Source organism: Pelecanus crispus, chromosome 20 (genome assembly GCF_030463565.1).
Source record: "Pelecanus crispus isolate bPelCri1 chromosome 20, bPelCri1.pri, whole genome shotgun sequence".
NCBI classification, from domain to species: Eukaryota; Metazoa; Chordata; class Aves; order Pelecaniformes; family Pelecanidae; genus Pelecanus; species Pelecanus crispus.
In genome coordinates, this window is record NC_134662.1 from 2,186,930 (window position 1) to 2,255,720 (window position 68,791).

General features: G+C 55.3%; 2 protein-coding genes across 4 annotated transcripts; one reads left to right on the top strand and one right to left on the bottom strand.

Moving 5' to 3' along the window:
- The first annotated feature begins 208 nt into the window (after positions 1-208).
- CSNK1G2 (casein kinase 1 gamma 2) lies at positions 209-34,400 on the top strand. 3 transcript variants are annotated; one of them, XM_075723830.1, is made up of 13 exons: positions 209-270; positions 17,562-18,058; positions 26,292-26,332; positions 26,894-26,963; positions 27,388-27,536; positions 28,070-28,304; positions 28,514-28,599; positions 29,047-29,131; positions 29,227-29,375; positions 29,859-29,942; positions 31,699-31,803; positions 33,614-33,720; positions 34,289-34,400. In XM_075723830.1, the coding sequence occupies exons 2-13, from the start codon at positions 17,872-17,874 to the stop codon at positions 34,341-34,343; spliced, it is 1,353 nt and encodes a 450-aa protein (XP_075579945.1). In that variant the 5' UTR covers positions 209-270; positions 17,562-17,871; the 3' UTR covers positions 34,344-34,400. The 3 variants fall into 3 exon arrangements, with proteins under 3 accessions (XP_075579945.1, XP_075579946.1, XP_075579947.1); XM_075723831.1 differs by lacking the exon at positions 31,699-31,803; XM_075723832.1 differs by lacking the exons at positions 209-270; positions 17,562-18,058; positions 26,292-26,332; positions 31,699-31,803 and adding an exon at positions 26,523-26,643.
- Positions 34,401-40,515: 6,115 nt separating this feature from the next.
- On the bottom strand, positions 40,516-62,847 carry BTBD2 (BTB domain containing 2). The gene is made up of 9 exons (XM_075723589.1): positions 62,234-62,847; positions 55,847-55,966; positions 52,315-52,471; positions 48,445-48,550; positions 47,451-47,648; positions 44,378-44,570; positions 42,587-42,674; positions 41,386-41,532; positions 40,516-40,812 (listed from the first exon to the last, which is right to left on the bottom strand). Exons 1-9 carry the CDS (start codon positions 62,845-62,847, stop codon positions 40,651-40,653), a joined length of 1,785 nt encoding a protein of 594 aa, XP_075579704.1. The 3' UTR covers positions 40,516-40,650.
- Positions 62,848-68,791: the final 5,944 nt, after the last annotated feature.

The window sequence follows — 68,791 nt, forward strand, 5'->3', positions numbered from 1 at the left end:
CGTAGTTGGGGGCGGCAAGTACAAACTTTGAAACGGCAGCTTCCACAGCTGGTAGCATCTGGAGCTCCCTGGTAGCCTGGGCTCCGGTGGGACAGAGGGGGGAACAGGAGAGTGGGGCGTTTCTCATGCGTTGCCACTTGGAAAGCTGCGGTTCAGAGATAAGAAGAAAGCCTGCTGTGGGCTTGCGGTGCGACTCCAATTTGGGATGTCCTGCCCTGCAGAGATGGTGGCTTCCAGGAGAAGAGTCAGCATCATGGGCTGTCGGAGCAGGTTTGTGCCCTGGCACGTAAATTGTCGGGCTGGTGCACTGTGCTGCTGGTAGTCCTCGGGCTCCTTGTCCGTCCTGCTCTGGGGGAGCCTTTCCCGTGGGCTGTGCCGGGAGCCCCCTGCTCCCTGTGCCGTGCATGCGAGGAGGCCGTGCAGACGGTGAGAGGAGGGAGTGCTTTTGCTCGTTCTGTGGCTGCTTAGGGGCTGCAGGGTGGGAAAATGGAAGTGCTGAGAGCTAGCGCTCTGCTAAACTTTGATCTCCCGCTCCCTGGAAGTTGGGAGCGAGTGGGGATACTCTGGCTTGTTCAGGGATGCTGAGCCAGCTCTGGCGAGTTTCAAGCCATTTGTGTTGTGGGCAGGCCCGTGATGTGAGTGTCCGAGGGCAGCAGCCTGTGCCCACTCTCCTGCTCCTGAGGTTATTTGGGATCCCATCTGAAGGCTGTGGGGAGGAAAAAGTGCTGAGTGTGTTGCTCTGGTGTCCTGCTCCCTGGGGAGGAGAGCGCCTGGCTTGCCCATGCTGGTGTTCGGTCAAGTTCCTCTGCGGGGAGGAAATCTCCTCCAGGTGGATGAAATGTTTCGAGACTGTCACCCGGCTTGGGGAAGGAAAGGAAGGGAAGGGAGCCACGCGCATCCAGGAATTGGCTTTTGTTATAGGAAAGGGGTTGGGAAATGTCCCTTATCCTTTGGAGAACAGATGTTGAGCCCCTCGTCCTAGCTACAGCTGATCCCTCGCAATGCCGGAAGGAAGCACATGTGGGATTCAAAGCTGCGGGATCTCTGAACGCATCCTCGAAAGGGTTGTGTTCTTCCTCTGCTCTTGAATGTCTCCCACCACCTCCCTCCAAGACAGCGCTCGGATGCCTGCGTCTGCCCGTGTCCTCTGCTCCCCTTCTGCTGCTGCCTGGCCCGTGGGAGGCAGCTGTGGTTTGTGCTCTGTAAGCAGAGGCACGAGGAGCTCTCCCGCGGCGCGGGGGGGACATCTCGCCTCGCCGTGTGGTCGGACCCTCTGACTCGCGCGCACCGAAACAGCCTCTGCCTGGGCTTTCTCTGGAGCCTCGTCCTGCCGTGACGAGGCATGGATCAGCCCGTGGGCAGCGTCCCGCTCGAACGATGCCTGCGACGTCACCGCGGCGGCTCCTGCAGAAGAGGAGGGCGGGTGAGAGGCAGGGGCTGGCAGCGGGAGAGCGGTTCGCCCGCAGCCTGGCAGCGTGGGAAAGCTGCGCTGCGCTTCGCCGGGGAGCCCCTTTGCCTCCGCCGGGCGATCCGCGACTCGGGGCTGCGGGGTGCCCCTTTCCTCAGCGACTGGTTGAGAGCGGCTCTTGACCTCCCCATCCATGGGAATTGGGAAAGGAGCTGTCACCGGCGAGCAGGGAGCTCCTGTGTCGTCCGCCGGCTGCGCTGATGGGTGTGGGTCTGGGGCTGCCTGCTGCGGGCTGGAGCTTGCTCCGTGGCTCGTTGGCAAAGGGTGAAGGTGGCACAGCAGCCCCTTGGTCGCCTGTGGCTTTTGCATTGTGTGAGGATTGCTGCTGTCACGTCCTGGCTCGTTTTCCATCCTCGGGGGCCTGTGGTTGCATAAACAGGAGGAAGTTTTTGCTGTAGGTCTTTCTCAGTGGGCTGTGGCGGAGGCTGTGGACCCTGCTCTGCCGTCAGCGGAGTGGAGCGAAGCGCTGGCACTGTGCGCAGCGTCACGTGCGTGACGAGGCTTTATTGATGGACCGGCCTTGTGGTGATCGTTGGGCTGCCCCGGTGCTGGGAGAGCAGGGCGCCTTCCCATCTCCCTGCTTTGGTGGGAAGAACCGATTTCTCGGATTGGGATTCAGAAATCTCCGGGAGTTTGCTGTTTCAACCATCTGACTTCATGCTAATGTTTAAATATACGTGTGTGCTCACACGTACAACTGCGAATTCGGGGGGAGGGGGTGGAAAACCCCCAAAGTTTATTAACAGCAAGCAGTGCAAAGTGGCCCTGTTGCCAGGCTGGGAAATAAGCCCATCACAGTGGGGTGGGAAACGGACGGTTGCTTGCCAAAACATCTGCTCTCCTGCTCTGGCGAGGTGTGTTAACAGCGTCGGCCGCGCACCGTTCTCTGCGGGTCGCTGTGGATGCTGGCTCCAGAAGGCGACAAGCAGGTGGGCTCAGCACCGGCTCTCGGGTGGGCACGTCGTGGCCTCGCAGCTGCTGCAGCGTTTCCCCTCTCTGCTCTGCTGCGCCATTGGCACGCTTCTCTGATGTTTCCTTGCCTGCTGCTGTCTGCTTTTGTACCTGCCGTTCCTCCGGGTTTGCTGCCAAAGTCCTCTCGCGGCAGGTTGTCCCTAAACCTTTTCCTTTTGCTGGGCGGGTTCTGCAGCCTCTGCCCGGCGGCCTGGCAGGAGGCAGGGCAGCTCTCCGCTGCCGTGGCTGTTGCTGCAGAGCAAAGGTGCAGCGCGTCTCTGGCTGCAGTGGAGGCAGAGAGCGAGCCTTCCTCTGTTCTGTCTGTCTGCAAAACCAATGGCAGCTCTTCTTTCACATCCATTCCTGCGCGCTGCCGGATGTGCAGTAAGATCCCTTATCAAGAGAAAGGCGAGCAGCACTTTATCTTGTTTTTACAAAAAGTGTTAGCTTTTGAGGGCATGGGAGTATTCAGGGACAGGGCTGGGGAAGTAGCGTGCTGGTAGAGATGGTCTTAACCTTGTTTCAGGCTGCAGCGGCACAGGAGGAGGTGTTCTAGCCTCAGATGTGAGATGCGAAATGGAAACGGTTGTTCCAAGCTGCTGGGTGAAAATTATCTATTTGTCTAGAAGCCTTTTTGGTTTTTTTTTTTTCCCCCCACTGCTGCTTGGTGACTGTGAAGCAGGCTGCGAGCTCTGGAGATGGGAGGGAAGGAGGTAGAAGGGGAACTTGCCTTACTTGGAAGCCTGACATCTGAATGCAATGCTTTCCTACCTTGTTCCCGGAGCGTGGCTTAGCACGGGTACCGTCACAACCAGGCTGATGATCTGGGCTGTGGTGGCAGTGAATTTGTGTGTTCGTGACAAATGTAGGATCATCCCTTGCACAGAAAGGCTTTGCAGGTGCTTGGGTCCCACCACTGCCGTCTGCCTCTTGCTGCTGAACCGGCGTCGTTACCTGAAGTGAAAGCTGCTCTCGAAACTTCTGTGGTGCTGGGGGAAGGATGGAGAGGGCACGGCGATGCCTGTTACGGACGTGCTTGTGCAGCTCCCGTTCTGCATCTGCAGGCGCTGCTCGGCTTGCACGAGTCAGTCGCCCTTCAGCTGGATCCCCGCGGTGCTGCGGGCCCGGCAGTCGCTTTGGAGCACGTCTGGATCTGTCTGTGCTCGGCCTCCCATTCCGTATCGCGTGCCAGGGCAGTAAAAGGGTGGCTGAGTTGTCAAGGTGGTTTTTTCCCCCCCAGCTGAAGCAAAAATGGTTAAAAAGGATCTGTGGCCGGTGGCAGAGGTCGAAACACAGAATAGGGCTGTCCACCCTGAAGGGGCTTTGGGCGCTGGCTCTGTAGTCTGTGCTCAGGAGCTGTTTGAGCCGTAGATCTCCTTGAGCTTCTCCGTTTCCCAGGGCACAGACGTGACTCGGTGATTTGGGATACAGACAGTCCTTTGGATACCTGCTTGCAAAGAGAGCCTATTTTGCAAGGAGTCACCAGGCATGAAAGCAAACCTCAGGTTTTGTGGTAGGTGAGCGTTAGGGACTTGACCTTTCCCGGTGTGTTGGCCAGATCTGGCTGGATATTCTGCTCTGAAGCTTCTTGGGGTTGATGTTGGCTGTACAGCTGAGTATCGGGCTTTATGCTCTGGGCATGAGTGGAGTAAATAGCAATATTGAGTCTTGACTGTAGAAATGAAACCTTTGCAGGCTCTCTCCCAAGATGAGCGTGCTTGTGACAATGAAATCAGCGTGAAGAACTGGGCAGGATGGGACTGGTTGGAAAAGAAGCAGTTTCTGCTCTTACGTCAACCTCGGTAAATGTGTGGAGGGGAGAGCAGGAGAAGGCGTGGGACTGGTAAACAGGTTTTTGCTGGCCAACTGCTGTGGACTTTTGGAAGGCAGCTGGTTCCTTTGCAGCTCTGCCTTGTAGCAGCAGCATGGATTTAATTAGTATCCGGTGTCTAACTGGAGCTTGCTGCGTTGTGGATGTATTGTCTGGTTTAAATAGAAAACCCACTGGCAGAGCCGCAAAACCCGGTGCATGCGAGGGGCTTGATGGCTGAGACCACTTGTTCAAGTAAGTGACTCTGCGTGTGAAATGCCTTGTTGAATCCAGCTCTTGCGGTGCCGAGCGGGGGCTTGAAAGGCATCATCAGCATCTTGGCTGGGGTGCCTGCGTGTGTCCCGTGGAAGCCGCTGGAGCATATGGGCTGTGGGAAGGGTTGAAGGACCAGGAGTTGGGCTCTGACTACTGTCCTTTTAAGGTCTCCCAGCCAGAGACTCGGCTTTGTCTGTAAGGAACTTCCTTTCTTCCAGTACTACTAACTCTACATTAGTAAAACCGAAACCACTTCAACATCCTAATTGGCTTTTTTTTTGTGCTGAACTGTTAAGATGTGATAGATTCTGCAGAATTACAGCCTTGGGTAATTTACTTCACGCAGGGGCAGAAGGCGAGCCTGTGTCTTTTCTGTCGTTGTTCAGAACCAGGTTTACTGCTCTGGTTACCCATCTGTTACCTCCAGTGTCCCTCTTACGGTAATAGCAAAGCCAGTTGCAGTTTTGCAGGCAGCAGTTGCTCCATCTGTGAGCGGGAACGCCAGAGCAACGCCAGTACGAGCAGTGGGGCAGTAGCCTGGAGCTGTAGGTGGGTCATTTGCTGATCTTGCCATCTTCCAGCTGCGTACCAGAACCTCTCCTGGCCCAGCAGCCACGAGGACGGCTGTTGCTGGTCTTGGAGAAGGGATACTGGAGTAGGGAGCAGGTAGAAGATGCCGGTAACATCCCAGAGGCACGACGGCAGGGCTGGATGGGAAGGCGGGCAGGTATCTCTTGCTGCCTGACTCCCTCCTGCAGCCAGGGCTTTTGCATTCCGAACACCCCACGGCGGTTTGGTGTTGCCGCTGTTTCCGTGCGGTGTGGATCCGGCACGGGGACCATGGGAACGGCTCGTGAGGTGGATGTGGCTCGAGAACTGGGAGGTGGCTGCCCTGGGGCTTAGTTGGGCACAATCGCATGGCACAAGGGGTAAATCAAGGCCCTTTTGTGGGGTCTGTAAAGTCAACCAAAAAGCTGTTTCCTTTCAAGCCTCTCTAGCAAAGCTTCAGTGTGTTTTCTGGTAGATTTAATGAATTCTGTAGTTGGAAGTTTAAATTTGTGGCTGATGAGCCCAAAAAGGTGAATAGACTCTCTTAGGCACTTGGTTCTTGGGTGGATTTGTCTGACTTGTGCTGTGTTTGATCTTTTCCAGTCTAGTTTTTAGATCTTATTTTAGCATTCTGTATATTTACTATTATTATTTTTCCTACAGAAGTATTTTTAGCTTTTTGCTTGGTTCCTGTGCTGCTGCTGCTGAAATTTCCATCGTGGTATTTCCGGCTCCTTGGTAAAGCAGAGTTAATATTTTCCATCCAGGTGTAACTGCTTTGGATGGACATCCAGTGAAAAGAGTGAAATTCTGCAGTCGGCTGGGAGCAAATTGCATAGCGGCTCTCAGCAGCGGAGAGATGCTTCATGAAGTTTTCTTTGTGGCTGCTTTTACTGAGAGATTTAGGAGTTGCCCTAGAAGAGCTGTTGACTCTGCAAGCTTGTTTGTGTTTAAAAACATTGAGGATCTGGGTTGTTCTGAATTCGGACTGTCCAAAGCACATCGATTTCCATTTCTGCTTATGCAAGCAGGGAGCAAATGCGTCAAAACGGTCCCACTCCCGTTGCTTAGAGGGGCCTGTTCCCTCGTTAGATATTTTTGGGTGCAAAATAATTACTGCTGAGCTGCTGCCAGAAAGCTGACTCTTAGTAAAGCTGACGCTACACGCACGCATCCTTGCCTGCCTGCCCACCCGCTGCCGGGCAGGGGAGTTTTCCTCGTCCACGCTGAGCTGCGGCGCGAGGGGTCGAGGCTTTGGGGCGAAGTCGTCCGGCCCTGTGCACTTCTGCCAGTGCAGGGGCGTTCTCCGGCACGTGGCTGCTACGGCTCTTCCGTGCTCCTCTCAAAAAGGAGGCAGGTGTTTTAAAATCACAACAGCGGAGGGGATTCACACCTTCACGTGAGTTCCTGTCGGCTCTTCAGAGTGCTGCCTTCGAGGCTCCATTGGAAACTGAAAACGCTACTACTGGTGGTTTCCCCCCTTTTTTACTACTTAATTTCATTCTGGTTAGGGAACGGATTTCAGTTTTGCTCTCTCGGGGCTGTTGCGATGCTGGAGCTGGATCGGGGGGACGCTGCGCACGCCCCAGGCGCGCGAGCACGTAGAGCTCCTTGGGCAGCAAGAGTCTGGGGTGGGCTGTCCCAGCACGAGCCGCGCTGTTAGCGGTGCTGCAGTCTGAGCAACGGCTGGGATTTTGCTTTTAAAGCAGGCTGATGGTTTTGAATATGTCAGCTGGTATCCTCTCAAGATCTCAATAAAATCGTGCCCGAGTCGTTACTGGGTTTGCGTTGTGGGAACTTGGTGTAGCCGAGCGTTGGTGAGGCCTCCGAGCTGCGAAGCAGGACTCTGTTTGGAGAAGCAGTTCCTGCTGCAGTGTTGAAACTCTGCTCTTCTCGTTGTTGTGGAGGGAATGATGTGGCACAAACCTTTTTTAAAAAAAAAAAAAAAACAGAAAAGAAAATTCATAGTAATCCATTAAAAAGCTATATTTGTGTTTGGAAGCTGGGAGAAAATAACTGAAAATAACTCTGAAGAGATTTGGAGCTTGATCTGTTGTAGGTTAAGAGCTGACCAGAGCACAGTGTCTAAAAATCTCCTGGGGAAGGGAATAGCCAATAACAAGAGAACACTTCTAATTTAGAGAAAAGTTTAATAGACATGATAGCTGGAAGAGGAAGCCCGAAAGAAAAATCCATCTTCTTCACAGCACAGCTCAACTCTGGGGAAAAAACAAATGTGCTTTTTTTTTTTTTTTTAAATCCTGGTGTTTTTGTGGTTTGGATGTTTTTTTTGGACGTGACTGGGAGCCATGGAGGGATACCAGGGTAGAATGCTGAGGTACTCGGGCTGGCTGATGGTCTTGTGCTGGGAGCAGTACAGCTACGCGTGGTAAATGCTTTAATCTCTAACAGAGGCTCAGCGTGTTCCTCCTCCGTTGCTTCGTTTGCTAGAAGTCATTTTTTTTGTTTGTTCTGTGTTAACCGAGTAGCTGGAGGTGATGGTGCGTCTGATTATTTGGTCTGTGAGTAGGATTTGGTGGGTGATTTTTTTTTTAATTTTTTTTTTTTTAAATTATGGTGCTCTGGGCAGCATTAGCTATGCCTGACCCCTCTGCTGCACGCTGCCAGGCAAGAGCCCGGCCGTGGGGCGCAGCGAGCGGCGGAGGCGGGAGGGCACTGGCGAGGCTGAAGGTGCCGGGACCCCCTGCGCCCGCTGCGGGGGGCCGAGCTGAGCAGAAGCGCGCGGGTGGAGCCCTCCCTCCACACGGACACACCGTGTTCTCAGTGAAGAGCTGGGAAGCCAGGAAGGGAGGGGAGGTTTGGAACAAGGATGCTCGGATCATGTTGGATTAAAAGCTTTGCTGCCACAGTTTAGGATTTTTGTGGTTTTTTGGTTGGTTGGTGCCCCCCCCAAACACTAGAAGAAATTCTGGTAGAAAGATTAGCCTCAGTTTTTTTGGGTGGGTTTTTTTTTTTCTTTTTATTTTCTTTTTTTTTTTTCTTTTCAAGAAACAACCTGGATGGAAAAAACCCATATTTTGGACAAACCGCCCTTGCAGGTTTCCTAATTGAGCCAGCAGTGTGCCCAGGCGGCCAAGAAGGCCAACAGCATCCTGGCTTGTGTCAGGAATAGCGTGGCCAGCAGGAGCAGGGAGGTGATTGTGCCCCTGTACTCAGCGCTGGTGAGGCCGCACCTGGAATACTGTGTCCAGTTTTGGGCCCCTCAGCACAAGGAGGACATTGGGGTGCTGGAGCGTGTCCAGAGAAGGGCAGCGGAGCTGGGGAAGGGTCTGGAGCACAGGGCTGGTGGGGAGCGGCTGAGGGAGCTGGGGGTGTTCAGCCTGGAGAAGAGGAGGCTGAGGGGAGACCTGATCGCTCTGCAGCTCCTGGCAGGAGGGGGCAGGGACGGGGGTGTTGGGCTCTGCTCCCACGTAGTTAGCGATAGGACAAGAGAAAATGGGCTTAAGCTGCGCCAGGGGAGGTTTAGGTTGGAAATTAGGAAAAATTTCTTTACGGAAAGGGTGGTCAAGAATTGGAACAGGCTGCCCAGAGGTGGTGGAGTCCCCATCCCTGGAAGTATTTAAAAAACGGGCAGAGGTGGCACTCTGGGACATGGTTTAGTCTGGTCTGCCCTTGATTGGCTTAGAGTAGACTTGGTAGTGTAGGTTAATGGTTGGACTGGATGATCTTAAAGGTCTTTTCCAACCTAAACGATTCGATGATTCTATGATTGGGGGGCCAAAAGTGAAACCCCACTGCGGTGTCTCTGCCCGCTGGAGGGGGAGACCGACCGCAACCGTCCCCGCGTCGAAGGGGGAGCTGCGCTTCAAACGCTCCTGGTACAGTGACCACGGTGACAGGGCTGCGTCTGCCCTGTAGTCGATGACTCGGTCCGATAGCACTGTACAGATGCGAACCGGCGTCCGTGTTTGTGCGCTGAGGGACGCGGCGGCTTGTGAGGAAGCAGTCGGGGAGATGGGCTGGAGGGCGTTGGACGAGAGCTGCTCTTTGGGCCGAGCAGGCTGGCAGGCTTGACGTGTGGATCCAAAAAGTAGATTTGCGACTGCTGGATATTCCCCACCGGTGGGCTGATGGCCTGGCGCGTGGGCAGCGGGAGCGCAGGGGCAGTAGGTGGGTTTCACGGGATGGTGTCGCTGTTTGGTGCGGGAGTTTCTTCAATCGGTTACTGGGTTCTTGCCTTTTCCCTGAAGGGTGCCTTGGAGGAGGCAGGGGGAAGGCTGCTCAGCTCTCAGCACTGTTCAAAAGCTGAGAAAGAGCCAAGCATCTCCCTGGGGACCTCAAATGAACAAGGCAGATGCAGGGGAGCTGTTATCCCAGCGTAACAACCGGGATGTGAAGGGCCAGGAAGTCAGTACATGCCCAAATCACCGGGGAGGCGGTGGCAGAGCTGGGAGCTCTCAAATCCCAGCCCTGAACTTGAGCTACGAGGCTCCCCCACCTCTCGAAACGCGCCGCACGTTATGCCTGGGTTCCCCGGTGGCTCTGCATCAGCAGTTAAGTAACAAACTATTTAACAAGAGCTTCCTGTTGTGCTGACACCGACATGAACGCACAAAGGAGGAAATGGAGTAAACAGAGCTGTGCTGGCTCCCGCCTCGCTGTAAGCTGGGAAGAGCGTTGGGGATTGTGAGGCGGCCTGGATGCCATCGCTGCTTCACCCGACCCTGCTGGGGTCAGGGGACGATGCTCTTGTGGCTGCGATCAGCAGAAACTGCGCAGGTGACGTGCGTTGCTGGGAGAGCGGCTGCTTTCAGGACTTCCTGAGTTTGAAGGGATTCCCTGGGACAGATAAAGGCCCCTTCACCCCTGCCCTGCTGCTCCGGCTCCTCCGCAGGGGCTGTTCCCTGCGAGATGGAGCCCGTCCTCCGTCCTAATGGGGTTGGCACAGCTCTCCTGTGCCGTGGCAGGTGAGATGCTCACATCCAGAACTCCCTTCTCTGATGGGTGCCTTGAGTTCCTTGGTCGAAGCACTCGATCCCCTCTTTCCTTGAGGGATTGGGAGGAAATTGGGCCAGAACAAGGCAATCTGCCTTTGCCGTAAGGAATATTCTGCTGCCCCAGTAGGTTTGCTTGGGTCTCCCATGACTGGAGCTGTAGCTGGTGGAGCGAGCTCAGGGTGCTGCACAGCCCCAGTGCTCTCCAGCCCACAGAGGAGACTTCCCTGGGTGGGGGTCAAGATGAGTTTTCTCCAAACAGCAAGGTTTCCCTCTTCCTCCTGGGGAAGCAGCTGATGCAGCTGGGGACAGCCCACCCTGCGGACCCACGTCTGAGCTTCTTTGGCACATCTGCTGTGGGAGGGAGCTGATGGCGAGCTGCTGCGTCCAGCTAGGAGAAGTGCGTGTCCAGGGCTGGAGGAAGCTTGGGAGGTCCCTGCGGAGCACGTTGCGTCGCCTGAGACCAGCAGCTCGGAGCAGGGAGAGGAGCTTATGCTTCCAGCTTATGGCTTTCCTGTTGCCCAAGCAAGACTGAGTCCAAGTCTTGGAAGGACTCTTCATTTAGAAAAACAAACAAAAAACAAACCCCTCTCCTACTAATTGTCTTGTTTCCTCAAAAATCCATCCAGTGTGGATTTTTCTCATAAATGTTGAGACTTGAGTTGCAGGGAGCCCGGCGGCACGCTCTGGAGCACGATGCCACCTCTCCGGGGTAGCAGCAGGAGCAGGCTTATTGCGGTGTTCGGTGCAGCCGTCTCAAACGGGCTTTCCCCTGTGCCGCTGATGTGTGTGCACAGAGAGAAAAGGGAAGGAGAGCGGCGCGGGGAGCGGGTTCCTGGCACTGCTGCGGGGCTGGGAGTTAGCGCTGTGAAGCCGGGGGGTGACTGTGTGGGTTGTGGAAGAGAGGAGTTCTGAGCCCGTGAAGTTAAATTGGTGCTGAAGGTGTGTGAATGGTCCCACCTCAGTGTAAAGGTGGCTTAGTTCTGAGTTGCCTGTATTTTGTTCTTAAACATCAATTAAATAACAGCGGGTCAAGCTGGGTTTTCTCACTTGCTGTCACTCCAGTACAGATAGTCTGGTCGTACTGGTCACATTGGCTGTCCCGCAAGAGATGCTAGCATTGGGCTTGGACAAATGGGGTTTGAATGCGAAATTTCCAGAATATGAGAAGTAGTTACATTAATTTTACATTTTGGAAAATCTGCTGGATTTCCCTTTTGTGGTAGCCGTATGGACAGGCTTTTCCTCGAAGCCTTCAGCTGTTGCATGAGCAAGAGCGAGGAGCTTCAGCCCGGAGGGAAGGCCTCAGCCAGCCCTGCAGAGCACGGGACGCTGCAGGCCCAGCGGGAAGCGTCTCTGGGACACTCCAGAAGGTTTTTCCTTTCCTCTTAGCCCAGAGCAAAGTTGGTGGGAGAAGGTGACTTCGTGGCCAGTCCCTGTCCTTTGGAGCAGCTGGAACAGCCTTTGTCTGCAAGGTGCCATCTTGTGCCGCTGCTGCAGGCGCGTGTGGGAACGGTGGCCCTGTGGACGATGCAGGTGTGGGCCCAAACCTCCATCTCGGGAGGACCTTTCGGACAGCTACAGTTCACAGCATTAGGTTGGAATGAGTTCCCCCCTCCGCCTTCAGCATCTGTTTCTCATCCTGTAGCTGTTCACACCCCAGATGAGTTGTTCCCCTCCTGAGCCTGCTCGACCTGGAAGGCCCCTAGTCAGAGCCACGCATGAGTACAAGCGTCGTCCCGCTTGTCCTGGGTCTCTGGAGGCCGCAGGTAGGGTGCGGGGCAGGTGGAGAGGGCCCCAGCAGTGCTGTGATGGTGCCTGGATGCTGCTCTCCCTGCGCTCGGGTCGCATCTCCAGGCTGCCCAAAAGCTGGAGGCTTCCGGCAGCCCCGATGCCTTTCCGCTCGCTGAGCTCTGCGGGGTGCCTGCGCAGGGATGCCCGGGTTCTCCTGCGGGAGGAGGGAGCTGCCCGGCGTCCCTCCCATGTCTGGCTTGACCGTAGCCATTACAGGGGTCTCCTGTGGGAAGCCTGCTGAGGCTTTCCATGACCCCTCGTTTTGGGAAACCTCTGTGTCGTGGCACAGCTTTTCCTGTTTTGTCATGAGCGGGGTTGGCTGCCGGCACTGAAGACTGGAATGCATTTTTAACTACAAACCTTTGTAGACATCATCTGGGACTGTCTGCAGCTTGCTTTAAAGATGTTGGATCTTGCTTTGTTTTAAGACTTTTGATCTCCTTGTAAGCTAAGACTTTGCCTCTTAAACTTTTAAAATTTATTGGGTTTTGGTTTCAGCTGCGTAAGACCACCGGTCGCTTTTTGGTCTGGATTTTTGTATTGGGAGCCAGCTGATGGGTCATCCTTTGGGACATCAGGGTATTTGTGATTATTTTTAGCTTTTAATTGTCAGCGATCTGTACTTGGAGCTGCGTAGTGTCAAGGGCTTTTCTTTTTTGTGCTCTCAAGAAGCTTTCCTTTCTCTTTCATCTGGATGCAGCTGTGTTTCTCTTTTGCTCGCGAAGTGCAGAGTACGCGGGGAAACCGGCTTCAAGTAACCATCCCAAAGGCTTGTGGAGATCAGGGCTTGGTACAGCCGAGCCTTCATGGCTGGCAGCAGCATCGCACCCGCCGGGGGTGCCGCTTGCTCCAGGACACCTGGACTCTGTTCCGAGAAGTGCCACGGACCTGCTCCCTGACCTTCACCAATCACTTCCCTGCTCCCGGCCGCTATTTTTTCCTCTTCTTCCCCTCTTTTGTCTTGCCCTGTTTAATTGTAACCTCTTTTGGGCAGGAACACTGTGTGTGTGTGTATAAAGGGCCTAGAACAATGTGCCCCAGATGGTATTGTACAAGTCCTTTCTCGGCAGCCATGAGGTTTCACTATACAGGAAAGAAATTTTTAAAAATACACCTTTTCAGCATTTTATACCTACAAATGTGGCCAGGAACTTCGCGAGCCTTGATATTTCAGTCCAAGTCACAGGTCTCGGAGACAAGGGCTAGCACTAGAATCCTAGCTTTTTCTTCTTTTTTTAAAAACAAAACAAAAAACCACCCCAAAAACAACCCCCCACCCCCAATCCCTTTTTCTCACCCTCATGACTGCAGGGAAAAGCTTGTAAATGTGACTGGAGCAGACCTGGCATGCTCAAAACCAGATGGCAAATAAAAAGAACCTAGTATTTCAACAAAAACAGCATGAACCCCTTCTTTGGGTTTCAGGTGATTGCTTGAGTGTGTTTTTGCCCTCTTTATGGTACTTTCGGTGTTTCTGTGGTTCTGCTTTTGGGAGGTGCTGAAGTCACTTACACTTGTCTGCAGTTTATTTCACTTTCAGGTTCCCTGGCTTGGAGCACTTGCATTGCAAGCACTGCAGGGCAGTGCTTATTTGTTTTAAGACCACAGCTTGCGTTGGAATTTCTTCTACCAAACTTCAGGCCAATTCTTTTTTTTTTTTTTTCTTACTTGTCCCCCTCCCTTTCCCCCCAAAGAGAGAAAGACGTTTTCTTAGTCTCATCTTGCATCAGATTTGATACCAGGCCAACAAATGCAGCCTAGAAGGTGCTTTTCTGAGGCTGCTTGCCTCGATGTGACCTTCTGGGTGAGGATTTCTGTTCAAAATGCAACCGCGTGCCGTCAGTTTTATCGGGGGCATCTTCCCCATGGTGCTGCGACCCCGGGGTGGCAGGACGGGGCAGGCCTGGGTCCTAGTCCATCCAGAGGCTGCTGTGTTTTAAGAGACACAGGTTTTGCCGGGCTGTTCGTCCCAGAGCAGTGGGAGTCCTGGGATTTTACCAAAGGTTTCTGTTTCTAATTAGGTTGTTCTCAATTTTAAAGGCCAGAGATCCCTTTATGGCACAGAGTGGAAAACCTGACCAGTCACTGACACCGCACAGAGAGGTGGGTCCTGCTTTTGTACCGAGGTACAGAGAGCTGTTGCTTCTCCTTGGCGCTCTTCGGATGCAAAAATAGATTCCTCCCAGCCCTCAGCTCCCCGTGGCTCATCCACGGGGCAGGCTGGTGGGCAGAGTTTGGAGGAGCATCGCTTGCCCTGGCCTGACTCACACGGATGCGGTTCGGTGACTTCCTGCCGCTCCGACCGCCCGGCGTTGGGAAAGGGGGAATTGCGACGCGGCAGCTGGCTGGCACGCAGCGCTGGTGCGGGGCTCGCTGCCGTGGCCTCGCCGGTTGTTGCCCTGGCCCAGCTGCCTGAAATCGGGGTTTAGAGCCAGGCTCTTTCGGGAGGGCTGCTCCCGAGGCCGGGGCTCGCTGCGCAGGCAGGGCTGGAGAGTTGTGCTACGCTGCTGCCTGTGTTTGTCTAGGCCGGGGGAAGACAGCGCAGTCTCCCAGTGCTCACAGGAAGCAGAATTTATTTTTTTCCCTTCTGTTAGGGCTCTGTCTCGCTCCATTGTCTGAAATTCCCTTGCAGAGACTGGCCTATAACTCTTTAAAAAAAATAATCCCAAGCGCGGGGCTGGAGCTCCCTCGGCTCTGGCTGTCGGCCGCCTGACTGTGCAAACAGTCTGGGCCTGAAATCCCCTGGGACTGAACATAAAGGTCCGATTCAAAATGAAAACGGGGTATGAAGCAGCACGGCCTGCGCATCACCGGCTGCCTCCCCTTCCCTGGGGTGTGGCGGGAGCCACGTCCGGGGAAGGTGGCTTCCGAAACGCCTGGGGAGGGCCGTGCCGCGCCGCCTGCTCCAGGAGCTGGGAGGTCGTGGGGGAAATGGCTCCCCAGCGCCCTTGCGCGAGGCCGGCAGAGGTGGAGGAGCTTGAGACGGGCGGGAGGGCACCGCCATGCGCCAAACCCCGGGCGGAAATTATCAGGGGAGCAAAGAATGAGCAGGATATCACGTGTCGGCTGTGTGCACTCGGGGCTGGGGGAGAACAAAGCGCGGGGAAGCCCTGCTCCGCTGCCGCTCCCACCACGCTTCCTGCTGGCACGGGACGGAGACCGCTGGCTGCCGGGGGAAGGGAGCGTCGGGGCAGGAGCCGGCCCGTAGCTGCCCGCGTGGCCTTTAGGGAAGCTGGAAGGTTCCGTGTGCCTCAGTTTCCCTCGGCCGAGATGTGCTGGGTGCAGCAGGATGGTCCCCAGGTGTCGGCCTGCCAGTGGTGGCCTTGGAGGGCCAGGCTGCTCTGCGCTGGGCTGCTGTGCTCTGGGGATGCTCCGGAGGTGTTGGCCTGGAGGACGGAGCCTGCGGGGGAAGGAGGGGGCTGCCATCCTGCGTGAGAGCCTTGTTCCCCACTACTTGAACAGGCAGGTCCCACAGATGGGTGTCATGCGCCCGCCACAGCCCCGAGGGGCCGGGCTAGCAACGTGCCTCTTCGGTGCCTGCAGCTCCGGTCCCTCCTGGAGAGCAGCGGCATTTTGCCAGGATGCTGTGGACAGGGTGTGGTGGGCCCTGGCGAGGTTTCGGTGTCAGGCGAGGACTGGGAGCGGGGCAGCCCCAGGGAGCAGCTCCCCTGCCCGCAGACCCTTACGTGGCCAGTCCCCGGTCCTTCCCCTGTGCTGAGCTCCGGCTTTGGGTGTCTTTTTCCTTCTGTTGCTCTTAGACCCTCCCCCATTTCCCCCCATGCACCCTTTAGCACAAGAAGCCTTTTTCTGTTCCTAATAGCTATTGAGAGCCAATAAAAAGTTTTACGGGGTTTGGCCAAGTGTCAGGACTTGCAGCGTGCTCATTTCCTGGAGTCTGAGCACTGGAGGGGCGTGGGTTTGCTTGTTTAACCCGCAGGTAATGAGGCCGTGGCAGCAAGGGCGCTTGGTGGGTGTCATGGGAGCCCGAGAGGAGCGGAGGAAGGTGGTGAGGTGGGGAGCGGGGCTGGGGGGTGGGCAGGGAGGGCTGGGGGCTGCCTCCCGGCTCAGCTCGCTCGAAATGCTTGCTGCTGGGCTGAGCTGGGAGCAAAACCAGAGATGACAAACGCTGGGGGGAGAGCGGGGGCGTGCGTGCGTGAGTCTGTCAGTCTGTCTGTCTGTCTGTCTCACATGGCCTCCCAGTGTGCACCCGGCTCCAGCTTGACCCTCTGTGCTTTCCAGCCCGTGTTTAGCTTCCTGGCTGTCCTGCTCCTGGTGTGCCCTGGCTGCCTCCCGCGCAGGCATCCCTGCGAGGAGCGGCCCAGCCTGACCTCCCCCCAGGCGGCTCCGGTGGGAGAGTCCTGGATGGAGGGAGAGCGCGGCTCCCTCTTGGGACCCGGGTTCCATGAGCGTGGAGCTGGTCGATTGGTACTTGTCATCCTGCCCCTCCGGAAGGGAACCAGCGGCTGATTTGGTCGCGATGTTGGGCTGTGCCCATGTGAACAGAGTCAGCTGCATGAAGGGGGGCTCGCGTGGAGCCAGTGTCACAGAATCACAGAATAGTTTGGGTTGGAGGGGACCTTCAGAGGTCATGTAGTCCAACCCTCTGCCATGAGCAGGGTGTGTATGTGGGAGAGAGCTCCCTGGTTTGAGACGCTGAGTCCTGCCTGTTTGCGGGGGCCGAGGGGAACCCCGACTTAGCCCACGGCCAGCACGGGGCTGCCCGCCAGCCTTGCTGGGAAGTGCCGGGAGCTGCGCGCGTGAGGTGGGCAAGGTGCTGCACGGCCGCCGAGCAAACAAGCACCCATGGCCGTCAGTTACTGTCAGCGAGTGTCACGGCGGCTTTTGCCCAGGCTGCAGCCAGCGGCCCTGTTGGCTACCGTGCCTCGCTCTGAACTTTGCAATTAAAATCAGGGTTTGTTTGCCAGAGCGGAGGAAGAGGCGGCAATCAGGGGCTCGCCATGGAGGCGAGCGGGGTGTTAATAAATCCTGGTTTCCTGTTTGCCGCTATCTGTTTTACCCCAGCCTGGCAGGCCTGGGAGGGCTGTCGTGGGAGCCCTGAGTGCAGTCATTCCCCGCACACGCACGGCTGCTTAGAAACTGCGTCCTCTCCCACACGTCCTGGCGCAGAATCGCTGGCACAAAGGTCCCGGCCCAGCCGCAGCGGAGGCTGGTGCTGGGGGAAGTGCTCTGACTCAGCTGGCCGTGGCCGCTGGACCCGCAGGGACCCTCCCGGCAGGCAGCCGCCTGGGGAGAATATCCTCTTTTCACTTCATAGGAAATTGCACGCCTGGCGTGGTTTGCCCCATAACGCAGTCGTTTACGTGCGTCCTCCGCTCCCGGGGACTCTCGGGTCTGGCCAGCGGCAGCCTGGCCCCGAGCGCCCCGGCCAGCGCCTCTGAAGGTCTCCCTGCCGCCAGCAGCCCTTCCCCGCAGGGACGTTGTTCTCCCCACGTCACTCGCCGCTGGCTCCGACTCGGAGATGCTCATCAAGCATTTCACCTCCTGCCGTGGCCAGACTCTTATTTCTTTATTTATGCCAGCATCTTAGCTGTGGGGCACCCTGTGATGGTCCTGATACCCCAGCTTCTCCCACCCCTCGGCTGTGGCACCCTTCATCGTTGTGGGAGTTACCTGTAACGCAGGGAAGGTGGTGGAGGGGCTCCGCAAAGCTGGGGGCAGCAGCCTGGAGCCCACAACCCCCTGTTGTTCTCTGCCTCCTCGCTTCCTCGTGCTAATTTTCCCCTTCTCCTTTTTGCAGCTGGGAGACCGAGGAGCCACGCTGGGAGGACCCTCTCCGCAGGATGTTCTCTTCACCAAAGAACTCCCTGTAACAGGCGATGATGACAATCCCGGCGGGACCTTGGAAAGCACTAACATTTCAGTAGCCCAGCACCCGTGGGTGGCCGCTTATCCCTCCTTCTCCACGCCCCGCCCTCCCACCGCTCACCGTGATGGTGTATTAACCAAGAAGAGCCCTGCTTCTTTTCTCCTCACCCCTCAACTTTCGGCAGCTCTGGGATTTGTATGGCAGCAGCGTAACCGTGGAGAGGCCGGGGTATCACAAACTTATGGATTTTGATAAGAGAGGAGGGAAAGGGGAGCTGGAGGAAGGTAAAAGGATGTCCAAGACAGGTGGAGGAAGGAGCAGTCATGGAAGCCGGAGTGCTGGAACCAACTCGGGAGTCTTAATGGTGGGTCCCAACTTCCGGGTCGGCAAGAAGATTGGATGCGGCAATTTCGGGGAGCTCCGTCTAGGTGAGAAGGGTCATCTTCTGTCCTCGCTATAACGACTTGTGAGGGATTGCCCTGGCATCCACCTCCTGCAGCAGGAGGAGCCGGCACGTGCCTGTGACCATCAGCACCAAGGGTGCTGACCTGTGCGGTGTTGAAGCGTTGCACATTGCAGGTGGCCCTTGCTTCCTTTGCAGAGTTTCCTTTTCCTCAGCCCCTTCGCACTGGGCTTGATCTTTCAAAGCCCATCGCAGCCCGAAGGACTGATTGCAGAGGTGTTTCCTGTCTCCTCCCCACACCTATCGCTCTTTGGGTTCGTCAGGGAGAGCGTTACAGTTCAGTCCTGTCTGTTGGAAGTGGTGGTGGCCCGCGCAGGCCCGGGTGTGCCCCCCAGCCCAGGAACACTCAGTGGGTGACGTTTCACGAGATGCCGCTGTGTGCTCACCAGATCTCGCCCCACTTGTGCACGGGGTGCTGCCCTCCCGCGGGAGAGTGGGGGCCTGTGGGGTGTTCGCTCTGCTGGGGCGAGCGTCTGGGGAAGAGAGTCTGTATTTTATCCCGGGTAAGTTCTCCGGTTGTTTTGGAGACTCCTAAAATTTTATGCAGGGGAGAGAGAAAGGGCTGAATAAAACCCAAGCACCTTCCATGGTCACTTTCCGTTTTGAACCAAGTTTATCAGGAACTGATTCAAGCAAACTCATTTAGAGGATGGGTAGGCTGCTCCTCTCCCAAGGCCTTGGTGTGCCCCGGGAGGCTTTCAGCAAGCTGTTAACTCTTCGGTTGGCATCAGGCAGCTGGGAGAGGCCTGGCAGCGCCAGGCACCGCTGTGCCAGCAGCGCAGTCTGGATGTCTCCAGGAATGCGCGCTGGACGCGTTGATGGAGTCTCTGCCAGGCGGAGCGTCGGCCTTGGCTGCGAGTGCTTTGGGAAAGGGCTTGTGCCCTAGGAAGAGGGAAGGGAGCCGGTCCCCAGAGGAGGCTGGGATCCTGTGACAGCCGTAGGCCTTGTTGCTCCATGGTATTTTAAGTAGTGCCTTTTCAAACCAAGCTCTGAGCTAAACCTGCAGTAAACGTGGTCATCTCGGCAGGCTGCTTGCGTGCAAAGGGAGCAGGAGGTGGGAGGCTGGCGGGAGGTGCTGCTGGCAGCCCCGGCTCGGGCACCCGTGCGGAGGGTGGGGTGAGTTTACCCACCTCGCTGTGCCGCCTCTGTCTGTGGGGAGTTAATGTTAGCTCTTCCCAGCATGACAGACTGGCTGGTGCCAGGCTAAACCGTCCTGTTCCTGAACTCCCTGATGGGATTGCCGCTTAATTGCAGAGCTTGGGAAAGTGCTCTGTTTAAAATCCAGCCAAGTGGCTCCCGCGTTCAGCAGCGGAGGGTCTGTCTCTCCCGGTGTCGTGAAGAGCTCCGATCCTTCCTCCAGACCCAGGTATTGTGGAAGGACAGGTATTTAGGGATTGTGCCACAGCAGCTGCTCCTTTCACTGCCCGGGTGGATCTGGATGCCCCTGGGGACGCTGCAGCTCCTGCTGCCGGTGCCTCCCTGCAGGGCTGGTGGGGAGGGGGTGGACGGAGGGCTCCGAGCTGTGCAGGGTCACATCCTTCCACCTCCTTTCCCCTGCTTGCCAGTGAACGTCCCACAGCGCGTGCGTGCTTCTGGGTAAGCTATCTTCCAAGATCCTGCTCTGGGCAGGGGTCTGAAACAACTGGGGCTGTGGCTGTTGGCTTTGTGCTCAGCGCTGGGGGTCGGCGTGACCCCCTGCCTTGGCCTCCCCCTCGCTTTTTGGGGTCAGTGCTGAGGTGGATATGAGTCTCACGCAGGACCAAGGAGTGTCTGTGAAACTGGCAGTCCGGGTTGCTCAGAGCGGAGCTGCTGCAGGGACCTGGGAGCAGTTGGGCTCAGTTTGCTCGTGGCTGAAGGGACAAGCAGTGAGCTCTTGCTCTGGGGCTCTGCAGCGGTCGATTCTCGCTGGGAGAGTTTGTCCTTGCCACCAGCAAGAAAAGCTTCTAGTCCCTTCACGTGGTTGTCCTGCCCAGTAACACCCTTTACTGCTCGGTCATAACATGGTAGAGGCCTGAGCACAACATCTCGTCACAGCAGTGGAAGCCACAGCTATGTGGCTTTTCTCCTAAAATCGCATCTCTCTTCCTTAGGTGTGTGCCTCTGAGCTGTGTCAGGGCTCAGGAATGCTTTCAGGACTTCACAAAAGTAGGGATTCCTCCAACTGCAGATGAGTGGCAAGGGACCAGAGGGATCCTGCTGTGAAGTTGGTGGCACGAGCAGGGATGCTCCCCAGCTGTTGCTGGACACAGTTTTCCCCTGGGAATGGAGTTTTCGGTCCTTGAGGCAGGCTGGTTGCAGAGGCCAAAGTGTGGCTCAGTGTTTAAAAGCTTCCAACTCTTCTTTGGACTTTTTCCTTTTATTAAAAAAAAAAAGCCAGTGGAACTTGCAAAAACACGCAGTGGTGGGGGATGGAGGGAGGTGAAGTTGTCTTCCTGAAACAGGTAACGCTTTGCCCAGTTTCACCAGCGTGCCGAGGGGTGGGTGCTGATCTGTCCTTCTGGGTGCCTCAGCTCAGCTGCCCCAGATCAAGACAAGGGTCCTCCCAGGTATGGAGGTGTCCAAAATCAGAAGCCATTTGTTTAAAAGTAAAATTTAAAAAAAATTGGCATAAGGCATTTGCGGGAAGCCAGAAGGGGAACGACTCGGGCAGGAGTTCCTGGCTGCCAGAGCCGTGCTTGGATCCCGCCGCTCCGTGTTCACGCTGGCCTTGGCACCCTGGGCACTGGGCAGATGCGGAGCCGGTCCCTGTCCCGTCAGGCGGCGCTGCCGGCCCATCCCTCGCTGTCTGGGCACGGCTGGAGAGCAGGCGGGGGAGCCCAGCAGGGCGGCTGCCCCAGCCCCGTGGCGCATGGGGTTTGGGGGAGCTGCGTGGGGATTAGCGAGGGGCAGGTTTAGAATCATCGAATCGTTTAGGTTGGAAAAGACCTTTAAGATCATCCAGTCCAACCATTAACCTACACTACCAAGTCTACTCTAAGCCAATCAAGGGTAGACTAGACTAAACCATGTCCCAGAGTGCCACCTCTGCCCATTTTTTGAACACTTCCAGGGATGGGGACTCCACCACCTCTCTGGGCAGCCTGTTCCAATGCTTGACCACCCTTTCCGTAAAGAAATTTTTCCTAATTTCCAACCTAAACCTCCCCTGGCGCAGCTTGAGCCCATTTCCTCTCGTCCTATTGCTAACTACATGGGAGAAGAGCCCAACACCCACCTCACTGCCCCCTCCTTTCAGGCAGCTGTAGAGAGCGATCAGGTCTCCCCTCAGCCTCCTCTTCTCCAGGCTAAACAATCCCAGTTCCCTCAGCCGCTCCTCATCCGCTGTTTAGGTGGTGCAGGTCCTGGATCCTGTTGCCTCCTGGTCCCCCCATCCTCGTGCTTCACCCTGGGCAGGGCACCGTCCCCCTGCCAGCCTGCAGCTGCGGACGAGTGCCAGCCCAGCTCCTCCCGGGCCTTTCCAAATGCAGCCCTGGGCAGCACCCGCTGCCTGCAGCTCCCTGAGCTTCCCCCCGCCCTGGCTGGGCAGCACCCCTTCCCACCTGCAGCCGGCCCGCCTCGGGGCCAGGGCTGCACGCTGCCCACTGAAGCACGAGGCAGGAGGAAGCTGGTCGCAGCGGGGGTGACCGGAGTGTGGCCGGTGGCTCGCGTGCCCTGGCACTGGGCTACGGCCGAGCGGCGGGAGCCTGCAGCCCGCTGCCTGCGCCAGCTTCCTGCGCCCCTGGGAGCGAGGCCAGCGGGTGCTGCTCGCGGCGAGGGTTTGCCGGAGTGGGCCCCTCTTAGCAGCTCCTCGGTGGTGCTTTGGCGGGGGCTGGGATAGGGGGAGAGGAGGAAAACCCAGACATTAACCAGCAAGGTCAAAAATGAGCCTAAAGCACCTGGATGGTATGCAGGCCCCCTTCCCTGAGCTCTGCCTGGTGCTGGGCCGCCTCGGAGCCGTGCTTTGGAGCCAGGAGCTGCTCTTTGTCCTGCTGGGCTGCCTGGGCAGGGGGGTCCCAGCCAGCCCCCTCCTCAGCCTGGCCCGAGGCCGGTGCTCCGGCGAGGCTGCGCTGCGGGGCTGTGCTGGGGCAGCCTCAGCCCGGGAGCGGGGATGGATGGGGACCCGGCAGAGGCTGCTGCTTCTGTTCTTCCTGCAATAAACTTCTGCAGATGCGCTTTTTGCTGCTTTGCTGTGCTCACCCCTCTCCCCCAGCCCGGTGCGTTCATTTCTGATGGCACCTCGGAAACACAGCGGCTGTTTTCCTTCAAAATTAAAAGCTGGAAATTAACTTATTTTTAAAAAGTAAAACCGGCATTTTGAAGGGAAGAAAACGGGGGTTGGATCCTTGTGCGGTGTATGAGCCAGCAGCGGGTCACTACTACAGCTGGGCTGGGGCCATGTCCCAGCTGAACGGTCACGTGCGAGTGCTGGGGCCGTTCCCAAGCTCTCTTGAGCTGTGGCTCTCACCCCTGGCCTGCAGCCTCCCGGGTATTCGCAGCGGGGTTGCTTCTCGGGGGCCACAAAAGGTGCCTTCGGAAAAGGCGGGCTGGGGTCAGCGCGCTGCACGTGACGCCCTTCTGTCCTGGGCTCCGCGCAGACCTCTGTACACGCGCGCGCGTGGCGAAGCGCTCGGCCAGCTCTCAAAGGTGGCTTGGCTGTCGGAGCCGCAGACCCACCACGTGCCGGAGGCTCCCTGGGCATCTTCGGAGCAGGCTGTGGGAGAGGAGAGCCCGCGCACTGACTGCTCCTCTTGCCTCCCTTGCTAATGGCTCACGCTTGTTTTTCCTCTTGGTCTTTCAGAGCCTCTTCTAGAGGAAGGTCAAAGTCTAAAATAACTTTTTTTTTCCCCCCGATGGTATTAAAACCCAATGCTCCAAGAAACTGTCATTACTTGGACTGATGCAGCTTGCGTTGCCGGGGCTGCGGTGCTCGCGATGCTGGGCCGGTGCCCGGCTGCCTTCGCGCAGAGCTGCCTTCTCCCGCGCCGCTCGACTGCATCGCCTGGGGACTGGAGAAGCTGGTCCCGGTGCCTGGGTGCGACTCGGGGCCATCAGTGCGGTGCTGTGCCCCGTGTGCCGTGCCACGACCGCGGGGCAGCGCCGGGTGGAGGGGCTAGCGCGGGGGGAGCCGGTTGGATGCGGAGCCGGTTGGGAGCCCGGCGCGGAGCCCGGCTCCTCCGGGGCCGCGGTGATGTGCAGGAGCAGGTGCCGGGCCCCACCGCTGCCAGATTCGCCTTCGGGACGGGGACGAGGCCGGTGTTAGCGCAGGGTTAAGAGAAAGCCACGTTAAATGCGATACGGAGCCCGGCTCTGGCCGCCTCCCTGGCTGGCTTTGCCTGGGCTCTGATGGACGCGCCGTGTCTTGCAGGTGCTGGCAGCTGGATTCCGAGGGCTGCCAGCACTGCGCTGGGCAAAGGCCTCTTTGCAAAGGCAAATATTTGCTTTCTGCTGCCCATCTTCCTGCTTTTCTCTCTCTTTTTTTTTTTTTTCTCTTTCAAAAGCACATTTTCTTCTGTGAATCCTGCAGTGCTGCCTGCTGGAGTCGTCCCCTGGGGCGATCGTGGACTCCGACACATTTTAGGTGTTACAGTTATCATGGATAGCGAGTGCTTGGCAGAGCAGGGGGCACGGGGGCAGCCACGGGAGCTGCTCCAGGAGATGGAGTGGGAAGTTCCCCGGCATGGGCCAGGCCTTGCCAGGGGAAGGACCCCACAGCCCTGCCTCCTTGCTCTTTCGCTTTTGCTTTCCTGTCTTTTTTCTTTTCTCATGATAGGCCGGTTCTGCTCTTCGCACCTTTTTTTTTTTATCGGGGAAGAGGATGGTGGTGGTTAGACAGTAGCAATGGTCTGCGCTCTCTCTGCGCCTCCACCTTCTCTATCAGCTTTGTCCAAGCCCACCGAGCATTACAGGAAGGGATGAACCATGGGGGTATCAAACGATTTGAACTCATTTCTCGGGCTGGGAGAGGGCTGCCTGCTCCCAGAGCGTTTTTCCAGGTAGCTTTTTGTGCCAGCGAGCCGTGGGGGGCCGGCATGGTGGGAACAGGACAGATGCCCCGTGACAGGGTCGGGGGTGGCCCTCGCCAAGCACAGCCGTGCCGGGGATGCTCCTGCCTCCTTCCCTTCTCCCTCCCTGCGGTGCTGGGCTGGTTTTGCAGTGCCCCTCTGGCAGGGTGGCAGGTATCCTGCCATGGGTTTTGTTTTTTTCCCCCCTTCTTCAGACCCAGCCTAACGTCAGGGAAAAATCCAGCTGTGAGTTTTCTGGTTGCATGTTACTGCCCTGAAGGCACCAGTGATTTTTTTGGGCTGAGCTGTACAGCCCTGAGGCCGGAGCCCGCGGGGACCCGGTGCCATTGTCGCAGGCAGGGCCGTGCCTGCCCGGCTGGGCTCTGCCTGACCCTGCGTCCCGTCCCGGCCGGCGCGTGAGGCTGTTTTGCTCTCCCTTGTGATTGTTTGCAAAACAGAGAGGTGCGGGTGCCTGGAAGATAAGCTGCCCGCACGCGCTTCTCCTCCCTGCCGGCTCGCTGCCTCCTCTCTCCGTTAAGTCGTTGGGAGGGGACTGCACTGAGGTCCATCAGGGTTTCAGTTCTTCCCTGCCCCAGTCAAGTTCCCAAGGAACTGAGGGTTTCCTTGAGCTCTCTGGAGCCATGCCTGGGTCTGGGGGATGTCCCACCTCCTCCCTAGGAAATGTCGGTCCGCGGTGGGCCAGAGAGCCTGGGTCTGGCACACGCTCATGTAAACCAGACGTTTCTCCCTCCCTAATCACCGACTTCCTAACCGCTGTGAAAGGATTTGGTTTTGCAGAGGCAGGAGACAAAGTGGCTTGGTGGAGGTCCCCTGGGATGGGAGAGGGGCAGCGAGGCAGCAGGATTGAGCCCCTCCTTGGCTGCAGAGCCTGTCCCTGGGAGGAGCTGCTCCATTAATATCTCCCATTCATCCCTCTTCCTGTAATCCTGCCGCTGACTCTGGCGCTCAGCAGCTGGCTCTGATGTCACCCGGCAAGGATTTATTGCTGCTTCAGGTGGAGAGCAGCAGTCGGAGCAGATGAAATCTTATGCCAGGAGGAGCTTGTTCCCTGAGCAAATTGCTTGGAGAAAATCCGAGGAGACAGATGCAGCTCCATCAGATACGCACATGCCAGGCAGCGGGATCGCCTGTCTGCTGGCTCTGCGTGCCGTGGAAGGGGACCTGCTGCAGTTAACTCCCATCTCCCCGGTGTCCTGGAGGGCTCTGGCAGAGGCGCACTTGGATATTTTTTGGAAACCTCTTTAATCTTTGCCTTCATGGACCTGGGGCAGAGGTTGTACTGATGCTTCCCGGGTGAAGCACCTTCCTCATGCCCTCCCGGCTCTCTGGGGTGAGCGGGGTGATGTGCAGACACCGTTACTTCAACCTTTCTGTGGTTATGGGTGTGAAAACTCTTGTGAAGGTGCTGAGCTCTCTAGGAAGTCATTTACAGGGTTTTGGGGTGGCATGGCTGCCCTTTCAGCGATCCTGGGCACTTGGAGGCAGTCGTCTGGCTGTTCCCGCAGCACATCGGTGCCGGCAGCTCCTTCCTCTGGGCCGTGCTGTGGGTCTGCTCCTGCCTTCCGCTGCACCCTCGGGGGGGTGGGAGCATCCCGAAGGACGAGGTTGAGCCGCACGTGTGCGCGCGCGCGATCCCCAGGAGTGACCCCAGCCCTGGGGAAGGGATTTCCACCTACCTGCGGCATCTTTGAACCGCTGCCAGCTGCAATGCCTCGAGCTGCCCCAGTGCTCGTGGGGGTCCTTCCTCCCTGCCACCCTCTGCGTGGTCCCAACTCTGGACAGCCCTCCCAGAGCAGGCGGCCCCTTTCCAGGCAGGGATGTGGCTGGGAGAAACAACAAGCCCTAGCCTTGCTCCTGCCTTGCCAGTCACATCCCTGCAGGCCTGGACTGGGATGCTGCCCCTCCCAGCAGGCTTGGCTCCAGCCCCCCAGCAGCCTGCCCGTCCCAGAGGAATCCATGTACCCCATCTGGGGGTAATTAACAGGCAGGGTAATTAACAGGCGTGTTGCGACTCCCCACAGTAGGTTCCTGCTCCTGCTCGTGCCTCGAGGCCTGTTTATGTGTTGTGGGAGCCACCGAACCTGTTCGGGATGTTGTGCAGCCCAGGAGCCCTCAGGGGACCGCGGCGGGTGTGAAGCGGGGTTAGTGCAAAGGCTCACTTGCTTTCAATTCCCTTTTTCATGTCTCTCCCTGCAGGAAAGAACCTCTACACGAATGAATACGTAGCTATCAAATTGGTGAGTCCCTCGGTGGTCAGGGCGGTGATGTTCAGGCCGCCTGGGAAGGAGAACGTTCGCCCTCCCCAGGCTGCTAGAGTGGGTCGAGCGGGGTGGGCTGCGATAGGCGATGGATGGGTGGCTGCGCGGGGAGCTGTGCTCGCTGCTAGGAATTGAGGGCAGGCAAAGCAACACACGTCATTGCAGGTGGGGTGATCCGGGCCCAGGGAGAGAGGAGCTGGGTCTTCACTTCTCCAGGACCTCGCTGTGGCCTGTGCTGCGCTCAGCCAGTGCCGGCGGCAGAGACCTCCAGGACAGGGTGGTCCCCACTGGTAGCTGCTCCCATTAATGTCTACCCCAGCACCCAGATCTCTCTGGAGGGGGTGGATCTGGCTCCCTTGTGGGCTGGTTTTCTCTCATTGTCCCTTGAAGCTTCATCTCCATTTTATACTATTTTTTCTCAACCCCCACATGCTCTCAGTCCAGCTGCTGCGAGCACATGAAGGAGATGTCTGACACGCAGACCTCCCTAACATCCTGCTCCCTACAACAGCCTTAACCGTTCTCCTTCTCTCCTCCAAGGAACCCATAAAATCCCGGGCCCCCCAGCTGCACCTGGAGTATCGGTTCTACAAACAGCTCGGCAATGCAGGTATGGGGCTGGGCTGACCTGCCACGGGGAGCCGGCCGCCCAGGCGACACGGCTAGGAAAGGGAGGCTTCCTATAAATGTGACTCTGCAGATTCGCTCCCTGGCATGAGCGACTCCTGCCCATCTGCTCAGCTGCGAGAGGCCGATTTTACACAGAGCCGCGTCTAATCTTTGATCCCTTTTTATTTAGTTCTTTCCTCCCACCTCCCACGCAGCAGTCAAGAATGCAGATGGAGCTGCCTCCTTCGCCCTCCTGCCAAGAGCAGAGCCGGGCTGGCTGTGGCACGGAGGGAGGGCAGTGCAGAGGCATCCCCCAATTTGCAGCCCTCTGTCCTGGCTCCGGCAATTGCATGGCCGTGACAGCACGGCCATGTGCTGCTCAGCCCTGTTGCAACCCCTGACAGCCCCTGCTCCGTCTCTTGCAGAAGGAATTCCTCAGGTTTACTACTTTGGCCCCTGCGGGAAGTACAACGCCATGGTGTTGGAGCTGCTAGGACCCAGCCTAGAAGATCTCTTTGATCTGTGTGATCGGACCTTCACGCTCAAGACCGTCCTGATGATCGCGATCCAGCTGGTGAGCACAGCACCTCTGCCTCGCCTGCGGCTCTGCACGGCTCGGCACGGCTCGGCACGGCTCGGCACGGCCACAGACCGCCCCGGGGGAGCAGGGCGATGCGTGGGCACGGCGGCCAGGCTGTGCGGGGACCCCACGGGGAAGGGGAGGGGAAGGGGGGGTGAGCCAGCACCCGGCAGCTGCAGGAGACGCTGGCTGCTGGCACGTCCCAGACCGCCTCCCTCCATACCTCACCCTCTCCCTGGTGTAGGAGGGCTCTCCCTCACCCCCACGCAGACCCTCTCTGAGCACAGCCGAGCATCTCTTGCTGTGTGGCCGAGATGCAGCCGGACTGAGGTTGTCTCCCAGAGCTGGAGGAGCTGTTGTGCCCGTCCTTTCCACCCAGGGTGACGTACGGGCTGAGGGGAGTGGGGCTGCTGGCTGGGGGCGAGGCAGTCGGAACAGAGTTGGGCCTAGGGGAGGAGGGTGCAGGGATGCGTGCGGGACTTACGGTGCGTCTCTGCTGTGGTGCTGACATCTCCTTCTGCCCCCAGATCACACGGATGGAGTACGTCCACACCAAAAGCCTGATCTACAGAGACGTCAAGCCAGAGAACTTCCTGGTGGGGCGGCCGGGCAGCAAGCGGCAGCACACCATCCACATCATAGATTTTGGCCTGGCCAAAGAGTATATTGACCCCGAGACCAAAAAACACATCCCTTACCGAGAGCACAAGAGCCTGACAGGGACAGCACGCTACATGAGCATCAACACCCACCTCGGGAAAGGTGTGTGGGCACCGTGTGGCCAGCCCTGCCTCTGCGGGGACTGGAGGGTGCAAGCTCCCCCCTGCCAGAGGTGGGCTGGGGACAAGCTGCCTCTCCTGCTCTTCAGCCTGGGACGTTGGCAGGGGACTTGGGGTGCTGCAGGGTCTGGCAGGGACAGGGAAGGCGGCTGTAGTGGAAACGTGCCCGTGTCTCTTTTTTTCTCCATGCAGAACAAAGCCGCAGGGATGACCTGGAAGCATTAGGGCACATGTTTATGTACTTCCTCCGCGGGAGCCTCCCTTGGCAAGGCCTCAAGGTAACTGCCAGCTCCCATTGTCCCTGGGCACGGCTACGCTTGGGGTCTGGCTCTGCCCTGGCCTGGGCAGCATCAGGGTGTGGGGAGGGCAAAGCTTTGGCCCGCGGGGTGCTGGGGGGTCGGCTCCCCGCCCAATGCAGGGGCTGTTGCTCTGAGCTCTGTGCCAGGCCCGTGCTGTGCTGCGCGGCTGTAGGTGTCCCCCTCTCTGCGTCCCTCCCGCTTTGCGGGTATCCCAGCTGCTCTCACAGCGGCTGTCCTGGCGCCGCGCTCCCCAGTGTTTGTCTTCCAGACCTGCCCTGGGCGAGGGGATTCCCTGAGAATGAGCTCTCGCTGTTACCTGGAAAAGGGGGACCAAGAAACTGTTTGTGGTCTGATGGCACCCAGTGCCTTCCCCGCTCCCGGGGACGTGCCTGGCCCTCGTGCTGACCTTCTCCTTCTCTCTGCCAGGCTGACACGCTAAAGGAGAGGTATCAGAAGATCGGCGACACCAAAAGAGCCACTCCAGTAGAGGTGCTCTGTGAGAACTTCCCAGGTGAGGGCACTCTGCATGGCCTGGCCCTGGCCCCAGAGCCCACTGGCCTGGCATCCTGTCCCCCTGCCCCAACTGAGCCCGCTCTGTCCCCGCAGAGGAGATGGCCACGTACTTGCGCTACGTGCGGCGGCTGGATTTCTTTGAGAAGCCTGACTACGACTACCTGCGGAAGCTCTTCACAGACTTGTTTGAGAGGAACGGTTACGTGTTCGACTACGAATACGACTGGGCAGGGAAGCCGCTGGTAAGTGGTGAGGGAGCAGGAGCGGGCAGAGGGTGCTGGGCCCCAGGGTGCCCGGGGGCGGAGGGCAGCGTGGTGGGGAGTCAGCGTGGTCTGTGGCAGCAGCCAGGGAGGATGCAGGTCAGCAGTTGTCCCTGCCACGCATGTCCGTGCCCGAGAGATCAGCTCCACCAGTCCTCACCCGACCCCAGCAGCCAGCTCCAAGCTGGGGCTGTCGTGCCAATGAGTTAAAGCTGTGATGCTGAAATTTGAGGTTCATGGAGTTAAGGGCAACCCAGCAGTCGAGCTAGCACCTCGCTTTCTGCCATGGGCACCCTCCATGGGCTCGCTGCAGCCTAACACCAAGCATGGAGCTGCTGGAGCGGGGGTAGGGGCTGGATGTGACCCCAATTCTGGGGTGTTTTGCATGTTTGGCCAGAGGGTGGATCGGGGGGCGCGGGGTGGGCTGCGGTGCCGCGGCTGATGTTGTCCTTGTTGTGTCCCCAGCCCACCCCCATCGGCACGATGCACAGCGAGGTGCAGGTGCAGCCCCCGAACAGAGACAAAGCACAGCCACACACCAAACACCAGGTGAGTGGCGGCACTGCCCCGGCCGGGGCACAGGACCGCGGGCGTGCACAGCTCGGGCTTATGCTCCACAGACTCGCAGAGCCCAGCGGGGCCTCTGGATTGGAGGCAGGGGCATCCTTTTTTCCCCAGCGCTGTCTGCGGGAGGCCTTCCTCCCGCAGGGCTGGGTCTGTGGCTAGCAGGGGGACCAGGGCGGTGTCCCTGGGGCCAGGCGGCCTGGCAGAAGTGGGAGGAAGCAGCCGTGGGAGGCTGTAGCACGGCGGGGAAATGCCAGGCCTGGGCTTCAGCCGGCAAGCTGCAGGGTTTAGCGCTGGCCGGTGGGTGTGGGCACGGTGCAGGCTGAGCCACCTCGTGCTAAGGACAGCGTCCCCAGTGCCGCATCCCCGTGGGAGTAACTTGCCGCTCTGTTCGCGGTGCCACTTTCATCAATGGCACCGGGACACGGGAGAAGGGAGGGGACTGCCTGGGCCTCGGGGGGAATTCGTGGGGCAGCTTGGCGGCGTGTGGCCCGTGCTGGAGAGAGGGGCTGGCTTTGCCCTGGGAAGCGGCAGGGCACGTGGGGCCGAGCTGGGAGCAGCCTGGGGCAGGGAGACGGGCAGAGCTGTGCGGGCAGCTCCCTGCCTGGGTCGCTGTGGGAAAGGGGCTGGGCTGCCCGGCCTTTCCCCAGTGCTGTGGCCTGTCCTACCCCACTGCAGGAAACGGCTTTGGGAGCGCTGCCATCAAGAGCAAACCTCACGCGTTTCCCCAGCAGTCCCATACAGACCCTTGTCCTCTTGCCTTGAACCTCCCCGGGGAGCCCTGCAAACGGGCTGGAGCCGAGGGTGCAGCACCCTGTCCTCCCTCACCCACGTATCGGCCCAGCGATGCCCCTTGCTGCTGCGGGCCAAGCACGGGGGGCCTGGGACAGCCCTGGCTCTCGCTGGCCGGTGGCCGGGCAGTGCTTCCTTAGGGAGAGGGTGACGTCTTCAAAGCGCCTCTGGCTCGTTCCTGGGAACTTGCTCCCAGTCAGATCTGCTCTCTACCTCCAGCATCCAAGAAATGCCGTGTTCGACATCCCTTCTGAGGGCAGTGGGAAAAGCAAAGCACAAAACTCCCGCAGCGTGGGAGCAGTTTCCAGCCTGGGGACGCAGAGGGGCTGTGCCACGCTCACGGGTTTGGCAGCAGGGTGCTCCCCCGCTGTCACACAGCTGCGGAGCCCGGTGCCTTCGAGGAGCAGCGCAGCTCGCTTCCTCGCGGTCACCCCGCAAAGTTCCGCGTCGGCCTCGGAACATCGCTCTCACAGGAGAGTGGCCGGCGGCGTCGCCTCCGCCCGGCTGTATCTCCCCGCGCAGCAAACGGCGCGGCTGTCCCGGCACGCTCCCAAACGCAGCCGCCGGCCCTGCGCGGGGCTGGCCGTGCTCTGCAGGGCGCTGCGCGCTCAGCCGCCCGGAGAGGACGTACCCGGTGCGGGGGAAGAGCCCGGCTCCGTTGCTGGGGGTGCGTGCGTGCGTGTACGTGGCAGGGAGGATGCAGACCCACGGTGTCACTGCAGGGACTGCTCTGGGGAGCCGCCGGGATGGTGCTGCGCGAGTGCCCTCCGCAATCACAAACTCGAGCTGCTCCGGTCATGTTTTTGCTTTTGCATGTCTTATTTTCTCGACTCCCTTTGCCACTCTTCTCCCTGCCCGTTCCCTCCACCTCTCCCTTCTCTTCCCCATTCTTCCTCTTTTCTTTTCTTTTGTTTCTTTTCATTCTGTTCCTCCTGCCTGTCACGAGCAGCCGCCCGAGGGGACGGAGTTGTGGGATCCTCAGGCCAGTGGGCAGCCTGCCGAGGAGCCTTTGGGAGCTCACCTGGCAGCCGGCAGGCTCGGGGGGTCCGTCCAGGTACATGCAACCACGCGCCGAGGGCAGGGGCGGGCGCGGGAGGGAGCAGAGCCAACCTGCGCCATGCGACCTGCCCGCACGGCCGGGCGCGAGCCGACGCGTGTCTGCCGACCGTGCCGGGGATCGGCCCCGCTCCCCCGCCCCAGGGCAGCATCGGGGCCGCGCGCGCCCAGGGTCTTGCCCAGGCCGCAGCACGTGGACGCAGGGGCTGCGCGCCCCGTCCCCGTGGCGCGTGATGCTCGTGGCTCGCAGACGTGGCTGGCGCTGCTTCCCGCCGGCTGCCGGGCTGCCTTAGTGCTGCCGGCGTGACTCGGAGGGCGGTTGCAGATGGATGAAGCGCTGGCTCTGTGCCACGCAGCGGCACGAGCAGCCGGGCGGGCGTCGGGCTCTGCCCCCAGTGCCGCTCATCCCAGCAGTGCCGGACGACGCGGCCTTATCCCGTGTGGGGACTTCCCTGTGCCTCGTTTGATCGGAGCGATGTCTTCGAGCCCTGCTTCTCCTCCCTTTCCCTGGGCCGTCTTCGGCCTCCTCTCCCCGCCTCAGTCCTGCACTTGCGCCGTCAGCCGTGTGCTCGCCGCCCTCGCAGCCTTCTGCCCTCCGCCTCTCGGCCCCCTCGGGCTGGTTGGGGTCCAGCCCCCGCGGATGGCGGGGCATCCATGACGGGTCCCCCCCCAGCTGGGCCTGCACTGGTTCCTCCGTCTCTGCTTCCGTCCCCGCCGCTGCTGCTCATTCCTGCTGCTCCGTGGTGAATCTCCGCTGGTGCTCGCTCGTGGGCTTGGGCCCGGCTCCTGCTGCTGCCATCGCGGGGCTGGGGCAGACCGTGGGGCCGGCTCACGCTCTGCCCCGCTCCTCCCGTACCGCGTCCCCTCTCTGCCGCCGTGGCTGCTCCCTGCTCTCGCTCTGCAAACCTTCCCCCATCCTCTGCCTGCGCCCGGCACTGCAGGGGAGGCTGGTGATGCATAGGGGTCTTCGGGCTTCTTTCGGGGGGCTGGAGCTTGACGTGGCCCTGCCGGCTGGGCACTGTGGCTGTCGGATGGCAGCTCCCCCGGGAGTCTGGGCAAGGCCGAGCCTCTGTGCCGGGGATGAGCAGCTTGGCGATCCTGCGGCCTGCGCATCCCCAGGGAGCTCCTGGCTTTGCCTGGGGGCAGCGGGGGCAGGAGGGGGGGTTCAGGCAAGCCCCTGTTGCCTACGCCAGCCCCGTCCTTGCTCTGGTGACTCGGATCTCCTCCTCCCGGCCCTGGCGCCGCACGCGGCCCCGCTGCCCTGGCGCGCGGGCAGGAGCTCGGGGGCACCTCGAGGCTGGCAGGAGCCCATGGGGTGGGCGCGGGGCTGAATCCCACGGGGCCCGGTGGTTTTGGGGCTTGGGGCTGGGGAGCGAGAGCCATGTCCCGTCGCTCGGCCACGGCAGGGTCTCCTCGGAGCTCACAGCTTCACAGGGCCGTGTCTCCCGGGCATGGTGGAGCTGGCTGCCAGTAAGCCCCTCTCCCGGCGGGGTGTGCAGGGCTTCCCGGGAGCTGGGATGCTCCCAGAGATGGTGAGGTGACCAAACCCCTCTGTGCGATGGGGCTGCTGGGGAGTGCTCAGCACTGAGGCCGAGCACCGCTGCTGCCCGGGCGAGGGCACGTCCTGCTGCCCTGCGCGGGGGTCTCGGTGCTCCCAGCTCGCGCCGGGCCGGGGGGGCCGTGCCGCCTCCCGGGGCTGCTCCTCCCGGGGCTGCTCCTCCCCAGGCCGCAGCTGCCGCGGGGCGCGGGGCGCTGAGGACCGGCCGTGCCCCGCGGGCCGCCCCGCGCTGACGCTCGCTTCTCCCCAGGTGATGAGCTCCACCAACGGAGAGCTGAACACGGACGACCCGACGGCAGGACATTCGAACGCCCCCATCACAGCCCCCACCGAGGTGGAGGTGACAGACGATACAAAGTAAGGACGCAAACTCCGCTGCTTCCCCCTCGCCGGGGCCGGGACGGACGCGGGTTTCGGCAGCTGCCCTGCGACGCCTTGTCCGGTCCCCTCTGGGGAGGAACAGCCCAGCTCTAGAGCGAGCGACAGCCGCCCTTCCCTGGGACCCCACGAGGGGTGTCCCTGCGGGGTCACTGCCACCCCCAGCCCCTTCCCGCCTTGTCCTGCCCGGCCCCGGGGCTCCCGCATCGTCCCCAGAGCCAGCGCAGAGGGATGTGCGTGCAGCTGGGGCCGTTCCCTCTCCGGGAGCCCCGGCTCCGGCCACTGGCAGTTGCCGTGGCTGGCATCGCATGCTGTGGCCGTATCACTCGCCCCGGTCGGTGTCACTCGCTGTGGCCATCGCGGTGCTCCTGGTCCAGCCCCTGCCGGGTACCGGAGGCTCTTCCCGGAGCAGCTCTGCCAGCGTGGGGCTCACCAGGATGCCGAGGGGTTTCCATCCCCGTCCCCCCTCGGCTCTGCCCTGACCACGGGGCTGCTGAGCCCGTCTGTGTCCGGGCCCGGGCGCTGACGGGGTCCCCTCCGTCCCCAGGTGCTGCTGTTTCTTCAAGAGAAGGAAGAGGAAAACCACCAAGCGTCGCAAGTGAGCTGCTGGGGCCGGGTAGAGCGGCGTGCGCGATGGCTCCTCTCCCTCTGGCCGTGGCTGGATCTTGACCTGCGGAGCCGGCGGCGGCCCCTCGGTTTGGACAGGGACGGGGGGGGGCTGAGCCGGACGGCCTCCCCAGCGCCCCACGCGCAGGCGGGGAGCGGGGCCTCCCCAAACTGCTTGTCCTTTCCTCCGCCACTCGCCCAGCGCGTGGCCGTTTACGCGAACCAAGCCCAACTTCACTGAAGTTCCCGCGTCCGTCAAAAAAAAAAAAAAAGAAAAAAAAAAAAAACCGAAACAAATCCACAGCGTCACTTGCTTTTGAGTCTGTACCTAGTTTGAAATTGGGGATCAACTCTACAGACTGAACCGTTGCTGTCAGAAGATGCAGAAGACAATTTCAAGAGCAGTGGGCTAAGGAGGAATTTTTTTTTTTTTTTTTTCTTCCCCCTGTTGCTTCTTTGTCTCTTAAGTTAATTTAAAGTGAGTCTCGGTGCAGAGTGCTGAGTCGTCAGTCTTTGACCGTCATCTTCAGTGTCACTGAATTCTGCTCTTCCTTTAGGCCCCCCCCACCCCACATCCCCTGCTGGGTTCCTCCCCCCTTCGCTAATGCCTTTGCTGACGAGTGGTGCGGTCGCCGGTACGGTGAGAGGTGCTGGGGTGCACGCGGGGGCGGGAGGAAATGCGTTTACAGTTCATTTTACGATGCACTTTTGCCAGCAATACAGGCGATGGTCGGTCCTGCCGGTGCCAGGTCGGTGACTCCCGGGGGCTTGGGGACACGGGGATAGGGATGGCTGGGCCCCGGAACGCCTGGCGCTGCCGGGACCGCTGGGCCGGGAGCAGAGGGCCTGGTGACGGGCAGTGGCAGAACACGGTAGAAAAGCGAAGCGGCCTCGACTCTGCCGCTGGGCTGTCTTAGTGCTGGGTGTGATTCCACCACAGCTTTAGGCCTCTGTGGCAGCGCAGGCAGCGCCGCGTTGGCCTCTTTGCTGTCACAGCCCCTTGGCCGCGTGCCTGAGCCCCCCGGGGCGGCCACGGGCACAGGGTGGGCCATGGCCATGGCGGGCGGCACCGCGGGCACGGCGGTGCGTGGTGAGCGCGGCCGGACAGCGAAGGGCATCAGGGTGGTCCAGCACTGCCAGAGCGGCCAGCGTGGCAGCCTCCGGCCTGACCCTGGGGCGGGGGACACTGGGTTTTTGCAAGTTACACACGAACACAGGGACACTGCACACCCCTGTTCCCCACCACCCCAGGGCACTGCGGCTTCCCCACGACTGACCCTGCGCGCTGCTGTGTTGATCGTGACACATTGGGGGGGACAGGGACACTTCTCTTCACCACCCCCTGTTGTTCTGCCCCAAGAGAGGGGCCGAGGCTGTGCTGAGGCTTGGGGGGGGGGGGGGTGGGGGGGGGGGGGGGAGTGGGGAAACGGGACCATCTGTGGCTGCTTTGAAACATTTGTCCAAACTGACCATCTCCGGGGGGGCTGGAGGCCCCCAATCATGGGAGGGGCTGCGCCAGGTGGCGGGGAGTCACCCTGTCCCGCCTGGGCACCCATGGGGGCCCTGGGGAGGGCACTGCACCGTGGCCCATCTCATTCCTAAATTTGGGCTTGACCCCGGCTTTGGCTTCTCCTGGGCTGCAGCAGGGCAGGAGGGGCTGCGGCAGCCAGGGCAGCCCCACTGCTGCTGCAGCCCCCGGCCGCGGTGGTGGGGGTGACATGCGACGTTTGACCTTGTTTCCCCAACAAGGCAAACAAACAAACAAAATGTTAAAAAAAATCGCCTTAAATTTTCACTGGAAGCGGACCCTTCTCAGAGCATCGGCTCAGACCAACCCAAGCGGAGGCCGAAGAGGAGCCGCGGAGGGGAAGGGCTGCGGCCGCGGGCATTCGCCGGGCTCCGTCTGCGCACCCTGTGCCGCCGGCAGCTGCGAGCGGGGCCGTGGGGGCAGCTGAGGACGGCGGCACGGCCCCGGACTTGCTGTCCTTCCAGCGAGGAGTCCAAATACTGAGATTGTACGTGAGGGCGTTTGTTCCATTGCGAGTTTAGTTACCGCTTTAAAACAAAGTGTACAGAAATGGCATTTCAATTTCTCTGATGCTTCCTGGAAGCCATAGAATTTAGGGGCTTTTTTTTTTTCAATAAAACCAATTAAAAAATAAAATAAAAAAATATTCAAAACCCTACGCTTTCTTCTGTGCTCGATTGCATGGCCCTGAGGGTGGGGACACTGCCCAAGCACCCCGGTTTCATCTGAGGCTCAACCCCGGGTTCCCCGGCCCCGGGTGGGAGCTGCCTCAGCCCTGTGTGGCCGCCCCGGCAGAGCGCTGGCTCCCTGGCCGCGCTGCTGCACGGTACGGAGCTAAAGATCCGGCCCTTCGATTTTCATGTGGAGCAGCAGAAAAGGCTGGGGGAGGTCGGGGGAGCGGTGGGGCTCATGCTCCGGGCACCTCCCTGCCCAGCCTGACGCTCGCCGGGCTCCCGGTGGATGTTCCTGTAAAAGCCGAGAAGCAGGATGGGCAGGTCCTGGCCGGAGCCCAGCACCCTGGCAGGGGTGGGGGAGCCGGGGGAGCCCTCGGCCTCGCTGCTGAGGAGGAGGAAGGACAGGATGGGCCTCGTGCTGGAGCCAGGCGAGATCCAGCCCCAGGCGCAGGACCTCGTGCCTCCTCCAGCACAGCGTGAGGCAGACGATGGTGGAGAGTGCAGAGGGGCGAGGCTGAGCCCCCGCTGCTCCCAGCAGGCCCATGTCCCCCATTCCATGCTCCAGCACAGGCCAGCAGCTCCCCGCAGCCCAGCCCAGGGCAGCCCCTCGGCAGCCCCCGGCCCGGGGGATGCCGTGCACCCAGCGGCTCTGACACGGCCCCGCTGCTCCCTCCCGGCCAGCAGTAGGAGCAGAGCCGCGGCTCCTCGCCCAAGGTGTTGAGCACTGCGCCCCGGGGCTGCCGGAGGGTGCTTTGTTGGGGTGCAGCTGCCGCGCTCGGGGCAGAAGGGTGGGCAGGCAGAGCCCATCCCTCCTCCCTGCTCCGCCACCCCCCGCTTCCAGCCCCTCGCACCTCCCTCCTGCTTCCAAAGACCCGGCCTGACCCCTGCAAAGGCCAGGGCAGCTTTCAGTGCATGTTTCATTGCCAAAAACCTTCAATTGAGGTTAAAGAAATTCAGTCATAACGACTGACTGGCTGAAGCCACCACACACACTCAGGGCCCTCCTGCTCTTCTCCCCCAGAGACACAGGTTCCATAACGACCTCGTTCCCCAGAGGGTTTGGGCTGCCCAAGCAGTGATCTGCCTTCCTCTCCGGCCTCCTGGGGAGCCGGGTTCGTGCCCTGCACCGCGTCCTCGGGGAGGCCGAGGACTTCGCATCCTCGGCTGGGGAAGAAGGGCCCGGACCCAGCTCAGCACAGGTCCCCCCCTCTGCCCTCCCTCTGACACGCCGGCGGCCGTCAGCTCTCTTCAAATCATGAAGAAACTGTTGTAAAGACAACCTGAATGTCTTTATTGATTTCCTATTTACAAATCACAAAGCTGGCCAAAAGCAGAGTGTGAACACTGAACGAGAGCATCGGATACATTCATCAATATAGCACTGGAGTCGAGACAGTCCCAGCTCTGCTCGGAAGGTGACGTGGTACAACAGAACGTCTCATACTTTTGGAAACAGGCATGTCCAACAATGAATTACATTCATCTATCTACAAAAGCGAGAATTGCATCAAACTGCGTAAAAGCCGTCAGAACAGAAGTTGCTCAGGTGTAGCTCAGTTTGACTCCTCTCCCTCCCCGCCAGGACAAGCTACCAGCCCCACCTCGCGGGGCGATGGCAGGAGGGGTGGGTTGGGGAAGAGAATCTGCGTAACAAAACAGTGGTAAAACCAGACGCTCCCAGGGAGAGCCAGCGAGGAGGCGCCCGCCTGGGCTGAGCCAGGCCTGCCGTCGAGTCCTGCTCTTGCCATAGCCAAGTGCGCAGCTTTGCTTCTTTCAAATTCCAATTATTTCCACTATTGTCACCTATATACAGAAACGCCCCGAGTGCCGCGGCCACCGCGGCCAGCCTGCCGCGGGGAAGGCGCAGGCTCCGACGCGGTTCCTGGGCGCTTGTAGTGAAGTTCCCACCACCTTTGAGAAGAGGGGCCGAGGCGGGAGCGGGCACGGCTGTGTACATCCCCACGGGCCGCCTCCCTCGCGGGAAGGAGCGTGCCCGGCCTGTTAATCCGTCTCACAACACCGTTTGCATTGCACAGAGTCAGGTTCAATAACTAAGTCATGGACCCATCTTTTTTTTTTTTTTTTTTTTTCTTTTTATCCTTTTTTTTTTTTTTTCCCCTCTTTTCTCAGTACTGGCCATATTAAAAACATCCTACCTTGAAGCAGGCTTACAATATACACATCTTACAACGTCTTCCTAGAGAACGTAACACACTATTGACATCTCAGCTACTGGTTAGGAGGTGCAGGGTGTTCCTGACAGCATTGCCGCCACACGGCTGACGAGGAGATACCCGGCCAGCCACGGACCTGACCGGAGGGAGCAAGAGGAGGAGACGCCATTTCCCCAGCAAGTGAGCAGGCACCGAGCCATCCACACCAGCGAAGGACGACCAGCTTTTAACTTCTAGCAGCTAAACAAGGTGGGAACTGCTGCCCGGCGAGTTACGAGGGCTTCGCGTGCCTGGAGCGGAGGGGGGAGGTTTGCAAAGGGGAACCTCGGCTTTGAGGCACCGCCACCCCCGCCAGCAAGTCCCCTGCAGCCGTCGGAAGGCTCCGGCCACACTGCCCAGCAGTCCCCGAATTACAGCTTCCTCCGTCGAGGAGGGGCAGGAAACAGTCTCCTTGTCCTCACCGGTGGGCAGCGGCCGCAAGGCCGGCCAGGCAGCCGCAAGCACGAGCCCCCCACCTTCTCCCGGCAGGACAGCGCCTTCCCGGCTCAGCTGAAGTCCTACCTGCTTGCGGGGAAAAGCAATGTGGCCCTGAACAGGTAAAGAAGGGAGCGTCTTCAAGATTATCGAGCTCAACAGCCCAAAGCCAGGGGATATTTGTAAATACCGCATCTTCCTCCTGCGCCTGTCCGAACAGGCAGGCTGGGCAAACATAGAGGCAAACAGAAAAATCTTTGTTTTCCTAAACTGTTTCATAAATCCTCATCCATCTGCTGCATTATTAGGGAACGGGCAGTTGCACATCAGGCCTCTTCCTATCTTGCACCAGGGCGGCACGCTCTGCAGCAGCCCGGGGTGGGTTAGCAACGCACAGAAACAAAGAGAAAACGCATTGAAACGTGCGCGAAAACGGCAGCAATGCACGGGAACGGGGGGGGCCAGCTGAGGCAAGTTCCCTTGCTTGCCTCAACTGACAAAGCCCAGCGCTATCTGCGGAGGATTGGATTAGCACGGTAACGACTAGTACGGGTACCCTGCTGCCGACGGCTGCGCGGGGGCTGTCCGAGGGTCGCCCATCGTTTGAGACACGCTCCGGAGTTTGAAAGAAGCACCGCCGGGCCCCAGCGTGGCAGCCTGCACGCAGGGGAGGAATGAGCCTGCCCGGCCAGAGCCGCTGCCCCTTCCCGAGCCCGCAGGGCCGTGGGCCGTCCGCAGGGGAGGGCGGTTCGCCGTCGCCAACTGCCCAAGGTAAAGGATTGTCACAAATGAGTGAGGATAGCATGAAAACGCCGCAGTCTCTCCAAAGGCGCTCCAGTTTTGAGGTCTCCCCTCAAGACCATGTAGTGCTGAAACAGCAAAGCCTCAGGGAAAAGGCCACTTTCCGTAACTTTTTGAAGGCGGCTGCAGGTGCCGTGGCCGGCGGGAGGGAAGGCGCCAGGCACAGGCTGGCCAGGCCCTGCCGTCGCAGCGGCGCTGCCGGGCAGGCGTGGCAAACCGCCTCGCCTCCACTGCTGAGCTAGAGCAGAAGAGGACGGGCCACACAGCCCCTGACTGTGTCTTTTTGCAGGATTATCTCCTCACAGCAAGCATAGCCACAACCAGAGCCACTCGTTTCCATGCTTCTGACCGGTGGAAAAGCATCTACATTCATTACAGTCAAAAAAAATGCATGTTGTTAGATAGGATTAATCAGTAAAGTGAAAAATGACTAGCCACAGACAACCTACAAATGATACTGGTATACCAGTTAGTCTGGTACGTGATAGCAGCAGAATCACTAGCACAAGGCAAAACATGAGCTTTGAAATGATTTTACTGAGACCTTTGGCTAGTGTGGCTCCAATTGGTGTGGTCAAACTCAGCCAGAAATTTAGTTTGGAAGGTCACGGGGAAGAGACCAGAAGAGTCCAGAGCCAGCTCCGCAGCTGCACTATGTGTAGAAGATGATCTCTGGGATTTGTCCATCCTCTACGGAAGTGCCGTTGTTATTCCCAGCTGCGTAACAGAACGTAAAGCAGGTTTTGGCTCCCGTTGTTGGTGATTCATGGATCACTTTGCGCAGTCCTTTGGTTCCGTAGTGGGAATCTGGACCCTGTGATGGTCACAGAAGACAAGAACAGATCAAGACAGGGATCGCAGCCCCGCAGGAACCAGCTGCCCAGGCACACTCGGGGAGGTCTGGCCTCACAGCCTGGCCCGAAGCAATGAGCTCTGGAGATCTCAGCACCTCCCTTTTCTTTCTGGTTCTTGCACCTCGGGTATTTTGAGCAAAGTTCTCGACTCTATCAGAACTTAACACTACAGTTAAATATCAACTTTTTCAAACCACAGCAGGCAGGCTCTGGATTACACACCCACAGAACTGACAGCTTACCTGTATACACCAAAAAAAAAAAAAAAAAAAAAAATCCCATCACTTCATCGCTAATGTATCCTGGTAATTACCGTACACTTGCTAGACAAGTTAAAAACCAACTCTGAATGCTGGTGGTGAACGTGCACACTGCAGCACCGGGTGAAGGGCTACAGAGCAGACCTTCGAGATTATACTACAGGCCTTGAAAAATGCAGAGCAAGAGCCACGCTGCACTGATGGGACCACAGAAGCTTGCTTTCACCGATGGGAATGAGCCCCTCTTCTACCCGTGCCGCCCCAGGACAGTACCTTTAGAGTAGCACATGCTGTATAGTTGACGTTGGGTAAAATCTCAACAGGTTCCTTGAACATGACCCGGAAAGTGTTTGATGATCCGTCACAGCTGAACCCTGTGTCATTCTGCCCCAGGACCGTGTTACTGTCTGTGTGGATGATCTGTAAGACACGTGATAACTTTTAAGCTGCACAGTTAGTTGAACGCTGCCCTGCACCACTGCAGGTGTGCGTCCCCTGAACTGGACTGAATCTGAGGGACTCAAAGGTTTGACCAGCCCCACTGCCACTGCACCATCCCGTTACTTATGTCTGTCTTCAGCACTGTGATCACACTGAACAACTGTGGGCTCGGGTCCCAGACAGCCCAAGACAATCCCTCCTTACCCTGAAGCCTGGCAGAGGACTGCAGGCCGACATTCTGCGCTTAGATCTTCACTTGCCTTTCTCCTCCAAGAGCTCAGGGGCACCAGAAGGAGACCCTGATAATCGAGGAAGAAGCGCTGACAGACTGTGCTCGTCACATCAGCCATGCTGCGCCGGGGTAACTTGCCTGGGGACGGTTCTTCTCAAGTGATCCAGACTGGGGTTACGTACATGCATCCAGAACAAGGCACACAAGATTTCTGTAAGCCACCTCAGTCTTTGAACAGGATCACGACGGACTTCAGACAACTGAGTCTCCCTCAGTCCTACTCGTCATCTCAAACGGGACACTGACAACGTGAGGCCGCACGTCGGCACTGCACAGGCCCAGCACTGACACAGCAATTGCTTTCTTCTCTTCCCTTGTTGAATCGTGGCTGCTCCACTGCATTTGTACAGCTCAGAGCAGAAGACGGTCCAAGTACTACTGCAGCACCCAACCGTTGCTGCAGCACCTGCAGGGCAGAACGGGCCTGGCCTGCTCAGTGCGGGAAAACACGCACAGCTTCTTCTCAAACTGCGTCACAACTCTCCGAGATGTATTTTCAGAGGCTGTGAGTGGACTTGGGGAGATACTGCAGTGACGCATACAACGGGAGGTTGCATAAAACCAAGAGCAATAATCCCTCTTATCCCCAGTGCCCCATCTGGCCCTCACGACATCTGCCAACCACCTGATCTAGAAAACAAATACAGTCCCTTCTAACTTAAGATTTTGTTGCATATTCACTAAAATGTGCAAGGTAGACCCTACAGCAGCAAATATTTTTAACATAGTAGAGAGAATTACCTGTATATTTACTTGGTAATCCGTTGGCCCATGTATGGATCCGTATAATCCAAACCCAACTACAAATATCCTTTTGTTTACTGAGAACCTGCAGGAACAGATCAGGGAAGTCAGACCAACTTGCCACTCCTGTACTGTTTTAGTACAAGGATGATACACAAATATCTTCACGCACTTTAATTTTATACCTATGATTTAATCAAACATACTACAGTTTTAAATGCAACTATCAACTGGAATCCTTTACAGAAACCATAATTTGTAAGCTTACACCTTTGACTGTCCTAATGGGCCAGCAATAATTTAGTTTGCTCATGTGAAATACAAAGCTGCACGATCCCATCACCGAACTTCCGAGTCCAGGCTCAGAAAGCGTTTTGAGGTTGCGGTACAATGTCAGCATCCAAAACGCCAGCCAGGCAAAGGCAGGGCAGCCTGCAGAGCGTGGAATAGTGCCCACCCTCACGGCAGCAGCAGTCTTTTCAACAAGGTAACAGCAAAGACAACTTAAAGATATTTCACTGCTGAGCACTGGAGGAGAATCGTTAATGTGCTTCTGAGCATTTGCTGGATGTAGCTGCACTCCAGATTTACCCAAGAGCAGAAAATAAGATGCAATAGCTCCTGAACACAGGAATCCCTGCTGCTTAAGGCAGCAAGGGGGGGGACATTCAGCCCACTGCCCTACTACAGCTCCATCTTCTCAGGTAGCAGAAAGCCTCAGTGCCTGCCAAACTGCCAACGTAACTTCTTCACCTGTCCACCAGCTCTTTCAGCCCTGCATGTTTCAAGAACAAACATCTGCGACAGGCTAGAAGCCACTGCTCTGCAACCAGCATAAACCATTCAGTGCTGAAACTGCACACAGGCCTTGCTGGAGACTGACCCTGATGCTGCCAGCAGTTGAAGTTAAAGTCAAATACAAACTCCAAAAAGGTCTCTGAACGTCAGATCTGAGAGCAGCAAGTGTTTGGAGCTAGCAGCTCTTCCAGTTACAATCTCCTGTAAGGGGATGAATGGACCAGAAGATTCAACCAACACCTCTATCGATATGCAAGAGAACGATCGATGAAAAGGCTTAAAAATTTTAAAGAACTGTATTAATGCCAGTCCCCCTTCCATCCAAGACAAAGATGAATCGGGAAATAACCAAGGCTTTCTGATTACCTCCTGTCTTGCTCTAATCGCTTGGCCACACAAGGCTTGCAAACCACCATTTGCCACGCCAGAGCTCCACGTCTCTGCCACCATGACTGGGCTTTGCTGTTTCTCTACAAGCTTAGGTCTAAACAAACTAGATATTAGCAGAAAAGCAGGCGCAGCAAGCATTTTATCCTAATCCCTCCCTCAAATAGGCAAGATTAAGGGGCTTCGACGTTTACACTTACAATAGAGCAACCAACCTGATGGAGCACTGGTTAGTTGATGTACCCAGGCGCAGGAGGAAGCCATGAGCTGCCTGGTGACTCCAACTGCTACGTGCCCATACAGCTGCAGGAAGCCACTTGAAAAGGAGAGGAATAATCCCCCAAGAGGCCTGTGCTGGAGGACCACATTTGCTGGAAACCTTTGCCAATACAGAAGCAAAGTGGCAGCCTGCAGCTGCACATGCAGGTTAATGCATCAGGCGATGCTTTTGCCCAGCAAAACGCTTTCCCTGCGGGGTTCGCACCAGGGTTTATATGGTGGAAGTCAGGGTCTAGCACGTAACCTTGCGGGTTTAGGTCTAGAGTAGGCTCAAAGCTCAGTAAACACGAATCTATCAGCAGCAGAATTAGCAGAGAAGCTGACCTTATCCTGTCACTAGTCCCACTGTACCCCCAGCGGCTCTCCACCTGCTGGAAACGGCTGATGCTGCACTCCTTCCCCCGCAGGCAGCAGCGCGGTCTGTCGATGAACTCCACCCGCGGCTTCGGGTTCACTGTGAAGTGGAGGAACAGGCTCACCACTTCCCGGTCCGTGAGGATTCCCGACTGGGCAGGCCCTGCAAAGGAGCACGAAAGCAGCGACGCCGTCAGCCTTCAAAAACCAGAAGGGATCCTTTTGGGACTTACACGGGGAGGCGAACTTGACTCGCAGCTAAGAGTGGGCCAAACCCACACCACGCATGGGATCTCACTGGTGTGTCAGGAAGTGAAACCCCAGGCAAAAACGCGCTGCCTGCCTTTTATTTGCATGCCAGTTGTGGACTGCAGAGCCTCTGTACGGAGCAATATGTCAAACGGCAATTAAGCACGCAGCTCTGCAGAGCCGAAATGCATTTGGCTAACAGGACTGGTTTAAAAACCTAAAACATGCAGCTAATCCTTCCCTCAGGAGATGATAATACTGTTAAGAGATGGGGATTTTCATACATCTACACTGGTATTTTCTAACATTACTGTTAAGACATCATGAAAGCCCATGAGGGGTAGTGGGAGGGAATGTCACTTGATTACCATCAACTTAGGAAGTATAGGAGTATTTTCCAGTCAAGACAAAGGTGGTTCAGCTCACGCCCTGCTTTGACTCCCTCCTTCCCTCGGATATTTAATCCCTGCTTGGGGTTTGTTTGGGTTTTTTTAATACCTTTATTGTAGAACCTAGGGAAAAATGCTAGCAATTTTAGCAAGAGTTGAAACACGTCCTCATCTTTTCTCCAATAACCAGATGTTTTTTCCAAACTGATGCTGAACTCAAGCTCTGGAAACTACTTTGAATACTTTCAAAAGTGGAACTGGGTAAGAATTAGTCTTTTAGCATTAAGAGTCAAAAGCTGCTCTGCACCTCTATTTGCAAGAGGCTTTTAACAGAAACAAGACTACTGCACCCTGGAGAAACAACAGCATCAAGTGCTCGTTAATGTGGGAAGCGAATGCCTAGCTACTTGTTGGTCCAAAACGACTTGTAGTTGGTTAAATTCAGCACGATGTTACGTAGACATAACGTGGTCCAAGGCTGCAATAGGCCAAGATGAAAGTATTTAAGGAAGTCGACTGTTAACAGATAAATGAGCTTAGGGATACTTTCCTCAGCAAAAATTATCCATCATTGATCAAGTCTAAACTTATCCTGTGTTGCTGCAATTCAATTCTCAAATGTTTCAAATTACTTGCTCTAAGGGAAGGGAGTGACACATTTGCCAGTTAAAACATCTTCATGCAAAACTCCATGTTTGATACCAGATTATACAATAAACTGGTGAAACCACTGTCTGTAAAAATCCTTTTTTTTTTTCTTCCTCCTTTTGGGAGAGGGGTGCAGAGGGGAGTGGTTTCCCTCTCCTACCTCTGCTGTGATCACCAAAGAAATCAGAGTCACTCAGAAAAAGGACAGAGCTGAAGCAGTTCCCAGGTAGTCCCTTGTTTAAGGAACAGCTGTCCAGCGCAGCCTCTCCGGTTTGGGGTTTCTTTTGTTCATCTTTTAAGTTAAAGTGGATGGAGAAAACTTAAGAGTTTCTGTCAAAGCAAGAAGACTAACCAAAGATCCAAGTCGAACAGGCAGTTGTGACAGACAGCATGGGGAGGGGCACTGACACTCCCAGCTCAAAGGCTTCAACCCAAATATGCCCAAATTAACATATTCCTCCCGGTGAGGCAGAACGATACAAGATCTGAAGGAAGGGCTGAAAGAAACGGCATCTACAGAAAAATGCAAAGCTTGGTATACACGAACGACTCTTGACGGCTGTAACGCTATCCAGAAGGAGGATCCATCAAGCTGGATCGTAAGCCTGTGATCTGCTGCAAAGCTGCCGTTTGGCACGATGCACACCGAGGAACAGAGTGTGCTGTGTTTTCACCTGGTGCCAACACAAAGGAAAGCTACCCAGTTCGGATGAACGGATCTCTGCCTCCCTGACCAAGCCCTTTCTGAAGGGATTCACATCCCTAAGACCACATCGCAGGTCTGACAGGCAAAACAGAAAGTGGGTGCCAAGTTTTAAGCACAGAATCACTTCTTACTAATATCCTTCTTCATCTTGAAATATGTACATTAGCTGTCGATAAGCTGACGCCATCTCTGCCTTGAGAAGTGATTTGCAAAGGAAGCAGTGTCAGTGACCCTTTTTGCTTCTTTGTACACAGAACTGCTGCCTAAAACAAGTTTCGGTTTTGAAGATGGCTCCACTGTATCTTTTAGCACGAAAACTATTTAAGCTGATTGCCAGTTTTCAGTCCCCGGAGAATCACCAGAGTATGAAGTCAAAGAAAACAGGCAAAGAAAACAAAACAACAAATCTTTAGTCAAAACTGTTAAATGATTTAGACATCTTTGTACATGAAGATTTTAATGTAAACTTGAAGAATGCTTTGAGACACAGACTAAACAATGCCAACCCTTCAGCTCAAAGAACATTTTGAAAGTTTTTTCTGTTATGGGGCTCTGCTCTGAACAGCATCAGCAAGACACGGCCAACACCACCACTGGATTACAGGCAGCAGCAAACAGAGGATGGGGAGAAACATCTTCATTTCTCTTTAGGAGCAGGCTACAATCAACACCAATTACGTGCAACTCCATTAGCTTTGTGTAGTTTAAACACTTGGAATGGTTAGAAAGGAAAGCATGTGAACGCCTATTTGGATCTTTGCTCTCAGCTGAATGAGAAAGTAACCATCTAAACATACTACGGGTACAAACAGTCAGCTATGATCCGACTTGCTCCTATCTGATGGAGCACCGCAGTCTTTGAAACGAGTGAATGATCATGGATGAAAACAGCATTTACACAGTAGATTTTGTAGATCAGTGGGAACGGGGGATAATCTCAAATTTAAATTACTACAGGATACACAGAGAAAATCCATTTTCATGTACTCGATCCTCTGTAGTTCAGAGAAAGCAAAGACCAGGGTTGCCAGAAATGCCTTTGTTCAGTTACCTGCTGCAAACTCCTCAATAGTCATCAATGGAAAGCGGATAAGAGAAAGCGCTTTGCCCAGTACTTTCCGCTTGTTCTCTGGAATCACCTGGAGTTGCTGCCGTTGACACTCAGCCTCCGACCAGCGAACCACTGCATTAAACAAACGAACCTCCCGGATCCCCAGGGTATCCCTCTCCAGCACCGCAACCAGGGTGTCTGCAAGGCAGGACAGATAGTGACAACTTTAGGCACTAACCCAAATCACCCGATTTTACCTAGCCAGAAGTACCCTATGTACAGCCAAGGTAAGTAAAAGAGAAGCAACAGGAAAAAAGCATCTCCCAAAAGGGCTGCCTGCAGCCTCTGAGGAAGATATATCTGCATATTCCATAAGCAAGTAACTCACTGGAGCAGCAACCAGTGCCCAATTAATTGGCACATTAATGGAAGTGCAGTAGAATGAATCGCAACTGACTTGATGTTGAATTTGGATGAAGCAAGCAGCATGGAAGCCAGAAGGTTACCTGTGCCTTACCTCCACAGTCCATCTCATCAGAAGGTTAAAGTCTGAATTTTAATGTTTATTAACTGTGCCCAGCAAGTTTGGAAACTTCATACGATAATTAAAATAGCCAGTTCTTGCTTGCAAAAACACACCACCTTTTTAACTCCAAAACCTGACAAAGACTCAGGGAACAACGCCAACTCCACAAAAGAAGGCAAGTTACACCCACCCAAAACCTGCCAACATCAACAGAGGAAACGGGCTGTGTATCATGCCCAGAAAACTCAAGTTGCACCAAAGTAAGCAGATTTCAGGATATATCTGCAAGCAAGCATGCTCTTTTGCAAATGCCTTGTCTCTAGGTACCTAGTGCCAGAGACTGTTCGTTCAACAGACTGCTCCAGAACAGCAAAGCCGCGAAAGAGCATTGCCAAGTATTAACCTGTAATAACTTTAGAGGCTAGCTTGTTATGAAAGCACGTAGAGTGAGGAGGGAAAAAAGCTTACCCAGATCAATGTCTGTAAACCCCTCCGCATTGATGGCATCTGATGTGTTCTTGTCTATGTTCTCTAGGCAAAGGCTGGCCAGCTGAGGCTCATCAAAAAGTCTTGCCTAGTAATGAAGAAGCAGTCGTTAGCAAAAAGGGCATTTTAAAGTTTACATTAAGTAAGGACCCCTCCTTCTCTCCCAGAGCCCATCTTCATTAGCAATACTATGCCTGACTGCATCGTGAATTCACTGGGCTGCAGCAGTCTTTCACAAGCAGTTAAGCATGACAAGGCAAACACTAGAAAAATCTGCATTTGGCATCAGTTCTGTTTTAGCTGTGCATAACTTCAGGCACATCTTTGTTTGAAAAATCACATCAGTTAACGCAACTATAGTGCTTTTAGCACCATACTGACCATGTCAGCTGAGCATGGGTAGTTTTTCACTATATCATTTTTATATTTAGAAGAAAGCTTTGCCCAATGACTCCAGGCCTGCTCGCTCTAGGAATATGCAGAGACAGCTTATTTTGTAAGAACAGTCACAGTAATCTCATGTATTAGCAAAAACGCCTTAGCAGGCACACTGCTTGCGTCCCAGGGAGATGTGCAAAATCCTGCAGGGGTGCGCAGCTTGTTTAGTGCATTTGCATGTTTTGCACAGAAGAAGCTACTCTAATCTTAAAGAATTCCCCCCAAAATAGGTTACTATTCCAAACAAAGCCTGCACACAGCTTGGAGAGTGGCTCAGAATCTCTCTGCTCAACTTAAGTGCAGTCTCGTAACAATTTCACTACCACTTCAGATCCCCCTGCACTGCCAAGACACGTTACCAACCTTGTGCCTAGCACAAGCAGAAATGAGGTGGGAACACACAAAAGTCACTGAGATGACCTCTTATTTCCAATGCTTTGGTTTTGCTATTTAGGAAGGAACTGCCTTAACATCACACCCAACATTAGCACAAGAGTACACTGGGACTTGAACTTACTGCCACAGGCAAGGTTTAAAAATTGTGTTTTGGGCTGGGAATGCAGTCACTCATGGAGGCTGGCGCTATCGAGCATCTTCTGCTTCGCCCTTGCTCATGGGCTGTAGAGCTCAGCAAGGCCAACCTTCAGTGCTGACACCTCAAGCGCAGAGAGCTGAAACAACTCCATTTTCTCAGGGACCAGGGAAGCTTCAGCAGTCATCACCTGGTCCTGGGGCTGGAGTGCCAGTGCCTTGCACTCCTGCCATCCAAGAGCTGTGACTGACTCAGACTTTACTACTGTAGTGGCTCCCTTTTGACACGTGAATGACTTACGTTACGCTCGCAGCAGAGCTCTCCCCCACAGCGGCTTCTATTATTGCCTTGTTGATCAAAGTGACATTTGCATGTACATCTGGCATGAAAGAGGATCACGGTTCACTATGAGGCGCAATCAATTAGGAGAGCTATTTGCCACTGATATTTCTGCCAGAGATTAGCAGTTGCTTGAAACGCTGTCAATGACATAGTTGCTGGACCAGCAGGACTCAGCAATGATGCACACAAAGGAGGTCTGGGGCTCTACGATCTTAGGTCCACGATCTTAAGCCTGTTGGGAAATGTTTTGTACAAGATGCATCCCAGGTCTGTAACCGACCATACAAATTGTCAATTTGTTGCAGTAAAAGCAGAAAACAGAGGCCGATTTTCACACTGAAGGACCAGAACCGAAAGCATTTTGAGAACAGGTCCATTAAGTGAGGTGCCTTGTGCAGCCAGCCACCTGAGATACAGGTACATTTCTCAAAGAACACCAGCCTCAAACATTTTAGAGACTTGATATACTGCAATAGTGAACATAAACTAGACACGAATCACCACTGATAATTAATCATAATGGATAAGCCACAAACAAAAGGAACCAGGAATGCCTGTCTCCATCTGGCATTTCATCTGTCCCCAGTACAGCTGACAGAGTGCCAGGCAGTATCTTCGTTTTGATATCTGAAAAACTAGGACACCTTCCTCTTCTGCCAAAGAAGGACCTTTGTGACTTGTAAGGAAGTCACCGTGAACCTAAACGTTACCTCGCCAAAGTTGCGAAGTCGGGTTGCAGAGACTTAGCATGCCACAAAAATCCCTGCATAAGGAATACCACCAAAAAGCTGACACCTCTGATCCTCATGAGGTGATGGCTAGTGTAAGATGCCTGTTCAAAACTGCAGCAGGGAAAGATCTCTTCTCAGCTCTTGGATAACAGCTCCTGATCTTTCAGACTGCAGGCTGCTGAACCCAAAGAATAGGAGAGCTGCAACCAGAGAGTTACAATTGTCCTACCACGCATCAGATCGGAGTGCAGATTTGGCTACCATCACCCAAGCAAGAATCTTTAAGTCCTGAATCTTCCCCAGGGAAGCGCAGTGTGGTTCCCCCCATGTCTCGGAGGCTGCCTCACCCATTTATGGCATGTGGAAAAGGGCCAAGTTAAAAAGAGGTTGTGTAGAGAGGGACATGTATTTTGCAGCAATAGCTGAATCCTAGCAGTGAAGAGTGTCTGCAACAGGAATGTAACGTGGAACTACTTTGAGAACTTGATCCAAGTATTTAAACTCAAATAAAGTCCCAGCAAACAAGCAAAGAGCTCAGCAGCAACTGCTTCAGGCCAACACTGCTTCAATTTCTGTGAAAACTGCTGGTGTGGACACTGCCACCGATGCAGTAACTACAGCCGGAGCCTGAAAGAGGCTCGTGCTCCTGACAAGGAGGAAAAAAGCCAGCAGACAGGTACGCTGGGCAAGACAGGACAACCCCTCAGAGCCAGACCACCTTAGTGAGCTGGTTCCCATGTCAGGGCAGCTGTGAAAACTCCTCTGCAAGGTTTGTTTAACATCAGAAATGACAGCAGCTTTCCTGAGCTGGCTGATCAGAAATATTCCTCCAGAGCTAGTCAAAAGCATGCCCATTCCCTAAAGGAAAGAAACCCACATATACGATGCCTCTTTGTTTCTTGTTCCTAGGTGTCCCTGGCAATGCCACAGACAGTGCAACACACAGGTGACAGCACCGTGGAATCACTGATTCGTCATCAGCTGTCAGCAGAGAGGGTGGCAGGGACCAGAAAGAAAAGATGGGGCTAGGAAATGGGAAGGACAGTGATGTTAATTTAATCAACCTGCATGCAAAGTCTGATCTTCTCCAAAATAAGCAGTAGTTGTAAACACTGTCTTCTAGTTTGCTGCTTAGAAGAGTCAAATGGAAGGTGGAGGAGTCCAACCCTCACAGATCAGATCAGAGAGGCACATGGATGTGCAACCGGCCTCACAAAGAGTCAAGAAACACAGCTGCACTGAAACTCCAGGTTTGTGCGCCTTCAGTACAGCGGGAGGGTGAGCTGGAACAGGCTGAGGAAGAGATCACTTTGTTCCTCTCCTAGGAAAATAAACCAAAGCACTCATGAAAAAGTTGCATTTTCTGTCTTTCACCCCCATTTCAGGGAAACTATTGCAAAAAAGCCCTTCAAAGAATGTCTGACCAGCTAGATGCAGCAAGCTTTGGACAGAGAAAGCTTATTATACCAGTTCTGAATCTGAACAAGTGAAAATCCTCTCACTCCACTTTTCTTCTTGGCAGATGACATTTTTCCACCCTGTTAATTTCTTCCCCAGCTCACACTCTGGAAGGAATCGCCTGCCACACTGAAACAGAAAGCAGATCTGAAATGGCAGCAACATTTGCTTTATTTTATTGTTCTTTGTAAGAACCTGCTCATCAGCACTAGACTCCTGTAAGGGAGGATTCAAAATGACACAGAACTGCTCCATTTTGGATGATCAACTCTGCAACACGCAGAAAACTTCTGTTTTCCTATTGCGATGGACCTTTCTCAAGGGACTTAATGCAAACGATTGCAAACTCACCTGTGTTAACAGCATGAACGCATTGTCTGCTCGGAGGTTTTTTTTAAGAAACTCCACACAATGAGCTTCAAGGGCTGGAACTGCATATTTTTTAGCTGTGTAAAGTGTTGTCATAACAGTCTCTGGTCCAATCTGAACTTCGTCCGAATAAAGAAATCTGAAAACATGCAAACAAACATTGCTCTGGTGAAGCCAATAAGATAACAGGGTAAAAACCCTTGCAATTCATAAAAAACATGTTTGTGCTTCTGCCCATCACCCTGGCCCCATTCCCTATACTTGAGAGGTGGAAGGTGTTTCATATCCGTTCCACTGACTCTGGTTTACCAAGGAGAAGGTTTGGGTTTTTGTTGTTTGGTTTTGGTTTTTTTTTTTTTTAAAAACACTCTTTACAGTATAACTTTTAATGAACTAAATAGCTGGGATATCTGCTGAAGCACCTCAAACTGCCTAGCATCCCACATGAGTGAGCTCTTTAGCCTGCCACTTACACTAGGCTGGAACAGTCTCTGGCCAAGTGCAACCCTTAAAATTAATGGTTTTGGCTGTTCAGTTAGACTAAACAGGGACAAAAATTCAATCCTGCCTGCCTACTTCAGAAGAGAAGCTCCATTCTACACACTAATTCAACAGTGATCAGAAGCGCTCAAACATATACATCCACTGCAGGTGAGGTGTTTTATCCACTTTCCCCTCATCTCATCACTTTATATACTGAACTGTTTCATCTCATTATACCGGTGTTAAAGTACAGCACACAATGTAACTTCAGCACGAAGCAAGAGTTAATTGCAATGAAAAACAAGGACTGTCACGCTGCTAGCGAAGCATCAGCCTTCACTGTTAGGCCAAAACAAGGAAGTACATTCATACGGCATGGAAAAACAAAGGTCTTCATAGGAAGCCTGACCGAGCCTCCTCATACCCAAGCATGCTGATTAGAGACAACAGGAACTGACAGGCTGAGTTCAGTAAAACCAGTTACACGCTTGATGTTAGTCCTAATCCCATGCAGAGTTTTTATTTACTGTTTTTCCTTTAACCAGCGGAGCATTTGCCAATCAGGATCTGAAAGGCATGAAGCACAGAGGTGTAATATTGTGTTAACTGTGCTTGGCATTCCTACTCCATGGGATATTTTGGAAACTCCAACAATTTCTTCTCCTGCATTTCTCTGAAGGGGACACAGCAACACGACGCGTGGCTGCTGTTCCTGGAGGCTTCACGCAGCAGCGGGGCTCAGAAGAGCCTAGAAAGGGGGATGCCAGGCAGCATCCCTGTCTGGAGGGACCTGATGCAGAGCAGCAGGGCCAGGATGCAACTCAGGGAAGCATAAACAGGGGGATTCAGAGGAAGGGAAGCGCTCTCATTGCTGTTGAAAGCAGGCTTTTGTGCTGCTCTAGAGCATCTGTTAATAACAGCACAGCCACAGGCTCATGAATGTATTTTGCACACATCCCCTCACCAGTCCTATTTTCACTAAGTAATCCTTTTTACTACACGATTAAAAGAACACAGTTGCTCTAAAAACAACTAGTTCCATTTACGGCAATGACTATGTTAGTATTTATTTTTACGATAGTCCAAACAGTGTGTGCTAAGAGGGATAACAAGAGACACTCAAACTGTGAAAAAGTGTAGTATCAATTTAAAAGATGATTTAGATTATAACCCCAGACAATCAAAAGTGTTCTTTGGGTTACCATGAAAATAACAACACTACTACTAATAATAATAAAAAAGGATCTCTTACGCAATTACAGCAGACCTATTAAAGGCCACTAGCCCCCACACACAGTCACAATCCAGTGTCCAGAAGGGACCTTCGGTGAACATTCCGGGTGGGCACTTTGTTCCTTGATAAGCTTCTGATCCTATAACATTAGGTCATGGCTTGGCCCAAGTCCAGAGACATATGTAAGGATCAGCTGCCATTTCAGATCAGTGTTTGGAGGGACTGGTTTTACTCCACGAAGGTTCATACCGCGTACCTGGTAACCTTCCTACCGGAATGCAGCACCCAAACTTCTTTTGGCACATTTAAGCTCTGAGCATTTTAAAAGCGACAGTTCGATTCTAGATTTAAGCATCTAAGCTATCACTGGATCACGTGCACAGCTACTGTAGCATAACTGCAAGCTTTAGAGGCACTGTGATAATCCACACACAATTTCTCCTCCACAAAATATAAACATTTCTGGTGCAATCCACCTAAACTCATCACTTCAGTCCTTTCAGACACTGGTTCTCTTCCAAGATCATATTGTTTATACAAGTGCTGAAATCTCAGCACTGGCAGGGAAACAACATGACTTTGCCTCTTAATTCGCTCGATATTTTAGCCTCACTAAGTTTTAGAGATAGATACTAACTCTGCACTCCGGAGAGATCTACCTGGCTGATAGAGAGTCATACGCCAATTAGAGGGATTCCCCATGTGCTGGTGTCTGGTTTAAAATGAGCCATAGGGGAGGTGGCTAGGGGCTCCCCATTATTTCTGGCCTTTCATTCTAGCGAAGATCAATTTTAAAATCTTCTGAGATAGCACAGTCATGACCAAAGCACTTTTTGAAGGTAAAGCAAAAAGCGTGCCAAAGCTATATATAGTCATTGTTCCCAATAGGAAGCAAGCAGGGAACGTGTCAAGAGCACAGGACTGGAAACCCCTGGAAGGAGGTTACAGAAATCCTATAGAAACAGGACAATGACTTTTCAGCATACATTCAGGATTGCTGCTGGATGTTATACGGCACCAGCCGAGCTTAAAGAAATCGCTGAATGGGATGTTACAGCCCCTTCCTCCTCCTTCCCCCAGCATGCAGACTTGTAACGCATGCTGTAAACGTAAATTCAAAACCAGCTCTTCCCAAGAGGACTAAACCACACACAAGAGCAGATACCATACAGAACGGCTGACACTGATTTCACACCCTTGCTTACCTGTTACAACTTGCTCGTTTGCCCATAACCTAAATGAGCTCCAAGTATTTGTAACTTACAGAGCTTTAAAAGGATTACTTTTCCCCACTTCTCTCAAATAGCATTTGGATCAAATCAAACCAATTCACGACCAAGAATTTATGAGACAATGTCTGAACAAGTGAGTATCAACTTAACTACAAGGGCCCGCGCAGGCACTTATTCCAAGTGCTAACCAGAACACCTCCCTACTGCTGCACTTGCGTGGTGTAACTATACATAACGACACATTTACAAAATTATAATCTATCCAGTTTAGTTTTGCCCATACTGCAGATCAGCAGCAGGAGGGCACATCCATTTAACTATTGCTAAACCAAAACATGGAGCGAGTGAGATATTTTTGTGCGGTAGCTGCACTAGACTTTTACCGAGGAAAAGAGGGATTTAACACCAGCATTTAAACACCCTTGAACAGATCAACAAAGAAGCATTTTATTTATACACTTAACGATCTCTACTCTACAAAATAGTTCCCTGCTTTCATTAAAAATATCCTTCTCTACAATAAATCCGGTCATTCCACTTATACCATACATTAGAAGCAGCTTACTTCAGCAGAGCTAGGAAGGCAGCAGGCTCCACATCAGGCAGCTCAATCTCTGTAGAAGTTGTGGCCATTCCACCATTAAACATTGCATCGAAGACTGCGCTGCCCACAGCAAGCACAAACCTAACATTAAAAAACAAACGAGCAAAAAAAAAGCTTATGTTAAATCATATTCACTTTCCAAAAAAATCCCAGGCTAGTTGCTATTCCCCAAGGCAACCCCCAGGGAAAGCAAATCATTCCTAGCATTAAAGCAAATGTTTTGCAACAGAAGGGAGTGTCAGGCTTTCTGTTAGTTTACTGCAAAAACACCAAAGTTGCAAGCAACTTCATTTTGAGCCCTGTCCCAGTATACAACCCAGTAATGGTTCCCCAAAGACAACATTTTGTGCATCATGGAACAGAATACACGTGGCTGCTTTGCAAAGTCCTCGTAGGACCCTACGGACCATTCACGAGGTTGAGAAGCTAAGGAACAACAAAGTGAAGGAATTCAAGTTCTTCCAGCGAACAGAGCCCAAGCCTTGGCGCAATTCCCCACAATCACATACTGAAAACAATTATGGAAAACTTGTCACTACACACTACCCATCCTCCTCCCTTCTCCCCAGATGTGAGGAAGACAGACTTGGTGACAGCAGAGCAAGCTCTCAAACACGCAGATTGCATCGGCAGCATCACCAGGAGCTGTGGACACCAGCACCTCCTGCAGCACCCGGCACGGGAGCTGCCTTCCCCGGGCACGCTGCTGTCTCCTTCCCTGCAAAACCTGCTTTGGGCTTAGCCCAGAAGGCAGAGAAAACCTCACTGGAAGCAACCCAGCACCAGTAGGTGCACACAAACCCTTTTTGCACTGCTGAGAGTTTACATAGTAATTAACGGCGAAAGGCGTATTGGCCCTAAAGAAACAGGAAGCAAGAATTCCCACAAACCAGGTTTGAGACCGAAAATAATATTCCAGCACTCCCATGTAAACAAGATGATTTCCCTCACTGATAAACACCAACTCCTATTTTAGGAAGAGGCACAGACCTGGGCTGCTGTGTGTACGTAAGCTGCTGTACCTGCCTATGCCTTAGAAAAGCCATTTTGAGAACTTTCATTGTTTGAAAATGCAGGGATGAGTTTTTCCCCCAGGAAAGCAACCTTGTTCCTGGTGTCTGCAATCAAGCAGCTCCCTGAAGTTAAATACAGCCCAGGCCACAAAGGTCACAGCTCAGCAGCGTGGGGAAGCAGAGGAGACCAGGCTGCAGAAGCGATTACTGCAACCACTTCTCCAAATGACTGTAAAAAGGAAGAAGCTGGAAAATTTAGGGGCTCTCGCTGCAGCAGAGTTTGACAGACGCTTCAACACAGAGCAGCATCAAGAACTGCAGGCAGAAAACCGTACAGGACAGAAGGCACAAGACAGAAAGTCCAGGGGAATTTCAGTTAGATTTTGCTGCAGTAGGAAGTGACACAGAAGCCTTTTTTCTTTTCCTTTTAAGCAAAATTTTTCATTTTCTTGCTTTTCACTCCCCTCCCATCGAGAGGAGGCCTTCCATGGACACAATAGAGCAAAGCGCCGTGGATGTGCCAGGCTTGTTTGCCATGACGGACTGTTTGGCTGACAAGCTGGGTTGTATTGTTTCTGATCGGTTAAAAGAGCTAGGGACAAACCACAGCGGTTAAAAAAAAAAAAGTACACACATGCATATTTTTATCAAACAATTCTGAAGAAAAATGTCAAGAACAAATGAAAAACCTTGTTCACAATACTGGAATTGCCAGATGAAACAAAAATCCTTGTTCCTACAAAAGCAGCGATGGTGGCAAGACAATCGCAGGCATTATTTGCTACTAAAAATTAACATAAATTAATTGCACTCTAAAATTTTCATTCTCACAGCCAGCACAGTATACATCCTCAATGAGCAGACAGCCTTCAGAAGTAATTTGAAAAGGTCATTAATTAAAAAAAAAAAAAAAAACCCACAAAAAAACTCTCAAATTTTTGCTTCCATTTCACTCAGGGACAAGTCAGTCTGATTTTTTTTTTTTTTTTTTTTTAACTGCTGAGCCCTAAAGGGATCCCAGTACATGCCAGAGATACAGAGGACTCCAAATTTTAAGTTCCCATAATGTTTTAAGGGAACACAATGAACATAAGCAAATCCCTCTCTCTTCATGGTGCCTTCTTTCTCTTGCTAAAATGAACACTTAAAGCTATTAAAGACGCTCCAGGAAAAGCAGGGGTATGCACCGTTTCTTCTACACAGTCCAACAGTTTTCCCCAACTGGTCAGGTCTGCAAAAGGAAGAGATGGGGTTTGTTCCAGGTGGGAGAAAGACAACTATTAAGCCAAACTGGCAGAGCAATATGGCTTTCTTTTGTTTTCGCCTCCTATTTTCCAAAGCACTGTAGCAACCAGCGCATAGCAAGCCTCTCTCCTAACCCCAAGGAGCGCTGCCCAATGCAAACGTGCAACTCTCAAAAGGGAAACGCGGGTACAAGCTCGGCGTAGTGACCCACCTTTGTCAGAGGAAGAATTCAAACAGAGGGTTATTTTTAAACAATGGCATGGCGGCCAAAACAAAGTGGACTACTGAAAGGATGCAGAGAAATCATCAGAAGCAGAGCAAAAGAACTAAGAACGCAACACTTGATTTCTCATCATTCTTTCTGCACGTGTAAGAATCAAAGTAAACTGACTTTCAGCAATAAGAGTCACAGGAACTTCCATGAGGTTAGTAATTTTGTCTTCATGAGGATCCAAAGTTGACTCCAAAGGCTTTTGAAGGCCTGCAAGAAAATGTCTTTCATTCTGCTACTTATAGCTTCCTACCCACCCATTTTCACTGCTTCCTTGTTCACTTCGGCATCTCCACCTGTCACCTAGTTTAATTTGTATACCCAACAGCCCCGCTCCCTTTCTAGGCGCTACGGTAACACCAAAAATAAAATAAACCACTCAAGGGAGCCATGACTATCCCACCACTGCATACCACCTCCCTCCTCCATCTGCCACACTGCGGAGAAATCTTAAAATATCTATTCCAGGAGAGCTGGCACAGGAACAGAGCAACATGTGACGTGCTGGAGCTCGGTGAAACCGTAGGTGACGAGAAGCTAATGAATGATGATCGTTTGCTGGCTGCATCCTTCCAGCGCAAGGACTGGAGACACCACATGAAACGAGCAGGAGGCAGGTTCGAAAACCCCCAGAAGCCCTTCACACGCAGCCCCAGGAGCTGAGAGTGGGACATCTTGGCACACGACACTGCAGGTACTGCAAGTTAATACACATCCAAGAAGAAAGAGGATGAGCTCAGAAGAGAGACGCCTGGAAACAGCAGCCAAAAACCTACTCAAGACTGTCCCCAAGCTGCAGACCTCCCAAGCTGGAGTATACACAGGGGTGCATCGCCACACACTTGCCCCGTTCCCTTTTGGGCCATGTTTTTTGGGCCATGTTTTCTGGCCAATTAACAAGCTTAATTATCACACCCATGCAGCTCCTGGCTGATGAGGTTTAGATGTTTCTAATCTCATTGATGTCATGCTCAATGAAGCAGATCTGGAAAAAGACAAAAAAACCCCTTCCCTCTTACTGCTGGGCCTAATCAACGCATTGACCTTGGCCATATTAGCACCGTGAAGCTTCAAGACAGCCTGCTCAGTCCGGCGTTTGTTAGCCTTGACGTCAAAAAAAACTTAAGGCCATTCCATCTTCTTCATGGCTGATTCAGCAGCAAGAGGGAACGAGCTCAAGGCTCAGAGAATGAGCTTGCTCCATGGTACACAAGCAACTTCCACGGGGTCTGGAGCCTCCTGAAGGTGGAAAACATCCGACCTTCTCAGGGCTGCAGATGCTTCACGGGACAGATGCTTGGCTAGATGAACCTTCAGTCCAACCCAGCACAGCCACTTAGGCCATTTATCTACAAACACAGCTTTCACACACAAAATGAATGTTTGCTCTTAGCTGCTACGTGAGGCATCTATTGTCTGCTTCTACAGCTTCATACGAACTGCTGAACTTGCCAGACTCTTAGAAACGCACCTGACCCTACAGCTGTGTCGCGCTCAGAAACCTCCTCCCTACACCACCACGCGTGGACGACACCACGTGCGATCACTCGGCATATATGCCACTTAACTCCCCCAGCCTACAAATAGGCCACCTCCGCTCTGCTCCTTCCTGGAGGAGCCCAACCAGGGAGCAGCTGCGCCGTCACCTCCAGCTCCCGCAGGACCGCGACTCTCACGTTATTTCTGCTAACCAGCCAGCACTTTCTAACGCACCATGCGGCCGTTTCAAAGATGACAAGTAAGATATTGCAGACCACTCCTCAAGGCACCACGAGCTGCTGTCCAAGAACCCTTAGGTTTATGCTTTAGGATATCCTACCCTTTAGGATGCGCTCCTACTGCAGCCACGCTTTATACCTGGCCCGGTCTGAAAACTGACACAATCAAACCGGACTGTAGAAATACTTACCTGTTAACCGCGCTATTTCAGACACCTAAGCATCAAAGTACAAACATCTCCCCTTGGTCGCTGAAGCAATACACTGCCTCCAAAATTAAATCCATGGCTGCTTTGCGACTCAATTCCAGCGCAAAGTATCTTCTGCTGTCAGGCTGCTGTGGGAGAGCTGAGCACAGAAGGGGTCTGGGCGGTTTTATTTTAAGTGCTCTGTTTCTGAAATAACCACGGTACTTCATGAATCATCAGGATATCCCAACTGTAATACCATACAGGCAAGTTTTACTAAAATCTGTATAATCCGTAAGTGGGATGTCACGGCATGACACACTCTATTCTATCTTTACCACCCAGAGCACCAGATGGATTTCAGAGCAATTAAGCAGCATTTCACTTTGGGGCTACTTTTTTTTTTTAAAAAAAAAGCTTCATTTATTTTCCATTTATTTCTGGGCTGAACATTGCCTCTCCCCACCTAGGAAGTTCTCAGGACAGGAACAAGCTTACTCAAATACTAATTAAGCTTCAAATTATAAAAAAGAACAGAACTGACACCCTAAACGCTCAAACCAGCTTAGAACAATCGTGTTTCATTCAGAAAGCGAGAGAAAAGGGGAAATCTGAAGGGGACACCTCCAGGAATGTGAGAACATATGAGAAAAGTGATGGTTCAAAATAGTTTGGAGCAAGGCTCCCTTTGCCAAGCACCACTTCTAAGCGCACCAAGAAGCTTTTCCCCATCCCAGTTAAAGCAGGTCCCGTCATGGAGCGAAAGGCTCTTGCGGTTGCTGTTGGTACAGCCGAGCAGCCCGGGACTCACTTCCCGGAGCGGTGGGTTGCGAGTGGCAAGCATCGATTCACCAGAGCTGCCCCACAAAGCAGCCGAATGTCAATCAGCCACAGCGGTTTTGCATCATCCAGGTGGAAGCAATTCCCAGCTTCTCAGCGAGCGGGCAGCTCAGAGCTGCAAACTCTTAAATGGCAGCTCGGCCTTCAACATTAACCTCGGCCCAGATGTCATTCTCCATACAGCTGCTCCAGAATCGTGGGGTTTGTTTTATAACGGTGCATTACCCCCCAAAATATAGGGCTTCAGAAAAGATTCAGTAAAGGTTATTTTAAAAAGAGAATGTTGCGGCAGAAATTTGGTTTCTCAAATCATCGCTCTTTCCATCCCCAGCGCTCTCACAGATCCCTGTATCTGTCGGCAGAGATCAGGAGGCTGGATCTGGAGATCTGGAGAGTATTCCTCCTCTCTGCTACCCGCAAAAACAAGGATTGCTTATGAGCAAAATCCAGGGATCTGGGGCTTTTCCCCACTGCACTTGCCCCAGTCGCACCTACCCTCCGGGGAAAACACTCTCAGCCACAAGCCGGACCTCGTCACCTGGGCTGGTAACCAAAGGCGAAACACGACATCAGTCCGAGGGCTGCGAGAGACCCGAGGCGACGGCGACTGCCCGCGCCGGGGGCAGAGTCGCCTCCCAATATTACGTTGAAGACCAAACCGGGGGGACCCAGGCTCTGGACCCCGGTGCTGCCGGCTCCCTCCATCCCGCCGGGGCGTCCGAGGCCGGAGCGGAGCTGGGCCTCGCCGGGGCTGGCGCGTCCCCCCGAGCTCCCGAGGGCGGATAAAACGCGGGGCGAAGTCACCCGACCCCCCTTTCTCCTCTCATGAAGGAGGCACAGGAGCCCAAGGCCCGCACCCCCCCCAGCTGGCGCATCGCCCCCGGAGGGTGCAGAGACCCCCGACACCCCTCAGCAAACCCAGCCCACGGCCTGCCCCGAGGCCCGGGACCCCCGGCCGCCTCGCAGGGCCCCCGGCAGGACCTACGGGCCACCCCCCACGGGGCCCGGGGCACCCCCGCGGCCCACCGCGGCCACCCGGCTCCCAGGCGCGGGGACCCCCCCCCGCGGCCCACCTGTGCGCCGGGATGCGCTGCGAGCCGCGGCCCTTCCCCACCAGGAAGTGCACGTCGCTGAGCACCTCGTTGTTGAAGAGGAAGGCGAAGCGCTCCTGCACCGTCGGCTTCGTCGCCTGCCAGTTATAGACCGGCTCCCGCTGCAGCGCCCCGCCGGGGCCGCCCGCCCCCCCGCCGGCCCCCGCCGCCCCCGCAGCCGCCGCCGCCGCCGCCGCCGGGCCCCCCGCGCCGCCGCCGGCCGCCGGGTTGGCAGCGCCGCACTGGTTGTAGGTGAGGCCGGGAGGCGACGGGGGGGCGCCGTTGGTGCAGGCGGCGGCGGCGGCGCCGTTGCCCGGCGGCGGCGGCGGCGGCTGCGGGCAGGAGGAGGAGAGGCCCCCGGGGCCCCCGCCGCTCCCACCGGCCGCCATCTTGTGCGGCGGAGGCGCAGGAGCGGGCGGCGCGGGGCGGCGCTGCAGCAGCACCAGCACCAGGAGCGGCGGGCGGGACACGGCGGCGGGCGGGAGGGGGGCGGCGATGGCGATGGCGGCGGCAGGGCGGGCGGCGCCGCGGCGGCTGCCGGTGGCGGTGGTGCCGGTGCCGGTGCTGATGCAGAGAGCCGGGCAGCAGCGGCGCATGGGGCACGGCGCGGCGCCGCCGCCGGCCGGGCCAGGGGGGAGCGGCGGCGGCGGCGGCGGGGCGGGGAGAGGGCGTGGGGCGGCGGGCGGGGCCGGGCCGGGCCGGGCAGGCCCGGGGTGCGGGGCGATCCCTGAGGGGAACGAGGGGCCGCCTCCGAGGAGGATGAGGGGCGATCCCTGAGGGGCAGTTTGGGCAGTGAGGGGGTGATCCCTGAGGGGGCAATCCCTGAGGGACAGTTTTGGGGAGTGAGGGGGTGATCCCTGAGGAGGATGAGGGGCAATCCCTGAGGGGCAGTTTTGGGGAGTGAGGGGGTGATCCCTGAGGAGGATGAGGGGCAATCCCTGAGGGGCAGTTTTGGGGGGTGAGGGGGTGATCCCTGAGGAGGATGAGGGGCAATCCCTGAGGGGCAGTTTGGGCAGTGAGGGGGTGATCCCTGAGAGGGGGTGAGGGGGCGATCCCTGAGGGGCAGTTTTGAGGGGGGGGGGCGATCCCTGAGGGGGAGTGAGGGGGTGACCCCTGAGGGGCAATCCCTGAGGGGCAGTTTTGGGGGGTGAGGGGGTGATCCCTGAGGGACAGTTTGGGGGGTGAGGGGGCAGTCCCTGAGGAGGATGAGGGGTGATCCCTGAGGTGCAGTTTTGGAGGGTGAGGGGGTGATCCCTGGGGGGGCAATCCCTGAGGGACAGTTTTGGAGGGTGAGGGGGTGATCCCTGAGGAGGATGAGGGGTGATCCCTGAGGTGCAGTTTTGGGGAGTGAGGGGGTGATCCCTGAGGGGGGCAATCCCTGAGGGACAGTTTTGGGGGGTGAGGGGGCAATCCCTGAGGATGATGAGGGGTGATCCCTGCGGGACAGTTTTGGGGGATAAGGGGGCAATCCCCTGAGGAGGAATTTGGGGGGAGCAAGGGGAGTCATCCCTAAGGGGCAGTTTTGGGGGGTGAGGGGGTGATCCCTGGGGGGGCAATCCCTGAGGGACAGTTTTGGGGAGTGAGGGGGCAATCCCTGAGGATGATGAGGGGTGATCCCTGAGGGACCACCTTGATCCCTGAGTTTTGGGGAGTGAGGGGGACAGTGCCCTGAGGGGCAGTTTGGGGGGTGAGGGGGTGATCCTTGAGGGGGCAGTCCCTGAGGACGATGAGGGGCGATCCCTGAGGGACAGTTTTGGGGGATAAGGGGGCAATCCCCTGAGGAGCAATTTGGGGGGAGCAAGGGGAGTGATCCCTGAGAGGCAGTTTTGGGGGGTGGTCCCTGAGGGGCAGTTTTGGGGGATAAGGGGGCCATCCCATGAAAGGAGTCATTCTGGGGGGGGATGAGGGGCACAGGGGTGCAGGTGGCAGCTCGGGGAGGGGTGAGGAGTGGGGGTGGCAATTCATGGAGGGGTTATGGGGCTGAAGGGGGGTCGGTGCTGGGGGGTGAGGAGCGAGGGAGGTTTGGGCCATGCAGGGGGGCAGTCGGGGGGGTGAAGGTGAAGGTGAAGGGGGGTCAGCCCTGGTGGGGAAGGCAGGGGGAGGGGGAATGCGGAGGGGGCAAGGGTCGCTCCCTTCCCGCTCTCACAAACCAGCCTTTCCTCCAAAGCAGAGACCCAAGCCTCCGCCGTCCCCAAGGCACCCTGATTGTGCCCAGCAATTCCTCAGAATAATTAGCCCGGAGCGACAGGCCGCTGCTGCAGACACCGGGCCTGGAGCACCACGTTACCAGCACCGCGGGTATTACCCTGCACGCACCGGGGAGCCGCAGCTCTCCGTGGGGACAGGCTGATCCGCGGCGGCCTGATCCCTCACCTGGTCGTGCCCTGCTGCCGCCGAGATCCTGTGAGATCTGCTCGGCAGAAAGGCGCGCTGGCCAGCGGTCCCCACCGATGGCCATCTCCTTGCCAGCCAGCGTGAGGTGGAAAATGGCGTGGGGGCACAGGAGGAGTCTGAAAAGCAGATTAATTAAGAGGCTGTGCCACTGCCTTGCTGTGATCTCAGTAACTGAACCGTTAAAGTGATTTATTCTTCACGGGGTAATTACATTCCCCCTTTCTCTCTTATCCATCCCCTGATCTGTGTTCAGCTCTTGGAGGTGCACACACATGCATTCGGGAGCAAACGTGTGGTCCTTGATTTGACATGTTCAGCGAGGAGATGTCCTGTCTGCCCCTTCTGTTTTCTGTGCTTTTGCGTTACGGTTTCTGTAATACACGCAGATTTGTTATTTATATCGATTCAAAGCTTCCAGACCCTTGTCAGGGATCTCACCGATTAACCACTGTGGCCAGATGCTGCCGTGGCACATTGCAGCGGTGTTCTTACACCCCTAATTTTGATCGAGAGCTTCTGCCCTGGTTTTGTATCATGTTATCAAATACCTATTTCTGCTGCTTTACATGCCATCAGGTTTCTGCTGCATTTTTTTAAAGCTGTGTTACACTTCACGTGGACGAGTTTGGGAAACTCCTGCAGCCACAGCTATGCAGAGTTCAGAGCTGGCCGCACTAATAGTCCCTTCTGGCATCTGGTCTGTGCGTGCAGGAATGAGTAGAAGCCTTTAGAGGAACAGCTCTTTTTCCTGTGAAATCTTTCTTATATTAATAATAACCGAGCATTAAATACAGGCATATTCTCTTAAAAACACTGCATCCTTTTGTCTTTCGTGCCATTTGCTTAGCACATCACACACTCACACCCCCTTGCTGGCCAAGCTGCTTCCGTGCATTTCAGCATCACATTTTTTACTCACAAAATGTGGTATCTGGACGCCTGCCCGGTCCCTGCTTAGTCCTGTTCGGCTTTCGGGTGCTTCATTCGGGCCATAAACATTAGAGGGAGCTAAAGACTGCTGCGCGCGCCCAACTGGGCAGCTGGACAGTCGGACACTTCTGATTTCGGGCAGGTGGGCACCGGCTGGTTGGTCCCGCAGCCCTTCAGCTCCAGGAGTGCTACCGGGAGGGTCGCCGAGAGACCCCTGCCCTGCCCGGGAGGTGCAGGAACGTCCAGCCCAGCCCGTGCTGGTGGGGATGGAGGTGGTGGAGCCTCCCCACCATAGCGTTCCCTGCTCCCAAACCCCAGCAAATCCACGGCTGGGCCATCTTTGAGAAACGGCGGTGTCTCCGAGGGGTTGGTGTGCTTGCCAGGGAGGACGTGTGCTTCTCCGTCATGCAAGGAGGGGATTCGACGCCCACCGGAGCGGCACAGCACCAACGATCCCTCCCCATTCAATGCCGATCTCCCCGGCACAACCGCCCTTCTCTGTGCCTTACTCACTGTGCCAGTCCTGCCGTGGCTCGTTAGACAGAACCTATGTATTCGGCACGTGATGGAATAAACAAGGATGATTCATATTGTGGCAGTAGCCAGAGGCTCAACTCGGGACCAATGTAAAGGAACACAGGTACAGAAATAAAAAGGGATAATACATATAACACAGAAATCTGCGTGGGACACTGCCGCCTTGGCTCTGCGGGGTGGGGCAAGGTGTTTGCTGTAGCATCCCCGGACCAACACAGCAGCGATCAGCAGTGTGTTAGACAAAAGAAATACAGTCAAAGAGTAGTGCCATATGGGAGACTTTAAGGTCCCAAAAATAAATCTGAGAACAAACGCTCCTAAAAATGGTACGGCGCCGTTATTTCTGGATCTGATAGCCAACAGATTTCTTCACAAATTAGGCACTCAGCAAAAGGCAGCGCTATTTTAGATGGGGTAATCGCAAGATGATAAAAAGCCTAACCACAGCAATAACTCTGGCTGGGGGAATTGGTGTGATTCAGCTGGTGTTAGATGAAGGGTGACCAAATATAGGTCTGGAAATAAAGGGTCTCGGTTGCACAAGAGCAAGCTATGAGCAGCTGGAATGAAACCGGTGGGACCAGAGCGCGCAGAGTTCGATGGCAGAGGACACCTGGCCTTTCTTTACGTTGTAGAGGCAGAAAAATGTATTTGGAATATGCATCCCAAGCAAAAGCTAGGAATGCGGAGGCAGCTCTTCCCTGGCTGTGCAGCTCATCTCAAAGGAGTTACAGTAAGATGAAACGAAGCTCTGAGGAGGACTGCGTGGCAAACAGCGACAGCTTGGGTGTTAGCCAGAGGAGGGCTAAAGTGGGACTTGCCAAACTCTGTGCTTTAGCAACAAGCCCTTATTTAAGCCTTCAGCCAGGTGAGAAGATGAATCCCGAGGCCCATGACCCACTCCAGCTGTGGGCAGCAGCAGACTCGCTGAGGGCACAGCCGGAGATGCTCTCCCGGGCTTTGGGAAAACCTGACACTGCTCTGCTCCTGCTGACCGACCGCAGCTCCCAAGGCCTGTGCAATTCCACCTGGAGCTGAAATCCTGTGGGAAAGCCGAACTGGCACCCTGTGGCTCTCCAAAAGCCACACTTCACCATCCGAGCCCACAAACACAAGCCTGCCCGAGGCCTATTCCTGCTGTGCTCGTGCCACCGCGGCTCGTCCTGGAGCAGAGGGACCAGCCTGCCGCAGGGCATTCAGGTGCCGTGAGTGACCGCAGGCAGGGCCAGACCTGGGATCTGCCAGGGTGCACGTCTCTCCCTGAGATGGCTACAGAGGGAGAACCTGCACACCTACGCACCAGCCACAAAATGACACCAAAATGTCACATTCTAACAAAAAAAAAAAAAAAAAAAAAAAAAAATTGTTTGTTTTGGTTGCTTGGACAGGAGTGGTGATTCACTGCAAAATGCACAGTGGTTCTTTCCTTCTCTAACCCCATCCCATAAAACATTTTAAAAGCACAAAAAGGAAAACAAAAACCTTTTATTTTTTTGGATCCAAAACAGCCTTCCTCCCCACATGCTCAGTGTGGTTTTGGGGCGCTCTGACTGTTCAGGAGACAAGTCTGGGGCTGAGGGAATGCATGTTCCTCACTTCAGGGTTTTTTTTTTTTGAGCAGATAGTGAATCAAAACATTGGCTAACATCTGGATTGTCTCCTGTCAGCAGTATAGCCAGGACTAGACCCAAAATACTGAAGATGCTTCATCTGCCCGCTTTCCCACCCTCCTTGGTGCCCTGGGCCGAAGCCACGCGTGTCCCCACCAGCCACCCAAGCACCGTGGCTGCTCGCATCTGATCGTGACCTGATGGCTCAGTTAAATCCTGAGGAGAACTGACGCAAGCCACCGCGTCACCTGAAGCCCAGCTGACCCGCTACGTCACCCCGGCGGCTCTGCAGTGGCCCCTTGGCTCTCGCGGTGCCACCGGGCCAGCGTGGGTGGCATTGCTGCTGCTCCTGCTGCGGGGCTTCTCTCCAGTGCAAATCACTGCAGACTTATTTATAGCACCCTTATCCCAGTGGGAGAGCCTATTTTGGGCTGATGCTCAAGCACTAGAGTGGCGCAGGTTATTTTAAACCAGCGTTGGTTTATTTTCAGAGCTGCCCTTCTCCGCACGTGCTCCGAGATGGTTTCCAGCTACTGGGCACTTTCTAGGGGTGGTGAAGCCAGGGGTGTAGGGGAAGAGGGACCATGCAAAGAAATTTTACAGAGATTAAAACCTAAACCAGCCTTCACAGCAAAGCTCCCTTTGCCACCACCTGCCTGGGGTCTACCCAGCATCTTGGAAGGTCATGTCAGATCATCTGCAGGATAGGCCATGAGCTAAGGGCAGGAGAGGAAGGGTTTCTGGAGCAGTGTGAGTTGAGATAACAACAGTATAATAACTGAAATAAAATAAACTAGTAGTAGTAGTAATAATATACAAAGCAAGTAATGCACGATGCAATTGCTCACCACCTGCTGACCGATGCCCAGCCAGTCCCCGAGCCAACTCCCCCCCCAGTTTATATGCTGGGCATGATGCCGTATGGTATGGCATGTCCCTTTGGCCACTTTGGATCAGCTCTCCTGGCTGTGCCCCCTCCAGCTCCTTGTGCCCCTGGCAGAGCATGGGAAGCTGAGAAGTCCTTGATTTAGTGTAAGCAGTACCTAGCAACAACTCAAACAGCAGCGTG

Coding starts and splice junctions, on each gene's coding strand:
- CSNK1G2 (XM_075723830.1), top strand. CDS start 17,872: ATGGATTTTGATAAGAGAGGAGGGAAAGGGGAGCTGGAGGAAGGTAAA. Junction 31,804..33,613: donor GGCTCGGGGGGTCCGTCCAG/GTACATGCAACC, acceptor GCTTCTCCCCAG/GTGATGAGCTCCACCAACGG. Junction 33,721..34,288: donor GAGGTGACAGACGATACAAA/GTAAGGACGCAA, acceptor CTCCGTCCCCAG/GTGCTGCTGTTTCTTCAAGA.
- BTBD2 (XM_075723589.1), bottom strand. CDS start 62,847: ATGCGCCGCTGCTGCCCGGCTCTCTGCATCAGCACCGGCACCGGCACC. Junction 55,967..62,233: donor CAGCGCATCCCGGCGCACAG/GTGGGCCGCGGG, acceptor TTTTAATGTTAG/GTTTGTGCTTGCTGTGGGCA. Junction 47,649..48,444: donor GTTTACAGACATTGATCTGG/GTAAGCTTTTTT, acceptor CCTGCCTTGCAG/ACACCCTGGTTGCGGTGCTG.